The following is a 60,948-nucleotide window of genomic DNA, read 5'->3' on the forward strand; positions in this document are numbered from 1 at the left end:
TGCTTGATAGACACTGAGTTTGAGTTTATCAATATGAACTCATAGAAATTTCTTGTTTTGTTGATAGCAATAGGCTTGAAATGGAAACCTGAAGAGAATGCCTTGGCTGTAGCCTTGAAGGGATTTTTATCCCAATATTCTAGCTCCATATGCAAAACAGTTGAAAATTTATTTTTATAAACATAACTTTTAGTCTGTTTTGGTGGTGGTGTTTTTGGTTGAGACAGGGTTTGTTTCCCTTTTGGATTAACAATTGTTTTGAATTCTTTGGTCTTTTGGATCATGGTTTGCAAATCAATCTCAGAGTCATCATCAGATTCTGAGGCAACATCTGTCCAAGTTTTCCTTGGAAGTTTGGTAAGACCTATTTCTAGTAAGGCCTGGAGTGTTTCTATGGGAAAGGCATAATCAACCTTTGTTTGTTTGGAAGTTGAGGGTTTTGGGGATTCCTGAGTTGATGACTCAGGTTTAATTGAGATTATTTGGGTCAATGACCCCTCTGTTTTAGGTTTCTAGGTGGATGACCCAGCCTGGGTTGGTGACCCAGATAAAGAAGAACTCTTTTTGATGGTTGGCTCTAGTAGAGTCAACTTAAATCCTTTTCATATGCTCCATCCTCCCCTTAAGGAGGTGTTTGATGCCTTAGGTGGCATGAGAACTTGTCTATAAGAATTCACGAGTAAGATAGTCAGGTAGAGAGTTTGATGTGCCCTTGATATATTCTATATCAAAATAAAAAACACTTAAAATTGTTTGCCATCTTGCAAAAATTTTTTTAGAGGCAAAATTTTTTACATTCTTTTGTAAAATGTCTTTGGCTAATTTACAATCAACCCTTATTAAAAAAAATTAATTTAGTAAATCAGATTGAAATTTGGATATGCACAAAATAATTGCTCAAACTTCTTTTTTAACAGTTGAATATTTTAATTGTGCAGAATTACAATGCTTTGATGTATATGCAATGACATGTTCTTGGGTATGGACTCTTTGTTTGAGAATACCACCGTAACCAATGTCGGATTCATCTGTTTCAATGATTTTGAATGCCTGTGGAATCGGGAGATACAAACATTTTATGGATTGGACTTTGAGTTTGATATCTTTGACAACTTGGGTATGAATGTCAGACCAAGAAGGTGGATTTTTCTTTAACCTAGCATGTAATGGTTTGACAATATTGTTTAAGTATGATACAAACTCTCCTACATAATTTAGACAACCAAGGAATCTTTGTAACTGGGTTTTGTCTAAAATTTGGTTAGGAAATTTGTTGGCAAATTTTATTGATCTGTCTATTGGAATGATAGTACCCTGATGTATATTACGACCAAGGAATCTAATTTGTGTTTGGAAAAGATTGATTTTTATTTGGAGACTGCCAGACCATTTTGTTTGATGACATGGATGAAGGTCTGCAGATGCTTAAAATGTTGGTCAATGTTTTGGGAAAAAATTAAAATATCATTTATGTAGACAATGACAAATTTTGAATAAGGATTATGTTGTAAGTTGGTTCATTAACAACAATTAGTTAATTCTCTTGCTCTTTACCAACTTGTATTTTTCTATTTTCTATTATTCTGTTATAACATGTAACAGTTAATTAGTTTTAAGTTGATTGGGTTAGTTAGGCTTGAAATAGTGCTTCTAGTTCTTCTTCCTGTATAGCCTAATTTTGTAGAGAGTTTTGTACTTAGAAAAATTTTGCAGAGATTGAATAAAGTGGCTGTTGTGAGCACAGTGCAATGTTGGTTCATTTGTTTTTCTTTTCTGCATTTTGCTTGTTCTTGTTCATACAATAAACTCATTCTTTTGTGAAGTAAAATCTGATCTTGGCACAACAAATTGGTGCGGTGAGCATGGAGTGATTTTGAGTTCGATTCAAGAAATGGGCTCAGCCAAGTATGAGGTTGAAAAATTCACAAGGCAAAATGATTTTGGGTTATGGCGATTGAAGATGAGAGCTCTTCTTGTTCAGCAGGGCCTAGTGGAAGCACTTGATGGAGAAGCCAATCTTGAAAAGATGATGGCTGATGGGGATAAGAAAGCACTACTGCAGAAGGCACACAGTTCAATTATCCTCAGTCTCGGAGACAAGGTGCTGAGGCAAGTCTCTAAGGAAACAACTGCTGCTGGGGTTTGATCAAAGCTTGAAGGTTTGTCCATGACCAAATCTTTAGTTAATCATCTTTACCTAAAGCAGTCTTTGTATTCGTTTAAAATGCATGATGATAGATCAGTAGGAGAACAGTAGGATTTGTTTAATAAACTGATTCTAGATCTTGAAAATATCGATGTCACTATTGATTATGAGGATCAAGCTTTGTTATTGTTGTGCTCTTTGCCTAAGAGTTACTCTCATTTCAAAGAGACTTTATTGTTTGGAAGAGATTCTGTTTCTCTTGATGAAGTGCAGGCTGCTCTGAATTCAAAGGAATTGAACGAAAGAAAGGAAAAGAAGTCCTCTACAAGTGGTGAAGGGCTAACAGCAAGAGGCAAGACCTTCAAGAAAGATAGTAAATTTGATAAGAAGAAGCAAAAGCCAGAAAATCAAAAGAATGGTGAAGGAAACATCTTCAAAATCAGATGTTATCACTGTAAAAAGGAGGGTCATACAAGGAAAGTTTGTCCTGAAAGACAGAAAAATGGTGGCAGTAACAATAGGAAGAAGGACTCATGAAATGCTGCGATTATTCAAGATGATGGCTATGAATCTGCAGAGGCACTGATGGTGTCTGAAAAGAATCCAGAAACTAAATGGATAATGGATTCAGGGTGTTCATGGCATATGACACCAAAACAGATCATGGTTTGAACAATTTTCTAATCAAGCAGATGGGTTAGTACTCCTTGGAGATAACAAGCCTTGCAAAATTGAAGGAATTGGGTCTATAAGGTTCAAGTTTCATGATAGGGCTTAAAGAATTCTCACAAAGGTCAGAGGGGAATTATGTGGAATGGCCTCTATTTGATAAAAAAGGATATGTGTTCAAGGGTGAAAAAGGAATATTGAACGTAGTTAAAGACTCCATGGTTGTCATGAGGGGAATTATGGAGAATGGCCTCTATTTTGTAGATGGTGAAGTTCTAATTGGCTCTGCAGCCACTACAACCGAAAGAGTTTTATCAAAAACTGAGTTATGGCACATGAGGTTGGGCCATGTAAGTGAGAAGGGGTTGATTGAATTGGCAAAACAGGAGATGCTATGTGGGGACAGAATGGAAAGATTAAAGTTATGTGAACATTGTGTCTATGGCAAAGCCTGCAGAGCCAAATTCAATGCTGGACAGCAGAGAACAAAAGGTACCCTTGATTATGTTCATGCTGATCTTTGGGGTCCAACCAAGACTCCCTCTCATTCTGGAGCAAGGTATTTCTTGAGCATTGTGGATGACTACTCAAGGAAGTTGTGGATCTACATTCAGAAAACAAAAGATGAGGCTTTTGATAACTTCAAAAGCTGGAAAACACTTGTGGAAAACCAAACAGGCAGAAAGATCAAGAGGCTCCGTACTGATAATGGTCTTGAGTTCTGTTCTGAACCTTTCGATGATTTCTGTAAAGAGAATGGCATTGCAAGGAACAGGACAGTTGCGGGCACCCCTCAACAAAATGGCTTAGCTGAAAGATTCAACAGGACCATTTTGGAGAGAGTGAGATGTATGTTGCTGAGTGCAAGGCTGAAGCAACAATGATTGTTGTATATCTCATCAACAAGTGTCCTTCAACAGCTCTAAATTTCAAAACCCCTGAGGAGATTTGGTCTAGCCATCCACTGAGTCTAAAACAGCTAAAGGTATTTGGTTGTGTTGTCTATGCTCACATCAAGCAAGATAAATTGGAACCTAGAGTTGTCAAGTGTATTTTTCTAGGATATCCTAAAGGAGTGAAAGGGTATAAGCTGTGGTGTTTGGAGGCTGGTTTTAAGAGGTGTTTAGTGAGTCGTGATGTTGTCTTCAATGAAGCTGAGATAGCCTACAAGACCAAGCCCAGCATGGTTCAGTCCAGCACTGATCATAGTAACGAAACTGATTCTAAAAAATTAAATTTTGAGGTGGAGACTGAAGATAAACATGCTGAAACACAAGCTTTTAATTGGCCTCTTGATGAAGAAAAATCCGAAGAAGAGGAACAAGAAGAAGTTGACTATGTGCTGGCTCGAGATAGAATCAGAAGGGAAATCAAACAACCTAAGAGGTATGCATATGCTGATCTAATAGCATTTGCTCTGGTAGCTGCTAGTGAAGTTTTGGAGGAAGATCCAAAAACTGTTAAAGTTATCTTAGCTAGTAAGGAGAAAGAAAAATGGCTAAGTGCCATGAATGAAGAGATTAAGTCTCTCCATGACAACCATACATGGGAGTTGATTAAAAAACCACCTGGTTCTAGAGTGGTCAGCTGCAAATGGATCTTCAAGAAGTAAGAAGGCATCCAAGGAGTTGAACCAGACAGATTTAAAGCTAGACTTGTTGCTCGAGGATTCACTCAAAACGAGGGAATTGACTTCAATGAAGTTTTCTCTCCTGTAGTGAAACACAGGTCAATCAAAATTCTTATGGCTATGGTGGCATAATTTGATCTTGTGTTAGAACAAATGGATGTGAAGACATCATTTTTGTATGGGAAGCTTGATGAGGTGATATTGATGAAATAACCCGAGGGGTTTGAAGTCAAAGGTAAAGAGGATTATGTTTGCAAATTAAACAAATCCTTGTATGGTCTAAAGCAGTTCCCTAGGCAATGGAATAGGAGATTTGATGAATTTATGGCTCACATACAGTTTCATAGAAGTCACTATGATAACTGTGTTTACTTCAAATTTCCTTCTAAAGCTGAGTTTGTGATATTGCTATTATATGTTGATGATATTTTGATAGCAAGTAACAGCAAGAGTGAGGTTGAAAAATTGAAATCTGAGTTTAGCAGGGAATTTGAAATGAAGGATTTGGGAGCAGGCAAGAGAATATTGGGAATAGAAATCAAACGGGACAGAAAAAGGAAATTGTTGTATCTGTCCCAGGAATTATATCTCAGAAAAGTTCTTGAAAGGTTTGGAATGTCAAATTCTAAACCTGTAACTACTCCTATGTCACAGCAGTTTAAGCTCAGTACAAGTCAAGCACCTAAGACGCATGATGATATAATTTACATGGAAGGTATTCCATATGCTAATGTTGTAGGGTCACTAATGTATGTTATGGTATGTACTCGCCCTGACATAGCTTATGCAGTGAGCTTAGTAAGTAGGTTCATGGCAAATCCAGGTAAAGCACATTGGCAAGCCCTAAAATGGATACTCAGATATATCAGAGGATCACTTGGAAGAGTTCTGGTTTATGGTGGAGCTAGGAATAGCAGAAGAACAGCTACTATTGAAGGTTTTGTAGATTCTGATTATGCTGGCCTGTTTAGATTCAAGGAAATCCCTCACAGGATTTGTGTTCACTGCTTTTGGCACTACAATTAGTTGGAAAGCTAGCCTTCAAAAGGTAGTGGCTTTATCAACCACTAAAGCTGAGTATATTGCTCTTACAGAAGCTATGAAAGAATCTCTGTGACTTGAAGGCATTGCAAAGGAGTTGAAGATACAAAATGAAGTGATCACAGTACACTGTGACAGCCAAAGTGCCATTGATTTATCCAGAAATTTTGTGCATCATGAGAGGACAAAGCACATTGATATTAAGTTGCATTTTGTCAGAGAAGTTATTGGTCAAGGATCATTTATAGTTAAGAAGATTTCAACTGATCACAATCCTTCTGATATGATCACAAAGGCTCTTCCAAGTAGCAAGTTTTTTCATTGTTTGGACTTAATTCAGCTGAAGGGTGATTAAATCCTATTTCTGCAGCAGCCACTGGTTTTTTGTTAATGTTTTGTTATTGAACCAAGGTGGAGAATTGTTGTAAGTTGGTTCATTAACAACCATTAGTTAGTTCTCTTGCTCTTTACCAACTTGTATTTTTTTGTTTTCTGTTATTCTATTATAACATGTAACAGTTAATTAGTTTTAAGTTGGTTGGGTTAGTTAGGCTTGAAATAGTGCTTCTATTTCTTCTTCCTGTATAGCCTAATTTTGTAGAGAGTTCTGTACTTAGAAAAATTCTGCAGAGATTGAATAAAGTGGCTGTTGTGAGCACAGTGCAGTGTTGGTTCATTTGTTTTTCTTTTCTGCATTTTGCTTGTTCTTGTTCATACAAGAAACTCATTCTTTTGTGAAGTAAAATTTGATCTTGGCACAACAGATTAAAAATATCATTCATGATTTTTTGAAATTTTGATAGGGCGTTCTTTAGACCGAATGGCATCACATTCCATTCATATTGCCCGAAAGGTACTGTGAAAGCGGTTTTGTACCTATCATATTCTTGTATCTAGATATGCCAAAATCCAGATTTCTTGTCAAACTTGGAAAATATTTTTGCAAAATTTAATCTATTGAGTAAATCCTTTTTGTTTGGAATAGGGTACCTAATCCATTGTAAGGCTTGATTTAGCAGTTTATAATTTATCACTAAACGAGGTGTACCTCGTTCAAGTTCCGCTTGTTTATTGACATAGAAAGCAATGCAAGACCATGGGCTTTTGCTCTTTCTAATTAAACCTTTATCAAGTAAATCCTTGATTTCCTTTTGACAATATTGAAGAAGTTCTTCATTCATCTGAATTGGTCTAGCTTTTGTGGGAATTTGTTTTTCCCTAAAGTCTTTCTCATAAGGGAGGTCGATAATATGTTTTTTCCTGTTCCAAAATGCATGTGGCAAGTCGGAACAAATGGTTGATTGAATATGTTGTAACAGAGATTGAATTTTTTCTTTTAATTGAGGTTTTTCCAATTGTATCTGAATATTATTAAAAGAGACTTCTTCTTTTAAGAAATTGATTTGGCTAATTTTCTTTTCTATGAAATTTATATTTCTTGAAATGGGTTTAGTAGAAAAATTAAATGTAATTTTTATTCCTAAATGAATGGTAGCTATTCCTTCCTTAGATATCTGAAGGGGGAATAGCGCTCTAATGAAGGGTGTGCCTTGGATAACTTCATTCTTTAGGTTTTTTACCAAAAGAAAGTTTGTATTAATCCTAAGGCCTTGATTTTCTATAATTGCACTTGATAAATTGTAGTTAATTTTTAATTTTGTGTCATTTGCTGTACTCAGCTTTTCTGAGGTTTTCTAAAAAAAGTTTGTAGGAATTAATCCTTCCAAAATACAATTTGAATCATCCCCGGTATCCAATAGGGTCATGGTTTCTAAGACAAAATCATTAATAATGATTCTAATGTTTATATAAAATTTTTGGATCTTAATCTTATTGATTAATCTCATAAACATTTCATCTTCTTGGTCTTCATTTTCTACATCCTTTTCTATGCTCTCCGAATCACTGTTTTCTTCGAGATGAGACAAAATGATTTGATGAATTTCTTGTTGTTGTCGAAGTTCTTTAACTTCTTGTTTTAGATTATTAATCTCTATTTGAAGATCTTGGATGGTAGTTGGTTTTGCTAAAGTATTTTCTAATCTTTTGAGTATATTGCTAACATCAAATTTATTATTTGTAATAAAATCTTTTGGCCTAGGTTTAGTTTCTAGATATTTTCTCAGTTTATCCAGGAAAACCTTCTTTTCCTAAGGATCTGGTATGAAATTAATTGCCTCAAACAAAAGATCCTGTTCTCTTGATAGAGTATTGATTTCTTGTGTATCTTCATCATCTGTAGATGATGGCTGGTCATCATGTTGAATTAGATTGAGGTTTTCTTCAGAGGATGCATTTTCCGTATCTTCCTCTGAGGTTTCAATGAGTAGATTATTAATTTATTCTTCAATGGTTGGGTCTAGGTTATGGTTTCTCAATTTTTTTCTTAGCCTACAGTATTTGCTAATGTGGCCTTGCTTTCCACAGTTGTAACATGTTATTTTGGGTTTTATCCTTGGTTTTGGAGTATCAGCGTCTTTGCTGGTGGAAGGTTTGTGCAAGTATTTCCTTCTTGGAAATATCTTTTTGTTGACAGTTTTGTTTCCATGAAGTTCTTTGTTAGGATTTTGTTTTTTCTTTTGCTTTGGGCAAGCGGGTAATCCAAATTGTTCACAGAAAGATCATAAATCTCTCTTAGTTTAAGCCTTTTTCTTTGGCTAATTGTCTTTGGATTTTGTCGTCTTGACATATTTTTAAGACTAATTTCTAAACATAAGAAATTAATTGGACGTAACTTAGACTTTCATATGGAATGTCTCCATTAACAAATTTGCTACGGATTTTATCTCTAACCTTATCTCCTAATGATCTTGGAAGGCCTTTTTCATATGGATTGTTTCCTCTGAACACTCATGGGATCTCTGGTATGTTGTGGCTACCATGGTCATGTGTTGAAGTGTATTCATAATATTGTATTATGTTTGGGCATCTATATTCCATTCATAAATGTTATTTGCATTAAAACTTTTAAAACTACTTTTGCCTCTTTCTTCTAATAGGAGATCAGGGGTTGTTAGTCGTTGGTAATAAAGTTTGGAGGGTGTTTTCCAATGTTTGGAATTTATCGAATTAATATCTTTTTCAAATACTGAACCTATTTCAGTTGTGTGTTCTGAATTTTGGTCACTATCTTCATTAATAACATTAATTATTCTGGAGGTACTTCTTGTTTTCATTTTGGATGATTCCTCTTAAGGTTGAGGTGTTTCAAGGATGACTTTAAGTAAACTATCAATCTTGTTTAATAATTCACTATTGTTGTCACCTACTCCTTCTATAAGGGATTTATTTTTCCTTAGTTTTCAGTTGCGTGTTCTAAATTTTGGTCACTATCTTCATTAATAACATTAATTATTCTGGAGGTACTTCTTGTTTTCATTTTGGATGATTCCTCTTAAGGTTGAGGTGTTTCAAGGATGACTCTAAGTAAACTATCAATCTTGTTTAATAATTCACTATTGTTGTCACCTACTCCTTCTATAAGGGATTTATTTTTCCTTAGTTTTCAGTTGCGTGTTCTAAATTTTGGTCACTATCTTCATTAATAACATTAATTATTCTAGAGGTACTTCTTGTTTTCATTTTGAATGATTCCTCCGAAGGTTGAGGTGTTTCGGGGATGACTCTAAGTAAACTATCAATCTTGTTTAATAATTCATTATTGTTGTCACCTAGTCCTTCCGTAAGGGATTTATTTTTCCTTATTTCCCTAATTTTTTATTTTTCCTTCTCACTAACCCTAAATGGTTTGAATAAGGGATTTTCTATCTAAACATTTGATGTGGACTCTTCATAGGTTCTTTGTTTGGGAGATACCTTTTCTTTAATGGATTCTCCTAATACCTGAAGATATTTGTTGGTGTAATTAGCCTGTTCCATTAGGCTTTTGATGTCTTTTGAGGAGATTTCCTCACTGACATCTTTTGTTTTAAATGGTGTGGCCATGACAGGTTTATCATTACTGTCTTTGACTTTCGATAGTTGGTATTATGTTGTTGAAGGTAATTTTGATTGAATTAACTCACCATCTCTGATTTGCCAATTGGTAATGACATTGGTTGTTGGATCACCTATGATATCTTGTTTCCACGGGTAATCTAAGTTCTCTCTGATGGTGTATGCATGAAACCAATCAAAGAAAAGTATGTTTACTTTGACTCTTTCGACAAATTCATAAAATTTGTCTTGAATTAGTTTTCTTTTTGAACCCTTAAAAAGTTGAAAAAACCATCTCCTCTGAGGTTCATTCTCTGGAGAATAAAAGTCTTTCCTAAGGGTATCCTTATCAATGTTAAATTTGTTAGATAACATCATAAGGTTCATGCATAGAGGAATATGTTGGAGATTGGATCGACTTTTGGTCGTCCTCTTGTTCTTGGTTATATGTAGTTCTAGGTATGCTAGATGTTGCATCCAATCCTTGGAGATTTATACTAGTAAATTGGTTTTGTGACGCAAATCTAGTTAACCCTACTGGGATTGATCGGGTTCTTATCGAAAAAGGCCTTCTCGCCGATTCGTATTCGGATCTTGAGACTTATATTCTAAATGAAAAAGAATTTCTCCTATTGAAGGTTATTTCTACCTTACCGGAGTTATCCTGCTTAATTTTTTCTATGGTTAGAGTGGATCTAGGGACTGACGGTGTGGCCTTGTCCATGACTCATTTCTCAGGAAGAGTTACCTCATCCCATTTTATGATTCTTGGGAGAGAAACATTGGCCTTTGTCATATCAGTGATAAACAAAGTTGTCTCTTCTCTTTGTGGTTTTAGAAGGACTCTTGACGCAAAACTATTCATGACCTTGTACTGGATTGATCCTTCTTTCATGTCAAGTCCATGAAAGTGGATGTTTAAGAACAGAGAGTCTAGAATGTTTCTATCCATGAGACTAACCGTTTTGTTTAGGTAACAGTTGAAATAGACTGGTCCTTGTCCTAGATTTGTTTCTACTGTCCCTATTAAGGAATCTTCAAATTTGTTGTGCCTAATATCTCTAAGACACATTAATACTGCGGCATCTATGCCCATGTCTATTAAAGGCTTGATGGCTACCTGGACACATCCTATGTGTAGGTATTTGTATTTTCGGCTATGTTTATAAATTGAGTTTTTTGAAAGTAAATTAAATTCTTCCCCTATGTCTTACCCTAGAGGAATATTATTTTCTATAGTTTTAATTATATAATCAAAATTGTGTTTGTCTTTGATTGTCTTAGGAACATACAGTGTGTCTTGAGGGATTTCGGAATATTCTAGTCATCCATATTTTGATTTATTTCTTCGAATCGGACCTCTTCATCGAAGAGATTATGTTTTGGGGCGACCTCATGTGCCTGGTTTTCTTGCTCATTGAGCAAATTTAAGTTTCTTGAAGAACTGTTTGAGGATGATGAAGATGAGTTGGAACAAAAGGAAATGTGGGAAAAAGAATGTAGTAGACGCGACATAATAAATTCATCATGTAGTATCTTTGCCTTCACTTGGTTCATAGAAATAATTTCATAAGGTTATATGTTACTAAGTTTCTTGGATCTGAAAAATCAAACTTTTAACTTCTTTTTTTAATGTCAATACGGTTTGAACATTACTCTTATATCCACTAGTATATTATGTCTTAATATTTTATTTGAACAGTACACCTTAATCTTAGTGTCATTCCTCATTCTTTGGTCTTACTGTTACAGTATCATTCAACTAAAATATTATATTATTGTACTTTCCGAAGTATTATTCAAACACATACTATATAAATTAAACATATTGTACACAAACATTTATTGTACAAAATTTTAGATCTATCAAATCAATTAACATGTATCCTTATAGACAATATTCTTAGTTCACCATCAACAAAAAAAAATATATAATAGAGACTAACATAAGTTTTATAGTTTGTGAAGTTTTTGGAGCTTACTCTTGAACGACTTTGAAGTGTGATTTTCTAGTCGATCAACAACAAATAACAAAATGTTCAAACTACCTAAAATTTTTATTGCGAATGAAGAGAGCAAACGATCATCTGGGAGTGAGTCACACCATCTCCAATGGCCTCAAGGAAGATTTTATCCTAAACTTGAACCCATGATGACCAATTATCGTTGCCAATAAGTGGTATAGCAGCTATCAATCCAAATTGTAAACCTCGAGAAAGATTTGTACTATCATGTAAACATTAATCAAGATGATGTAGTATCAGTTTTGTATAATAAATTAATTATATAAAGTCAAATCAAACTTTATTTCCTTTCTAATCAAATTTCAAATAAATTAATTTTTTTTTCTTAAGATAAATCAGACGATTAAAAAAAAAGTTAAGATATACCAGTATAAAATAGTCAAGCGTGAATCCATCATATAGTAAAGATAAGAAAGTTGAAAAAAGGTGCGACTGCGGCGGGACTTTCCTTTATGAATCGAAACCGGTTACCACTTGCCAGAGCAGTATATATCTTTTGAAATTGGGTGTTCACATAACCTGCTTCTGAGAAAGAAGGATAAAATCGATAATTTTTTAATTAAATAAAAATGGAAAAAAATAAAGTTAATTTTTTAAAATAATTAACTTTTTATAATCCATTTTTCTCTTTTTTTTTTTTATTTTCTTGCAATTCAAACAATCAGTGAGCAATGCAATCGTATCAATTGAAGGTTACCGATGGTGGCGAAAATCATATATATGTTTGACTTTTTCCCCTGTCCCTCGAGTTGTGATCATCAGTCACTTCTTAGAAGACCCAAATCTTATTTGGGATCCAAGAATCCACCTTGAAACGATTCTCCCATGTGTGAAGTTAGATTCTGATCACTTAAATCTGTGAGCTTAATTTAGTGGGTTTGCTTCAATGAGTTGCGTCATGATCTAATTAACGTACTAAGCATATCCAAATCTTTTTATGCATACCGATATTTAGAAAAAGAAGATCCTTTAGCATTAGTCAAAGATCGCAGCAATATTTGTATATATGTTTAGATAGAGAAAAAGTTGTATTTGGGCAGGTGAACATTTGACCATTCAATAGTACCTAATGAAAAAGAAACACCTGAAAGCATGGCCATGGGTGCTAACCACATGCACTTTAATTTTTTTTTTTACTTTTATTAATCACACGCACTTAATTTTATTCATTATTAACATAGCAGAAAATTAAATTATTACTATATATAAGATACTTTCTAAGATTGAATTCACATCTATGAAGTATGTGTGTAACAACAAAAGTCAGCAAAATAAAAATGCGTGTAACAACAACTCAATGAATGCATAGGATTTTCGGTTTTAAGCTATAACACATCCTATATGAAAAAATATATATATATAAGGCACAAGGTATCTAGGAGTGAGTATAGTATTAAGATAAGTAGTACTAGAAAATGATGGAGGGAATGATAAATAGTAGTGTGCTTGGAATTATCCCTCTTGAAGTTCTCTTTTCTTTCTTTCTATTAATTTTCTCTCTTAATCGTTGAGTTTTGGCTATAAATAATGGTATTTGTAGAGTGCTATGTCATTTAGCCGTTGGAGCACATTCTTTTCAATTCTGAAATTGTTCAAATATTTTTTGTTGGTGAAAATAAATTGTTCAAATGTGATATAGCAACTATAAAGCTCAAGGTGTATCAGCAATATGTATCGCTCATTGCAAAAGCTTTTGAGTAAGCAGCTGAAGATCTTTTTGGTCAACCTTCCTATGCCAATCCATGAGTTTTCTAGAGCTTCTACTTCAAGAATATTAGCTTGGGTAGATTTAGAACACTATTGTGGATTTCAAGTGATAAAAACTTGATGTTTTTAAAATATTCAAAAGATCATGTTTGGTAATTAAGTCAACCTTTTGAGCAGTATATAGGGAATAGTTTTGTTATCATTGTACATACTCCTTAACATTTTCCGGAATCTTGTTCTATTAATCACACTCGGAAAGAATCCTTAGTAGGATCTACTCAAAATGTTTATAAATTGGTTCAAAAGGCCTCACATTGCTTGTATGGGGAGGGATATCAACTTATTCAAAGAGTTTTGTTTTTATATTTACTCTCTTTAATAACTTTTAATTTGAAATTTGCAAACTCCAACAATTGAATCATGTGATAATAATCCTTTTGGTGATCATGCATATACAATTGTAGATAAATTAAATATTCATGGGTATGTAATTCTTATAGTCAACATTTATCTACATTTTAAAAAGTATATTGCACGTTAAAATAAAGTTTTTTTTATAAGATAACAAATAATTTTAAATTATATGAATATTTGTATACTTAATCTACTTAATGTGAACTATGAAATCAACTGTTCGATTAACCAAATTCAACGCCAATAAATAAATTATTACGTGAAGTAAGTTAAGCATGACTTATTAATTCCTAGTGGACAATGATCTACCCCGTCCCCCCACCCTGTCTTTATGTATTTATGGATACGTATATGTAGAGGGATTAAATTATTTAAGAGTAATTTTTTGTAAAGTTATTCTCTTCAATCCCTTTTACATATTAAATTCTATTAATCTAACAGTTAAATTAAAATATCTTACTAACTAAATAAAGTCTACAAATCTTTATAAAATTTTAAATTATTTAATAATTTATTAAATAAGTTCGATTGATATAAGTGAAACATTATAACACTAAATAAAATCACAGGCACGCACACAAAGCTGGGGGAGAGTAAGAGAGCTTCAAAATCAATAATATTAAGACAAGGAGAGTTGTAATATGTTATGACTTATATATGTGGGGAAATATTTAACAGTAAAATATATATTAACAACTTAATTAATTAATGACTAAGAATTTAAATAGACAATAAATTGAATACTTCAATAATATTTTACAAATTACTATAATGTTTCACTTAGAAGACCCAAATTTTATTTATTTCTTACATGCTTGCTTCCTTTGTTTTTTCTTTTATAAAATATTATACAAATTAAAATAAATTATGAATCAAATCAAATCTTGTTCATTGATTAAGTACAAATATAAACTAATGTAAATTAACTACGAAGCAAGGAACATGAAAGAGTAAGAAAACAAACGCTCGGAGTTGTGAGATGGTGTTGGTGATGAGTTATGGAAAGTATTGAGGGCTCCGCTTACCAGAACTACTCTTGATGCAATTATAATTGATTTTTCTCTCTTTTTAACATGAATATGACTACTACTCGCATCTTCTAACATGTCCTAACCATGATCCCTCAAGTGAGAGAGCCTAAATTACCTAATATCGCTCCTAATCCCTTAAGAGTTATATTAAATAATTTGCATTACAAATAGAGATGCATAAACATGCTAGACATTACCACTCTATCCCTAGACATAGATCACCTAGATTTTCTTCCCAAGTTCTTAACATATAAACATTTTTCAACGTATAAATCTTAAAGCAATACATGAAAATGGATGATCAAACCACAAACATGTGAATGAGCATAGGAAAGAACAATAATATCAACATCATATTAATAAATAGTTTAGAATTATTACATTAAAGAGAGTTTCGTTTACAGAACTTCTAACAACGAGTGATTTTAGCTTCTCATTGTCACAAGAAACTTACAAGTATAAATGGTGGAATAAAATAGGAAAAAATGGAAGAGAAATGAAGTGAAACGAATCGGCTAGAGCTCCAAAAATTGAATTTCCTTCAACAATGGCTTTTTTGCTTTCCTCTACTTCTTCTTTGCTTTTTTACGGTGTGAAAGAATGAATGAATGTTTCATTCTTTTTAAATATCTACACCACTTGATTGGCCAATCAGAACCTCTTTGTGCGCTTAGTGCGATGCTCGCTCTGAGCGCACATGTCCAGTTGGATTAAGTGGTCACGCTTTAAGCGGCATGATGCACGCTTAGCGCGCTTGCACTTGACAACTGCCTTTCAATGTGGCTTCTTGCACTAAGCGGACTTTCTTAGGTTGAACGGTTCTCACTCGCTAAGTGATGATGTCGTGCTGAGTGTGATACTTCAGTTCTTCAATCCTCTTCCATACCTCTGCTACATCTCTACAAAAATACAACCAAAATTACTATAAAATCATTAACTTTAGCATCTTCTGATAAAAACTCAGAAGAAGCTAAGTTCTTATTTTTTTAACACAAAAGTAGTAATAAAAGAGAAGAAAATGAGATAATTGTTATATGATTTCAATATACAAATAACATATGCATAACACTTATTATAAATTAGTTCTTGAAAGATGAAAAATTCAAATTTAGTCAATGAATGTGAAAAAGTGTATGACAAATTACAGACAATTTAATGATGAATTAGTCAATAAACTTTACAACTTAATGTCAATTTGGCTTTCAAAAAATACAACTTATTGTCAAAATTGGTTCTTCAACATTACAACTTAATGACAAAATCATCTCACAAATTTAATTGCAAGGCTAATTTGTTGTACTTTTTGGACATTTAAGGACTCAATTTATATTTTTATATTTCAGAGACCAATTTGTCACTGCATTACTCTTTCAGAGACAAATTGACTATTTATCTTTTAAATTGTTATTAATTGTAGTTGCACACGGAGACTCCAAAAATAATCTTAAAATTAATTGTGGAAATTGAAAGTAAATATGGCTAATGTAATTAATTAGGCTTAATTATATAATTGGTCCCTTAATTATATTTTAAGGTTCAATTTGATCTCTCAATTATTAAAAGGTTCAATTTGATCCCTCAATTGTTTAAAACAAAACAAACATGTCCTTTCCATCATATTTGTTAGTTTAATTAACAGAAATCAGTATTTTACATCCGTTGTAGACAACTAATGTAATAGTTTCATTTTTTTAAAATTGGTTGCTATGTAAAAATCTTTGTTGATGAAAACGTTGCATTCAATCCCACCAACCATGCCCCAAGATCAATTTGTTTTTGCAAATACCTTCAATTTTCTAAACGCAAATCATTGTTCTTTGATTGGTTTTGTTCGAAATTAAATAATCTACAAAAGCCCTTAATCAATTTTGCATAATGCAATTCTCAGATTCCAATACAATTTTGCGAAAACCCTCAACATGGTCTTGTTTGAATTTCAAACAAAGCTCAAATTCAATTCCCAAATCCCAAATTGCTTAAGTGTTCAGCGGAGAAATCTTAGTGGTGAAAACCGTCATCGACAGCAACGACATCATTGTCTTCCCGATTATCTCAGTGGTGGTAACCATTGACAACATTGTCATCATTTTGTGTTGGCGTGCTTCTTGGAGTCCTTGACCTTCCAACTCTCAATTACCACGTCGTGTTTCATGAAGTCTAGATTACCATCGTTGTGCCACCTCTCCTCACTCACAACCTCGTTCTTCTCATACCTCAAAAATGGTGACCTCCTTGTTCCTCCAGAGAACAATCAGGTGCCAAAAGATGAGAAATGATTTTTTAATTTTTATTATAATTTTTAATTTCAAATAATAGTCAATGTTATATTGGACAAAAAGAACATGATTATTGTGTTTTAAACAATTGAGTGATCAAATTGAATATTTTAATAATTGAGGGATCAAATTAAATCTTAAAATATAATTAAGGGATCAAATATATAATTAAGCCAACTAATTATGATCAAAACACAATAAAAAATATTCAAAACCTTAATTTAAGATTTTATAAAATTTCTTTTACAGGCATTAAAATCTTAGCCACCATATTAAAATGATCCAACTCCAACTAAACAATACTCTTCTTTATTCTTTTCCTTATCCTTAATAATTATAATCAAATTCTCAATATGCTTTATTTTTTTAATCCATAGGAATAAAAACTAGTGTTAAGATGTTTATAACATTTTACACATTTTTCTCGATCAACTAATTAAGTTAGACTCCCTTAAATCAATTTGTTTGTGTGTGAGTATATATATAATTTGAGAAGAAAAAAAATATTTGAAAATTGAAAAATGGGAAAAATTATACAAATGATAATGGTAATATTGAATAAAGGTAGTTATAATAGAAGTGAAGCGTAACTAATCTTAATTATAAGAAGGACAGCAAAAAGAAGTCAACTCTAACTCGAATAAATTCTGTGTTGTTAGGATGAGTTAAAAAGTTATATACTTTTTAGAGAGGCATTCACATGGATGCAACTTTCACTTAACTTATTATACAACTAAATTATGGCCCAAAGCTACCTGAAAATTCGTTGCTCAACGTTGAACATCTAAATTATATGACGATTTCGATTCTATGTTGTACTTGAAGTACATAGAATTTATCCATTGCTTTAGTTGCATGACAGCGTAAATTTGAATTATATGATTAATACATCTATACAACGAAAAGTAATGTAACAAATCGGACTATCTTTCGCATAAGTCGAAATAGTTGAGAAATATAGGTATAAAGGTGTACAATTTGTTAAATAAAATGAAACTTTACAGGTTAAAGACTGACACTTCAATTAGTTTTCAGATGAATCAGTATAAATATTAGAGAAAAATGATTGTGTACTAATAATATAAAAATATTTTTATATTGTTATCTAATTAGAAATTATTATTTATGATGAATTCATTATCTCTTATAAAATTATCTTAAAATCATATTAACAATAATTTATGATTAGATGAAAGTATAAAATTATTATCTTGTTAGGAATTAATTAGTGACAAATTTGTTAGAAGTTAATTCCTCACTAAACCAAAATTCCATTTTTTTTTTATTTTGTGAGGTATTAGCCACGGAGTATTCTCTCGCTAAATTGTGATGGAATAGCTAAGGAACAATCCTTGCTATAGTGAAATTTGATTTTCAATTTTTTTTATGAAGCGTCTTTGTGAGGAATTTGCTAGGGCATTCCCTCGCTAAACCAAAATTCTTTTTGTTTTTTAGATTTATCAAAAGATTGAGACAAATATATTCCCTTGCTAAATTGCGATGGAATAATGAAGGAATAACCCTTGCTAAATTGAAATTTGATTTTCAATTTTTTTTTATAAAGTCCCTTTTCAAGCAATTTATAAGGGAAAAATTCTCATACAATTTAGCAAGCAAATTGTGACGGAATAAGTTCTTCACTAAATTGAAATTATGAGTTTATAATTACCATGGGGACTGTTGCGAGGGATTCGTGAGGAAAATATTCCCTCGCTAAATAATTTAACCATTTTGAGGGGGAATGGCAACAAAATTTTGATACTTAATTACGAACCCTTTGCTAATTAGCGAGGATTTGTGACTGAGCTGTATGGTTTTGGATATAGACAAATTTGAAGTTATTGCTCAATCACTTTCGTTGAATCGTTATGGCTAGGTTGGTCCAGAAGATATATATAAAAATCATTATATATGATTTTGATACTAAAGTAACTGAACCCACATGAGCAATGAGTAGGATTACTTACAAAAATATTTTCACACTCAAGTCAATTAAAAACTCACAAAATGATTAGATGTAATAAATGCATGTCTTCTATAATGACATTGACAGTATTATAAGAGTAGTTGTGGGATGAACATTTATGCTCAAGACCCATGATCCTTGAAGAGTAATTCTTTATCATTTTGGTATAGTGTAACATGACGTTACTAGTTTGACCGAAGTCGACTCTTAAAAGAAATGTGTTTTCATTTCAAATTGAACCTTTAGCAGAATTCCTAAAAAATATAGATGTATTTTATTAATTTTTGAATTGAATTAAACTTTTTTTTAGAAGGGATTGAATTAAACTTTAGAATTTGATGAAATTTCTTTAAATTTTTATTTTCAAGAAATCTTTAAATTTAGTCTAAATTCTTTTTAGAAGACACCTGAAAATTCAAATTAAATATAAAATAAGTACGAAAGGTTAATTTGTTTAGTAATTAAATAGAATTAATTAATATGTAATTTACGAAGCATCACATGCACTTGAATAATCCTTAACTAATTAAATAAAAATAATAATAAAAGCAAAGCATAGTCTTTCCACCTCATCACCGTGGGTCTTTATGAAATGGGGGAACATTCTAGGGTGGGCAAATTCGTTAGCCATTGATTTTGCAATGAACAGTAACTCAAAGTTCAAATATTTTTTCAGGTCAATGCATAAAATGTCTATTATACCCCGAAATAATATTTTAAAAAAACAATTATCCTATCATCTTTCTTCTATGCACTCAGTCAAGCTGCCTCTGCATTCTCTTCCTCCGGCTGCAACTGTTTTCTCATCATCCACCCAAACATATACAAAAGAAAAATGCATTACTAACACTACCCTCAATGAATGAATGTTTCTCAATTTTATTCTGGTTAAAGAACTTCATCGAAGACAACGCAAACATGATCATCATGTTAGATCAAATTCTGCATATTCATGTTCATCATGTTCATCCTTGTTCATGTAAAAATCTGGAAAATTCCCAATTTGATTCATTAGATTTTGAGTAAGTTGTTGTTTAGGTGTTAAATATGTAATTGATTTAAGTTGTTTAAAATCTAGATCTCTGATTTAAAGTGGAAACAACTTTCTTTAAGAGCAAAATGATAATTTATTGCTATAAAAAAATATAATCAGACAAAAAAAAAACACCAAGTTGTGGTCGAATCTGAACATACCGCATAAAGATTTAAGGATTATAAACTTCCCACCAACCATCCTAACAATGGTCAAATTTTTTGTTGAATGAAATTGTTGGAACAATAGTTTATGACAAACCGAAAAAAATTCCTGGCTGAGTCACGGACAATGTCGCTTTCTTTAAGACATTTCGTGGCTCTGCCAAAAATTGTGCAAGCAGACTATCAACCACGACGTTTCTAGGATAAAACAGTCCAGATCACTGTATAAGATTCTCACTGCACTGAGGGAACCTTTTCTAGAATTACACCCTTTTGTATGACTTGAAAAGTCACTCTAAAGCTACCCGAAAATATGACTTGAAAAGTCACTCTAACAGTCAACCGAAAATATGACTTGAAAAGTCACTCTAATAGCCAACCGAAAAATATGACTTGAAAAATCATTATTATAGCCAACCGAAAATATGACTAGAAAAGTCACTCTAATAACCAACCAAAAAATATGACTTGAAAAGTCACTTTATAGTCAACCGTAATTTTAGAGCGACAGAAAGAAAGAGGGAAAAGTTTGCCGGAAATGCATCGGCTGAAATATGGGAGGGAAAAAGAAAAGTTGAGGAAAATGCTTCTCAACTGGGGCAAAGAAAAATGAAGAAATGAACTCTCTATATATAGGGAGTGAAACACTATTCAAGTGTTTATCCTGAGCGATGTGAGACTTGAAGCCTTTTTTTCTTCTTTTTTTTTTCAAACTTTCATCCACATTCTCCTTTGTTATAACAATCCCCCACTTGAAATTTGAAAAGAAGATTTTCGAGGATTTCATAAAATTGTGCATAAACAAAGGTGTCATACAACTTGAACCTTTGCATAGTGAGTAAGATTCAAATTTTACTAGAGTGACTCGAAGTCTTGAACTCTATCTCCGACATCAAACCACACACAACCTTTTCATAGGTGTATTCTATAAAGCTCGTGCATTAAAGGTCATGCACGTCTATCCCGGTATAGTGAATGCTCTAGAAATTTTTGCCCAAAATTTCATATGAAGCGGCCCCCACTTCAACATTCACATAGGTGAGTCTATCAAGAGTACTCCTGTAGCCTAGGTACTCCACTCAACATAAAGTATAGATCTCATTAAGAATTACGAATTTTTTTTTTCATAACTCATCCTCTTGTTACTTCAGGAATCATGCTGCTTTCACTTATAACAGCATGTTCATCTCATATCACTTCATAACTTGTTATTACCCATTGAACCTAGTTCTTGGGATCTCCAGTCATTTAGGTCGGGTTACCATCATGAATGATCATCGCAGTAAGGGCAATAGTCCCATTCTTTTAGAAGTGTTATGGACTTTCTCTCTAGCTAATCCTTTTGTCAAAGGATCTGCTAAATTATCATCAATGCGTACGTGATCCACTCTAACAGCTCCTGTTGAGAGTAATTCACTAACAGTGTTGTGCTTACGACGTATCTGTCATTTCTTACCATTGTAATAACGGTTCTCAATTTTTTTTCAATAGCCGCGGTACTATCGCAATGGATCAACACAGCTGATATGGGTCTTTCCCATAACAGAATCTCTGCAAGTAAGCTTCTCAGCCAACTTGTTTCCTCACTAGCAGTTGCTAGTGCTATCATCTCAAATTCCATAGTGGACTGAGCTAAGATAGTCTGTTTCTTTGACTTCCAAGAAACAGCCCCACCAGTTATGCTAAATATATAGTTGCTGGTTGCTTTGGAATCATCTGAAAGAGTGTTCCAATCTGCATTGTTGTATTCTTCAAGTACAGCGGGAAACCTTTTATAATGTAATCCAAGGTTTATGGTTCTTTTAAGGTACCTCATTACCCTTTTAATAGTGTGCCAGTGCTTCATACTAGGTCTACTGGTAAACCTGCATAATAATCCCATAACATAGGCTATGTCGGGTCTAGTACAATCAGTGGCATACCTAAGGTTGTCAATGATACTTGCGTACTCAGTTTGTCGTATACCTTCCCCAGTGTTCTTAAATAGTTTTACACTTGGATCATATGGTGTACTAGCAGGTTTACAGTTAAAGTAGTCATCTTTCTTTAAAAGCTTCTCAATGTAGTGAGATTGATCTAGAGAAATTCCCTCTTTTGACCTAGTAATCTTAATACCAAGGATTACACTTGCTTCTCCGAGGTCTTTCATATCAAAGTTGTTACACAATAATGATTTCACATCTAATTGGTTTACAACCAGGAGGCAAGTCTACTAAATGCCATGTCTTGTTAGATTCTAAAGAATCCATCTCATCATTAATGGCTTATTGCCACAAGTCAGCATCCAAAGAAGACAAAGCTTCTTGGAGGTTTGATGGATCCTCCTCTAATGTATAAGCCATATAATCGGGCCCATAATCTTTAGCAATTCTTGCTCTCTTACCTCTTCAAGGCTCTATATTTGATTCTAGTTATGCAAGATTTTCACTACTAATAGCAGGAAGATGACTAGATGAAGTACCCCCACTATTCCTTAATTTAAAAGAAAATCAGAAACCAGATTCCTTCTCATCTCTGGAGTATGCATCACATCTTTGAGAATCAAAGTCTTTCCAGAGGTAAACTTCAGTTCAACATCTCCAGTTCCAACAACAGTAGTGGTGTGGGAATCTCCCAGCAACACTTTCTTATTTTCAACATTCATGTATGTTTTAATCATAACACGATCATAGTAGACATGGCGAGAGGCGCCAGTGTCTACCCACCATCCATCTGATCCTCCAATCATATTAATCTTAGTTATCACAGCTATGTATGACTCTTCAGCAATTTTTTGTATCTCATGGGATTGAGACTCTACTGATTTATCATTAGTCATTTGATACTTGAGGTAGCGGCTAACAACATGCTTTTTAGTCCCAACTTCCTTAGTATCATACTTCTCTTCCAAAGCCAGCCAAACTAATTTGGCAGACTTATATAGGCTATAATAATCATAGAGATCATCAGCTAACCCATTCAAAATGAAATTATTGCATAGGTAATCATTTTCATTCCAAAGAGCTAATTCCATAGTCATTTTATCCTTCACTTCCTTCTCAGCATCTTTAGGCATCACTGGAATATCAATGTTAAAAACATAGGCAACTTTTTTCATAGAAAACATCATCTTTTGTTTCCAACATTTGAAATGATACCCTTCAAACCTAAAAGGTTTGTTGAGGTCATTGTTGTTCGAGCCAGTAATATCTACGGTAGCCATAGCAGAACCGAATCGTCTTAAAATTTTTGGAACAATAGTTTATGGTAAACCGAAAAAATTACTGGCTGAGTCACGGACAATGTCGCTTTCTTTAAGACGTTTCGTGGCACTGTCAAAAATTGTGCAAGCAGACTATCAACCACGACGTCCCTAAGATAAAACAGCCCAGATCATTGTATAAGATTCCCACTGCACTGAGGAAACCTTTTCTAGAATTACACCCTCTTGTATGACTTGAAAAGTCACTCTAAAGCCACCCGAAAATATGACTTAAAAAGTCACTCTAACAGCCAACCGAAAATATGACTTGAAAAGTCACTCTAATAGCCAACCAAAAAATATGACTTGAAAAGTCACTCTAATAGCCAACCGAAAATATGACTTGAAAAGTCACTCTAATAGCCAACCGAAAAATATGACTTGAAAAGTCACTATTATAGTCAACCGAAAATATGACTAGAAAAGTCACTCTAATAACCAACCAAAAAAATATGACTTGAAAAGTCACTTTATAGCCAACCGTAATTTTAGAGCGACAGAAAAAAAAGAGGGAGAAATTTGCCGGAAATGTATCGGCTGAAATATGGGAGGGAGAAAGAAAAGTTGAGGAAATGTTTCTCAACTGAGGCAAAGAAAAATGAAGAAATGAGCTCTCTATACATAGGGAGTGAAACACTATTCAAGTGTTTATCCTGAGCGATGTGGAACTTGAAGTCTTTTTTTCTTCTTTTTTTTCCTTTCTTTTTTTTTTTCAAACTTTCATCCACATTCTCTTTTGTTCTAACAGAAATTAAACAACTATAACAAGATACTGCAAAAGGCTGAGAAGATCCACAATTTTTGCTTTGTTTGTCTGTTTAATAATGTCTCCCAACTACATCAAACTATTAATTCAGTTATTTAAATCATAATAATCAAGCTCATAGAATAGAAACCTTCATGTAACAAAACAACCAATAGATCCGTCATCAACCTCCAAGCTTTTCTTGCATGCACCATTACTATCACCAACCACAAGCCTTTGCCAAACCAGAAGAAATAGAGAGAGCATCGTGGACTTGGTTAATGTGATCTAGAATGCCTTAGCCATGACAGCATGTATTTTGCCATCCTCCTCCCCTTTCTATCTCCATATGACATCCAAGAGTCTCTTTTTTAAAAAAATATTTAAGGTAGGATTAAAATAGTCTATTTACATATAATTTTATTTTGATGTATTTTTTAACTCAACTACTTCAATTTAATATTTTTTAACTCAATTACTATTTTATAATCTGAACCATCCAATTATTTAATTATATATATCTAACAGTGATGAATGAGGGTAAGATTGGTATATAACTATTTAAAAATACTATTTGGCTATTGAAAACCCTAGTTCGTGAACCACCTATTCTAATGGTCCATCGTGGAATTTACCATGAAATGGGTTTAAAACTTAAATAAAAGGAGTAGTGAAACTGGAGAAGAACGAGGACCCAGCTGAAGGTCACCAGTGGAACATACTCCAAGTTTTGATCCTCATGGTCATGGAAAAGGACTTTAGTCGCGTCAAATCCATTATCTAATCATTGCTTCCCCCACTATGAACCGAAGCTTAAAACGTGGATTAGTGAAAAACAGGTATTTTAATATATTTTAGGTTTGCTCTTCTAAAAAAATGTATATGCTGGGTTTCACCAAATATAGGGGCAAATTGTCATTAGCCAAAACCACCAAATCTCTTTTATTAAGTACAAAAATGAACGGATGTAATTTTTTCGTCCTTCATTATAAGATATATAATAATTAATTAATTTATATTTATTAAATTTTTTAATTAATTCATTTATTAGTATTAAATTTATTTATAATTATAATATTTTTTAAAAATATTTTTAATTTAATTGATAATTTATTCGTCTTCTTCAATTTCCATAAAAAAGAAAAAAATATTTAAAATATTTTAATCAAAACTTAATTAATGTACAAAAGAAATGAAATAAAATCTTAAAATAACAAAAATTGTTAATTTTGTCTTATAAATAGAAATGAAGGAGATAATTTAGAGGAATCAATTCACATCACATGTGTTTTAAGAAAGGGAATGCTCACCTACATTGACATTGAGATAAAACAAAGTTTAATAAAATTTACACTCTATTAAGCGGGAATTTTAAAAAAAAATTAACTAATTGTTAATTAAAAAATGTTGTCATTGATTTAGTATCCTTTATAGTATTTTTTTTCCATAAAAGAAATCACGTTTCATTCATTTGTTTCATTTTTTTCAAAATAATAAAAAAATTATTTTAAATAATTTATCGTAAAATTAGTTTTTTTTTAAAAATATTTTATAATTGTAAATAAACATGAATCAACTTTTATCTTTTAATCTGAAAAATAATCATAAAACTAGTTTACATAAAAATCATTTTTTTAATCAATATATAACACAGTGAGGCTTAATCACAAATTTTTTTATGCATTAAAATTATTGACTTTTATATTAATTACTTTAAAAATATTATTTTAATTATTAATTCACAATTATATCAAAATTATGATCAAATTTAAACTTTAAATGAAAGGGAAGACATTTTCAAAGATGATTGATGTCACTAGCTTTCTATTGTCGATCTAAACAAGCTGCAAAACAGAGGAAGTGAGGGGAAAAAAAATTATATATATAGTCCCTTTTGGCTTAGACAATAGAAGATGGGGAATTTGAAGAGTGTGGCAGTGTTGACCCAATGGCAAACCATCACCCAACAGACAAATCCCCGTTTGAACGGGACAGCGTGAAGTTGATGTCTTGGTGTCGATCAATTTACGTGTAACACAGATTTCCGTTACATGGATATACATCTCAAATTGCAAATAACGAGATTCCATAGTTATATAATTTTATTAATTTACTTTTTATTTTCTTTAAATCTACGTGTTTTTTTTAATTAATCTGAAACTAAGTGCAAGGCGGAATAAAGGCTAGTTTGAAACTTTAGTACATAGAGCCCTTTCATCAATAAGCTCTCTTTTATGTATATTGAAAAAAAAAATTACAGCTATGTATAATGAAATATTTTAGAGCAGTGTTATATATATTTTCAAAATAAGTTCGTGTTACCTTGAGTGCATTGAACAATTAATACGAAGTTGTTCTAAAATAATAAGGGATCTTGAGTTTAAATTATAGATATGTTTTTTTTTATAAGCCAAAAGTAATACTATAGATAATAAGAGTAATGGAATACAAGAGTTACACCACAAATGGCCAAAAAATATATAAGGAATGCTCCCATCAGTGGACAACCCGGATAGCAAAACAATAGGAAAAACGAAAAACCACCTCCAAAGAGCAATAACATAATCCAGAGAGTTTCAAGCACGAGCCATTCCTCAGTGTACATCTATCATTAGCCTTCCAAATTTCTAAGGCACAACCTAGGACAATTAATATACCATTCCGCATAAGAATACGTGAATGGTTAATTTATTTTTAGCCTTCATCCATGATTTAAACATAACACAATCAAGTAATAAGTCAGCAAATGATAAAGCTCCAAACTGTCCATAAAATAGATACCCATATATACCATGCTCCAAGCCCGAGAGCTCCATTCAAGTCTTCCAAATACGATCCGTTACAAAATAAGTGACAAAGAGACTATCAACGGATTCCTCATACATCCCTTCATGTATTAGAATAAAAAACTTTATCACTTACAATAGTCCTATCTAATTCAATTAAGATTGTTTTTCATACATCCCTTCAAAAAACAATATACATGTGCTTTTATATAAAAAAAGAATTTGCTCGGACTTTTTTCCTAAAAAGAATCATTTAAAAGAAGCCGTCTAAGAAAAACTTTAGATATGAAAGGTTACAACAAAATCTTAACGTTTTCAAACCTTGAATGAATACCACTCTACGTACCAAGCAAGTTGATGAGTAGTCTTATGCTCTCATAAGGAGTAAAAGGTGTGATTTCAACAATATAAAGAGGACACATTGTATTGCTAGTGTGTAAAAGTCTTTTCCATATCAACCACGCACTCAACAATAATATTAATCTTTAGTATAATTAAGAGAAATAGTTATAATTTTCTGAATAAAAAATGGCAATATAATCAACACAAACCTTGTAGAATGTCGGTTTAATTGTCCCTGTGAAAATTTATAAAAGCAAAACACGAAATTACAGCAAATGTTAGTAGCTCTTAAAAGTATGTCATACCTTAATAATAATCATCACTGAAAACGGCTTTTCTAATAATCTCAACTCTATTGTCAAAATGCAAAGACTCCTTCCATTAATGCCCAAACTTCCATGATTGGGATTTGGGCATAATATTTATTTTGAAGATGCAACATAATATTTATAATCAATCATATACCTAAATATATAGTTAGGTTAACGTTAATTTTAGATGAGTTACGAGGTGGAGGCGCCCAGTTCTATTTTTCGGTGACTAATTTATCTTGGGATCTTGAAATGTTTCCTGTTGGCCCCCGGGTAGCAAACCTAAATTCTGGTGTTGATCGTCTTGAGATACAGCGAGGGTATTTCTATTAAAAATAAATAAATTAATTAAAATCTAATAACCTAACCACAATCACCAAATTTTACTAGTTCTGAAATAGTCCAATTTTGAGGTCTTCTATATCAATTACAAGTTTGATTTTATTTTTCAACAGTTATATATATATATATATATATATATATATATATATATATTAATTACTCATTTGAAAAACTCATGTACGGATTCTTAAAAAAGTTCATAAGTTTTTGCTATATTTTTGTTAAAAGTGATCATTATCTAATGTGTATATGGTTGATTGATATTTAATTTGGCCCCTAAATCTATAAATTGATAACAATTTAGCCTATAAAAACAATTTTTTTATTTTAGTCTTTAAATATGTAAAAAAATATAATAATTATATTTTTAATTAGTTTTGTGAGATTATTTTATTATTAATTATAATAATTATGAATCAATTTGGCATTAAATTATATTATTCGATAATTAATTTTCCATTATATTACAAAGTTTAAATACTAATTTATTATTAAATTATACACAGAATATAATTGACTAATTGTTCTATTTTTTACATGTTTACTTCTTAAATTAGAATTTTCATTTTTTTAGAAACTAAATTGTTACAAATTTATACAGAGAAACCAAAATGTTGGATCATTTGCCCTTATCTATATATAAATACACAGAGATAAAGTGTATAAACTACTGACTAGCATTATGGGATCTTAGGAATACCAAAGTGACGAATTGATATTTGAAACGTAGAAGGACATTGAATTCAAATATCCACTTACAAAACCTATGTTTTCCTTCTAAAATAGGAGGATATCAAAGTCATCCATGTGCTTTTGCTTTGAACTTTTCATTTTTAGCTTATATGAGTAGCACAACAGCAAAAGTTCTTTAGGCCACATCTCCTTTTAGATGTTAGACATAAAGATTGGGAATATGTCCTATAAATAAATTATCCCGAGCCTTGAAAAATAGAAGCATATGCTAGATGCCTTGAACATTAAGATTTAATACTTTCAAAGGATTCTCAAATGTGTAATCTTGGACCTTGCTTCTTCATACACTTGCTTGACAATATGATAGAAAGGAAAGTTCATGTTATTATTTTTTAGGAAAAAGTACTAATTTGGTCCTATAGTTGGACATACTTTTTCTTTTAATTTCTTTACTTTAAAATTATTTCTTTTAGTTCTTTTACCAACACCATTAGATTATTTTTAGCCCCTATCCTTATACATACTTTAATTTACGTACCTTTTAGTCTTTTGTGATTTTTAACCGCAGAAATTACAAGAATCGAAAAGTACTTGTACAGAATTAAAAAGAAATTTTTTTAAATGTGTGTAAGAACTAAAATGTAAAATTTGTATAATTACTTGAATAGGGTCCGAAGGTCTTTGTCCTAGACTCCCAACTAGCATGTTTAAGCACATTTTTTTTTATCTATAATTTTCTTTCATTTAGATTTAGTTCCTATATTTTAAAATCTCATTTTTTTTCCTATAATTTTAAATTTTCGTTTTGATCTTTACTACAAGTAACATGCCAAAACACGTGTCCTGCAAGTTAGACAGACCATCTGAACGAATATTTGCAATACTAAAGGGGTCGAAACCTAAATAGGATAAAACTATAGGGATGAAAACCAAATCGAAATAAAATGATAAGAACTAAAACTAAAATTATTTAAAATTCATAGTGTCATATTACAGAATAGCATGAGAAAATTCAAATTAAAAAATAGTCCTTCCATTTTACATAGTTGGGATATGTATACCAAATAATCTCAATCATTCAATTATTTTAAAAATGTGTTGTGTAATTTTCTTGAATTAGTTTAACTGGTTGATTAATTATAAGATATAAATTATGTGTGCATTAAAATTTTAACAATGCCTTATTTCCTTAGCCATTAATTTCCTTATCCCTTATCTCTTTTTCCATCTCTTTTTGTAACAGCTAGTATAAATCTCTCCCTTGAAAATAAAAATAAACAAGGGTGCTCTACTGAGACCAAGTTATAACAAACAGGTCAAAATCTAAACAACTATTGGGGCCAGATAATAAAGTCACGCCTCTTCCCAAAATATAAGTTTTGTATTTTATTATTTTTTCATCAAAAAAATTATTCAACCCGATGGATTGGTATATCATTAGGCACCCAGTGGTCACACGTTGTGGGGATGATCTATTTCAGTTGTGAATTTCGTGTTTAATTTTTATTGTATGTAAAAATCTTTCAAAGTCAATAATATTAATCAACTTATCAAGAATAAGATTAATTTATGTTCTGGGTGGCAAGGAAAAAAGAAACGTAAAATTATTTAATTTTTAAAATAACTGATCCGGTTGGTAACAAACTAACAAAATTGTGTGGAATGAAAATAACCCAAAGAATTACCATGTAAACACAGGGTATTTGGGAGTGTATATTTTTTATTGTCCCCAGCAAATAATGTACGGAGATGTGTGGAACTCCCTTTGGAAAATAAAGATGCCAAGTAATAAAGTAATTAAAGATTTTAATTTGGAGACTCATGCACAATGTTTTAATTGTGAGAAGCTATTATTGAAACGTGACATCTCTATCGGTGATGAGACAATTATGCATCTGAAGCTTTATGCCCATTCTCTATTAAGATCTTGGATCAGATCACAGCTCACGACTCATTAAAAGACTGGTAGGAAAGAAGTGCATTTGGAATATCTTCCTATGGTTCTTATGGATAAATTGGAAAAACTTGGGTTTATTTTGAATGAAAGTTGGCAACGTATTTTTGGAAATTTAATTATAAATTTTTTAATTTTCAAATATAAAATAAAGAAGGAATTTTTTTTATTATAGGAGTATAATATTTTTTAATTAACCATCCAAGTTTTTTAACAAGAAGGACTGGGTTTTAGAGGAGGAAATTAGAAAAGTAGAAGGGTTGAATCTATACATGATTTCCTCATAAAGTGTTTAAGTCCCTGATTTTTAGTTTTTTTTTTTTGGCCCTTTGTACAATTAAAGTGGCCATGGGCAGAGGAAGCCTTTTCTTGTCCGTACACGTTGTGGTAGCCTAGTTTGATTCATTCATTGTGTGAGGCTATCTCCTTTTTTAAGAATCAAATTATTTTAACTATATAATTTTTAGTAAAAGTTATCAAATATTAATGTTTGGTTATTGTGTTTATCTATGATGTTACAAACTTTATTTAAATTTAATATATCATATTAAAGCATAATTTTATTAATAAAAAATAATTCATTCTCAACATATCATAATCTTGATATAATGCAACATGTTATTAATGCAAGAAAGGTATTAAATTGTAATCGCAGTTGCATTTGCAATTTTGTTGTGTTTTTTATATTGTAAGAGACTGATACAATATAATTTTAATTGTGTTGTAATCATGGACTATTTTAATAGTTTTTAAAAGATTTATATTTAATTTTGATCCTATAATTTTATAATTGAACAATTTTGATCTCAAAAAATTTATTACACATTTAATCCTTCATGTTTTTAACATTTAACAATTTTAAATCGTCATTAATTATTCTTTTTTAATAATTTTTTTTACATGACATTTAAATGAAAATGAGATAACATGAATGTGAATATGATAAGATAAATCAATCACATATACCAATGTAGTGACGTAATAATTGAAACCAAATTTTCAACCATTAATATTACTAAGATATGTAATAGATGGTCATGTTATTTATTATTATGTTAACATGTTAATATTGTATCATCACTTAGATTTAAAATTATTAATTTGTGTTAAAAAATTGACAACAAATTAATTATGAACCAAAATTATTAAATCCTAAAAACATGGACATCAAGTGTGCCACGATTTTTTTAGAAACTAAAATTATACCATATATATGAAAAGTATATGGATGAAAAGTAAATTTAAGCTAATTGAAATAATTTAAACTTTTAAATTTGTTGTCAGCATATAACTTTTTTAGTATTTTACAGAAACGAAAATCCATTCAAACAAAAATCTAACAACTCTTATCTATAGAAAAACATAACTTTTTTTTTTTACTTCAATGACATTCTTTTTAAAATAGTTAGAGAGAAGGTTAAATAATAATAAAAACACTTAAATTTTAAATTTGTTTAAGTGACAAAAATGAAGTAAAAAACAAACGAAGTTAACCCGAACACGATGTTCAATGTGAATTTGGACAAGGTTCACTATTTATATAATAATCTGAAGCCGTTAAGGTTGAAAGTACCTTTTCGGCCTATAAAATCAGAGCACCTTTCATTCACTTCACTCCTTACAGATCACAAACACGAAGTCTCATTCACTTTGATCTCCAAAAATTGTTCAGAAACCCAAGAATCAAATCAAAATTGGGTTTCATTTCTCTCTTTCTCTCCCACTGTAGAGCTGCTAGCTAGGCTTGGTTACTTCAAACCCTCTCTGCTTTTCTTCACTTTTCTGTTTTGTGACTTTTGTCCACTGATTCCAACATTAAACAAAAATTGGTCCAAGTTCATTTGTATATGCAATATCTGGTTCAACAGTGAAAAGGTCTTTAAATTTTATTTATACTATAGTATCAGAGTAGCCTCTGAAGAACTCTGAACCAAGAGAAAGAAAAACAAAGGACAACTTGGAATACCAAAACCTCAATTTTGAGTGAGTGAGTTCATTCTTTCTTCTTTTTTCTTTCTCTCTGTTCTTTCCCTGCTTTTGCGGCTTCTCGCCGCCTTTGCCGTTCGGTTCTGCCTTTTTCTGCGCCAATTGGTGGCGCGCATTAAAGTGGTGCTCCTTTTATTTTATATAATAAATATATATTTTGCACAGTTTTCAAGCTCCATTCATCAACAACAACAACAAAAACAAGTGTGTAACTTAACTTCATTCATTATCTCATTGCATTTATAGCTTCCTTTGCCATTTCCATGGATAGAGAATTCTTGGGCATATTAACATTTAAGTGATTTAACACATCTCTGCCACTGACTCTGCTGAATAGCATTGAATAACAAAGGCCATTTCTTTAGTTTTTGAAGATAGATAGAGTCAAAGAGAGATAAAGGGGTAGCTTAAATTTTTCAGCTTTTGGAGAAAGAGACATCACTCACGCACCACCGAGGTTAGTGGAAAGTGTGATAGATATCTGCATTACTGTTTCTTTTGGGCGTGTGAAACATGGAATTGTAAACACAAAATGACCACTTTTTTTCTTTGTAGTTTTCCTATTCTATCTTTTTGTGTGGTGGGATTTGTTGTTTTTTTGTGAAAAGGCTGCAAAGGAATTTTCAGTTATCTGGATCTGGGGTGGTGTGGTGTGTGTTTTTTCTTCTTGGCTTTCGTTTTCTGGGGTAGTGTTTGATCTCTTTTTTTTTTTTTTTGTCTCATTAAGTGTACTTTTTTCATGTGTTTCAGATCCATTTTTTCAAGACAGTTGAAGAAAAAAAATGGAAACAATGTTGCCTCAGAACCAAGCAGAGGAAGCAATAGTCACAACAAGCCTTAACGAGACAGAGAGTGAAGTTGGTATGAGGGAAGAAGAGAAGGAGTTGCAACAACAAGACCACTCCATGTTCAACATCAAGAGCTTCCTCTGGCATGGGGGCTCTGTTTGGGACGCATGGTTCAGCTGTGCTTCAAATCAAGTAAAATCAAAGTCAACTAAAAAAAATAGAAATCACTTTTTTTTTTTTAACTTCTATTATGTCTAATGAATCGGTGTTTTAGGTGGCTCAAGTGCTTTTGACACTGCCCTATTCTTTCTCTCAACTGGGCATGCTATCAGGAATCTTGCTTCAGATTTTCTATGGAATCTTGGGAAGTTGGACAGCGTATCTAATCAGTGTCCTCTACATGGAGTACCGTACCAGAAAGGAAAAAGAAAATGTCAGTTTCAAGAACCATGTCATTCAGGTATTCTCATTCTGCCAAATCTATTTCTCACAATGTCTAAGGTTCTAAATTGTCTAAATAGTTTCATCGCAATCTTCGATGTTGCGAGTAATTACAGATACATGCAGTCGATATGGCTGCAATTGTGATCATGATACGGTTGACGAGGGTCCAAATATCTACATTCACAGCCAAAATTACAGTTGCAGACCGATTTTTAAAACTTAGGATAAGACCTTAGTAGAAGTATATAGGACTATTTCACAATGATCAACGGTGTGTTTGAATTAGCGTTGAAATCACGTTGAACAGAAAAATTGCGTGTTTCAATGCAAAAATTTCAAAGCAACTATGGTATAGTTTTATGGTTAGCGTTGGATTCAAGTATTGATTTCTAAACACACACTAAATAGTCTAAGTTGAAACTCACTGCACTGGATTTCATTTATTTCAGTGGTTTGAAGTGCTTGATGGGTTGCTGGGTCCGTATTGGAAAGCAGTGGGCTTAGCCTTCAACTGTACTTTCCTCCTCTTTGGATCTGTGATTCAGCTTATAGCATGTGCAAGGTAAAGACCCTTTCTTAATTTCTGCAAAAAATATCGAGGCAATCTTGTATAGGTTTGTTCTGATTACACAACATCATTTACACTTTTTTTGGTTCCTGTTGCAAAAACAGTAACATCTACTACATAAATGACCACTTGGATAAACGAACTTGGACTTATATCTTTGGAGCTTGCTGTGCCACCTCTGTGTTCATACCCTCCTTTCACAATTACCGTATTTGGTCTTTTCTGGGACTTGGAATGACCACTTACACTGCTTGGTACTTGGCTATTGCAGCTCTTATTCATGGCCAGGTAAATCGGTAATTTTGAAGCATAAATTTATAAGTCTATCTAAAATCTAAAATATTATTAGAGTTTATGGATAATATACTTAGGGTCATCCAATCACATGTTATCCTTGATTTTTGAATAAATTATCATAAAAATCAATAAATTTATCATATTTTATAGATTGTAATTATAGATTGTAATTGATTGACGTGTAAAATTATTTTACACTAATTTATTTTCTCATATTATTATATAGTTTTGTATTAAAAGTTTATATTAGTGTCACATCACATCAATGAATAAGATAATTTAGGCTTTTTAAACATACTTGACATCATGTGTATAAATTAGATTCTAATTTTATTAGTGTTTGAAAACATCATCGTATGCTAAGATAAGACTTTTTGTGTATGTGGGAATATTATGGCAGGCAGAAAATGTGACACACACGGGTCCAACGAAGCTAGTGCTGTACTTCACAGGAGCCACCAACATACTGTACACGTTTGGTGGACATGCAGTTACTGTGTAAGTTACCCCTTTGGAATAAATGGTCTAATTATTAACACCTAACCTAGAGACAGAAGTATAAGTATAATTATGATAAATGGTGATATAATACTTAAAAATATAATAAATATTGATAAATTATATGATATGTGGAAGTTTCTAAATATTGTCACTTTCACTTTTACCCTTTTCTTCATCCATGCTTCGTTATTCTCTTTCACTCGTTTCTTCACAGCTTCTCTTAGCGACTTTTTGCTGGTCATTTTGGTTTTCGAGAGCTTGGGATTAAATCATGCAAAATCACCTTTCGGGAAAGCTTTGTTCATTCCTCACTCTATATCTTGGAAGAAATATTATTTGAAAGGAAGAGATACTACTATTAATACTAGATTATAAAATTCATTTTAAAAATGTGTATCATGAGCTACATGTGTCATTAGGCTCCAAGAATTACTATAGGTTCCAAGTTACACACTTACATGTCATCATTGTCTTCCAATCATAACATTTGTTTATTTATTCTTCTTTTATGGTTAATCACAGGGTTTATAAAAGACAATGATGTCCTACTTAACTAATGAGACAGAGTGTAAGAACATTATCATACTAAGATGTAATTTAAATAATGTCTCCACTAAGAAAATCGCACAGTTGAATGGTCTTTGCTTTGCTGCTTTTGTCCTTTATTAAATCCAATCATCTAAAGCCTTTAAACTTTGTAGAAGTAAAAATTTACAGCCACGGAAAAAAACCGAAGTTAAGAAAAACAAGATATATTAATTATTCACTCAATAAATTTATAGTTATCTTATTTTATATTATATTATTTTCTGTATAAAATTTGTGCAAAAATATACTTTCTAAACAAAATTAATTTGATGGGGTGGCTCACATTGTCCTTTTGTCTGCACACCCAGCGGTCTAGTGAAACAAAGTGGCAATGGAGCCAAGAGTCACAACCTACTTTTATTTATATACCCGATTTTAGAAATTCCAATGTCCCTATTATTATTATTATTATTATGATTATTCCTTGATCCTTGAGTTGAGTGTAAAGTATTGAAGAAAGGGTGACAAATGTTGCAGAGAGATTATGCACGCCATGTGGAAGCCACAGAAGTTCAAGTACATATACTTGCTGGCCACTTTGTATGTTTTCACTCTAACGATTCCTTCTGCTGCTGCCGTTTACTGGGCTTTTGGTGATGAACTTCTCAATCATTCCAATGCATTCTCTCTCCTCCCCAAAAATCGATTTCGTGATGCTGCTGTAATCCTCATGCTCATTCACCAGGTAAATTTTTCTATTGTTCATGCAATTTTTTGTATTTTGGTACATAATGTAACCATTTCAATTCAAGAGTCCTAAAAGTCTCTCCAATGGTAGATGTTTAGTGGATTTCTTAAAGAGAAGAAACTATTTCTTCAAGGAATCCCATCATTGGAGAAAGTGTGCGTGGCATAGTGGGTTTCTTCAGTAAGAAGAGTTTCTTATATAAGAAATCATTTCTTAATATTTAAAAACTATTTTCTTTCCATCAACTAGCATCAACTCAGCATAAAAAAGAGGAAAAGAATATATAAAAGTTTAAGTTTTTTTTGAAGTTTCTTACCATTGAAACAAAATTATGTAGGAGTATTTTAGAAATGACATAACACCATGGGAACCATGAAAAACTTTACATGTGCTAAGAAACCCACTTGCATTGGAGATGCCCTAAGTCATAAATGCTACTATATTTGTTGTTTTAATTAAAAGGGTACATTGATGCACAAGTAAATGAAGCTATAAATAAATCCTTTGATACCATTTTACTTTATCAGCTGTTACTTATTAGAATTTGATATTAAATGCTTATTTGGATTGTATTAATTAATAGATTCTTATATAACTTGTCATATAGTAAATAGAAAACAAAAAGCTAGTCACATTTCAATTCAGGAGTCTAAGTCATAACAACTGGTATTTTTGTTGTTTTTATTTAAATGGGTAAAATAATGCACGATTAAAGTAACGCTATAAATAAATCCTCTGATACTATTTCACTTTTTTATTAGTTGTTACGTACTAGAAAATAATATTAAATAGGTACTTTGTATAACTTCTCATGAGGATAAAAAAGATGTACTACCAAATAAAATAGAAAATAAAAAACTAGTCATGTAATCCCTATGCTCATTCATCCAGGTAGTATTGCTGTTTTCTTTTTTTATCCATATGAATGAAAGTCTGTGATAGGTGGTTTATCATATAACTCATACCTAAATTAATTGAATTAGATTCCCGTGACTTATTGTTGTTTTTATTTAAACGGGTAAAATAATGCACGCAAGTTTTATTTTTATTTCTTTAGACAAATCGAATTGGTATTTATATAAATAAATGAAATGTAGCCACTAACAGAGTATAAGGAATACCCCTGTAGTGTTCAGAACAAAAAACAAGTAACATTACAATCCCAACCACTGGTTATACTGTATTTAACATGAGGATATGTAAATATTAAATAATGCACAAGTAAATGACGCTATAGATAAGTAAATTTAACTAATTTTACTCTATTTATTATTATCATTTTTAAAACATTTTTTTTATTTAATTTTAATTTTATTTTTAATAACTCTTTTATTCATGATAGATATGATAACAAATTCTAATGAAGGATATTTTATAAATAATCTTATTTTTTTAATTGAAATTAAGAAAAATTAAATGATATTAACTAATTTTTTTAATTAGTATAGAATTGGTTATTTAGTTATTTTTGTTTGAGTCCAGAGGAAATCGGAGTACCAATATTTTTTTTCCGTAGTTACTACTACCTAGAAAACTAGTATTACACGCTTATTTATAATCTGTCTTGTATAGGAGTAAATATAAAACAAAAATCTTGTCACGTGAAGCCTTGTTGCAATAAATGTTCATTTAAACGGTGATAAAAGTTTCATTAATTTTGGTAAGAATGTCAGAGCATAAAATTGGATCATAGACTTTTGGGTGTAATTAAACAACTCCATAACCCCCAAAGCAAAGAAAAATACTGACAACTGTTCTTTTTACCCGTCAAATATAATTAATAATGTACGTGTTTTAATCTACTATAAACTACTACTACGTAGCTTGATCACAAAAATATGGTTTTGAAATCCCAATTACAGTTTCGTGTATAGACTTAATTTGTGCACCAATGTCAAATATTTCAATTTTGCAGTGTTTCTAGTGCCAGAAAAAAGCAAGTTTGATTTTTTGGGTAATGTTAAATTCATACAGTACGTTCCAAATCAATTTTGTGTCGGGTTTTTTCAATGTATGTGAAATTACATTAATCTCTGTATATATTCACATGCATAAAATATCAAAATCACTTTGCATTAACTATGTTGTCCAAAACCACTAATCAAAAGTGGCAAAACACAGCAAATAATAAATGCCTTGGTTCCCCCCTTATGATGACTTTGTTAAATAATTGAAGAAAAAGAAAGGAAACATTTGAGTATGGATGAAAACAGAGAAATTCTAACTAACTACAAATATTGAATTGGGTGTGCATGCAGTTCATCACATTCGGTTTTGCTAGTACTCCACTGTACTTTGTCTGGGAGAAGGTAATTGGGATGCATGACACAAAAAGCATTTGCATAAGGGCACTAGCAAGGTTGCCAGTGGTGATACCCATATGGTTCTTGGCCATAATCTTCCCTTTCTTTGGGCCCATAAACTCTGCAGTTGGAGCTCTTCTGGTTAGTTTCACAGTCTACATCATTCCCGCCACAGCTCATATGCTTACTTACAGAAAAGCCTCAGCCAGACAGGTATAAATCATTCAATATTTTTTGTACACTTCTATGGCTTCTAAGTTCTAACTCACCTTAATTACATCATAGGGTATGTTAGAGTATAGTGACACTTGCATAGGCTGTTTCTTCATGAAGTTTATGCTAACTCTACATAAAGGTGAACTTAGAGATTAATTTGTAAAGCATAAACACTTTTGTTTTACACTAGGTAATCACTGTCTCAAGGGTATTGGTTAAAAAAATAATTAAAAGAGAAGATTTTATTGAAAATCATATGAAAATACATTTAAAAAATTATAGAACACATTTTTATGCCTACCAATAAAATTCTTTCCTCTTTTAGCAATTGTCATTACACAAACATCTAAGACAGATTTGATCTTGTTATCTTATTCATTAATACGATGTGACAATATGATAAATCTAATTGAATATATGTGTAAGGTTTGGACACTAGTGAAGAAAAAGAGTTTAACATATATATGTGAAAAACAATATTTAAGACTGTAAGATATATTGAATACTCTTTAACTAGTATTAAATTATTCAACTCTTTTGAATGTTGTTCGTGGCATTATTGTAAATATCTGAATCTAATAAAGGGTATGAGTGTCATAGTGCATGAGAGAGAGAGAGAGAGAGAGAGAGAGAGAGAGAGAGAGAGAGAGCAGAAAATGTACAAAAGCATTTAAGGCTTGAATTTGGAAACATTAGGAGAAGAATTGAGGACTGGTGGGAGGTCATTTTCGTTCAGTTATTTGCAACAGTCAAGAATATCGTACTATGCCTCTCTTGAGCTGACGAAGTTGATTGATATCTTGATTTCTCCCAATAATTCAAATTAGGCCAACATTAGTGGAAAAGTTTAGAAGATAAACTCATACATACATAAACCTGCTTATGTTAGTCATGGTCATTTACTATATTGTCTAATTCTTATTATACTATATTATACATTCTATATGAAAATGAGTTATGTACTAAAAGTATAAAATAGTTTTTATACTGTCAATTATAAATTGTCATATAAAAATTGTACCAACAATAATTTTTTATTGATTGATAGTGTAAAAGTATAAGCTGACCTACATAACCATTAGACTATGTTTATTTTGACATCATTATTGTTCCTATTCTGGGAATTTTGGAAATAATGCAATGGAAGTATAAGTAGGGGCATCCATAGTACTCCTCAGTAATGTGACTTAGTTTACTTTGTTTTGTAGAATGCTGCTGAGAAGCCTCCTTTCTTTATGCCAAGCTGGACTGCAATGTATGTCTTCAATGCATTCATTGTGGTGTGGGTTTTGGTGGTTGGGTTTGGATTTGGAGGATGGGCCAGCATGACCAACTTCGTTAAGCAAATTGACACATTTGGGCTCTTTGCCAAGTGCTACCAATGCAAACCCCCAACTCCACCACCCATGGCAGCAGCACCACCTCCTCATGCCCATCATCATCACTGAGTAGCAACTCATCCATGACTCACCACTTCAACATCATAATAGAGTTCAGCTGAAATCATAGTTTCATTATATTTTGTATCATACATGGGGAATCTTAGTAACACTCCCCCTTAATTTGATGTGTGCTGGTTGTGTTTTGTTGTAATTTTCTTTTTCTTTTTTCTTTTCTTTCTCGTTACACTATATAGGTTTTCTTTTTCTTTTTTCCATTAAGATTAGTTGATTAAAATTTTAAAAATAGTGTGGTCAATGGGTATGATTCCTTTGCTATAAATGCATCGGCTAATTAAATTACGTTTGTTTTGGTAACTTACCCCATTTTTTTTGTTTTGGTTTGGAATTCGATAGAATGAGACCTTGTTTCAAATTTCTGTGTGTTCATAGATTCTATCTCATTATTACTTTGCATTTTTCCAAAATATGCCACTTTAAGCTCACTTCAATTCAATCATTTAAACAGAACGTGGACCCGTTGCATATTCACATGGGATGCATGTGCTTTCTTATGCTTCTTTGCCTCTCATGTACGAACGATATCGTGTGTTTAATATTATTTATTTATATTATGAGAGCTGTGTTCATGATTTAATATGCATGAACCTCTGCCCTAGCAGCCGAACACCCATATTTTCATGTCATTTGATTTGTCTATTTTTTGTCTCCTTTTATATTGTAATTTTTGAAGGAATGTGTGAGTGAGCGCATTAGAAACTTGGGTTGGAAAAATACTTGACTAGATTCCCAATGAAAGGGGGGGTTTTGTGGATCTTGCTTTACTTGCGGATGGAGCTACTTGACTGTCCAAGTCCTACCACACACTTGATCCCTAATTTGATAATGGATTGTGAGAAACTAACTTCAGATTATAAAGTAGAATACTTTCAATTGATAATCAGAAAGTCAATATTCAAGATTATATGCACATTCATAATAATTTATGTTATTCACGAATTAATATATCAACTATTAATTTTTTATTAATGACTAAAATAAAGAGGCCAAAATGGCATTCACAAGAAGTATAACATGGAGGGTAATATGCATCTCTTTAGTTAATGAAAAAACCTACAACTAATTTGTTGATCTTTTAATTCTTTTTTCTAATAGAGTTTTAGTAGTGTTTACTTGGGTACGAGATTATAAAGTATAATAGTAGTTGTAATTTCAATTGTATTATTATTAAAGAGGATTTGACTCTTAAAGTAAAGGTCAAGATAACTATTCTCAAGTCTCTTCCGCAATTGCAATGGTAGTTTTCTTGGTGGTTTCTCCATGGCCTTAGGGGTCTCTTCTTCCTTCAATGCTGAACTTGTTGCTGCTATGAAGATTATTGACATTGCATGGGATAGGCAATGGCATTCGTTATGGTTGGAAACTGACTCTTCTTTGGTAGTTCATGCTTTCCAACATTCTAATTTGGTTCTTGGCATTTGCGTAACCAATGGGAAAACTGTTTAGCTAGGATTCGTGGCATGCAATTCATGGTGATTCACATTTATAGAGAAGGTAACAACTGTATAGATCGTTTGGCCGATTTTTGATTCAATGTGGCTGATTTCAAATGGTGGAATGTGCTCCTAGATTTTATCCGACATGATTTCAATAAATATCGTATAGGATTTGCCTTTATAAATATTTTTGACATAGCCCTCTTGTGGGGGTTTTTTTTTCCCTTGTACGGATATTGTTTGTTTGTTTTTTTATCTACTTTAATAATATTTGGTTTTGCTTAGCAGATGATTAGTAGTCCTCTAGATGCCAACCTAGTTAGGATGTTTGGGGCTGCTTTTTTGTTCTTGCTCACCTAGCTTCACAAACAATAAAAGTATCCTAGCATAGGTTACTATGTAACTACAATTAGTTTAGTTGGTTAATCTCTATGTAACCAAAGTTAATGAATTAGTTAGTGTAACTAACTATATAGCCAACTGATATCACTAACTTTGTAAGCAGATCCATTCTACGCAATTCATTGCTTCCTTCATCTCTTTTTCTCTCTAACTTCCTCTGCAAGCTTTGCATTCATTCATGGCAGAGATGATATCTATTAAAGTACATTTAAGCAAGTAAATTATAATATATTTGTGCAAGATTGTAGCTCATCATGAAACTAACTATATTTTTAAAATTATAATATATATTCATTTTAAGAAGAGAATCAAGCTCGAGTATCAAAAGGTACAAGACTTGGTTTTTGTGAAGTACAACCAAACTCTTAAAGATTGTTATGACAACAAGGATTTAATTGATCTCATTCTCCTTAATAATATTAATGATTATAATGAGTGATTGGTAGAAGAAATATAGGTGAAGATGGAGAAGCAAATGAAGATGAAGCAATATTTGGCACTGAAAATTTGATTTGGGCTAGTGGGCCAGCTAGACTCACTAGACAACATACTAACTCACTGTAGCTATGGTTATTAAAGACGAGGAAGAGGAAGAACATTTATTTGTTGATTAGGGAGAACTTAAAAGTAGAGATAATGATTCTGTTTTAAAAAAATGGTAATAGGCACTAGATAGCATAATTACTTTAATTATTAGTGTTGGATTTGAATGTTAGTGATAATGAATTTTGATTATTAATTACACTATTTTTAAATGTGAATTTATCTATATTTTAGTATTTGTGCATGATATCAATTATGTATATTGTTTTTCTAGACTTCACGATAGTAGCCATACCGCTTTAGAAGTTTTGGGATTAGCCACTAATCAAGATTGACTACTTTGAAAATTGATCCGATTTCACTCAATGACATTGATGAATGTAGCAAGTGATTTAAAAAAACAACTAGCATACCTTAATATCTGAAGGATCCTTGCTATGCGATAGCAAGTGAACGAAGTGATTAATGAAAAAAAAAAAAAAAAAGATGACAATGATATTGGGAAGAAGAGGGTCTTTCAAGATGCAAATGATGATGAGCTTGTGAAACAGCTTTTAAAGCTTCAGGAGTTGGACAACCAAGAACATATACTAGGAAAAGGATTAAAGAAAGAAACAAAACCCACTAATATTGTAGATGTTGTGGCTAAGAAAAAAAACAAAAGGATGGGAGTATCTCCGGTCGTCACCCCTTAGAGAAAAAGAGCTAATGGTTGAAGTTGAAGATGATCTTGGGAAGAATTGGTTAAAGAGTTGGATTTTTTGTTTTTACAATACAAGAGAAGATGAAGGATATCAGACAATGAAAAAAATGATTGTATTCGGGAAATAACAATGAAAAATGAATAGATACTTTTATGTTTAACTTCAAATTTAGGAACTAAAAAAAATAAATTTGGAAAATTAAAAAAAACCCCTGAGGAAGTGAAACAATAATTAAAACAATATAATGTGCCAATTTTTATGCAACTTATTTTTCCTTTCACATACACCTAAATTTTTAAAGTTTAAGATTTACTTAATGGTTGAATGGAGAAAGAAAGAAACAAGGACGTGAATTTGAATTTTTCCACTAATAAAAACTAACAATAATTAACATTTGCTAATAAAAAAAAAACATACACCTTAACTTTGTATACATATATAATTTGATGTATATTATATATTTCATTCATTATATGACTTCCGCTTTCCGCAATTTTCCACAAACCGCTATAGACACATTAGTTGTGACTATTTGTGTTTTTACAGTTGGTCATTTCTACTTTACATTATGTCTTTACTCTGTCTCTAAATAGGTAAAGATGCTTAAAGTTAATCATATATAACAAATAATTAATCTAGTACGACAACACTCAGCTCCGGGATGTCTCAGCTACAATGTTACCGCCGTGACATCTTCAACTCTGAAACAATCATAATAATAAAATAGTTAGTTGCATCACTTAAACTTTAAAATTAGGCCAACAATATCATAGACCACACATACAAACAATAACATTGAATAGAATCCAGAATGAAAATTTTATTTCCTAATTATCAAAATGCAAATTTTATGAATATGAACTAATTTCTAATTAGTTTAAACAAAAGAGGTGTGCTTCAGCATCACAATAGGATGCCAAGATCCCCACTACGTTGGCACCACAACCTTTATTGATCCTCCTCTGCCCCACACACGGAAGAATTTATTAACAATTAAGGATGAACAAAACACTTGGGGGACCAGACCAAACACAAGGCAAACTAAACTATTTGAATCTGTATGTAGGTAATCACTGTCTATACCTAAGAAGATCCTGTGATATGAACGACGGTGGTAATTCCCACAAAAAAATATAACAATTTCTATTATGATATAATTATAATTGATATTATAACCCCAAAATCTCAATCCAATAAAATTTTGAATGGATCCTTTGGCATAAACTAAAAATGCCATTAATTTTTCTCATATTCATTCTCATTTTAACTGCTAGAAATATTAAAAAAAAAAAGTACAGTCCTAAGCCTCTTAAGTAACAACTTAAGCTTTTAGAAGAGTTGTTCTTTAACATGGGAGATAGGAGTATAGCTAGTGATTGATTTTAGTGTTGGTTTAAAATGGGTTTAGCTAATTAGTTTTATTCCCCTTCAGTTTTCTGTTTTGGAATGGAAATCACCATTTTTGTTTAGTGCTGTCTTAGGCTGGCAGGCTGACCTATTTTGTTTTTGGGTGGGCACTAAATTTTTAAACAATTAACACAATCCAGGATCTATCCTTGTCTAAATATGAGAGAAAGAGAGCCTTAAGGTTAGCCAATCTGATACAATTCTTACTACTTCAAAAGCATACATTTTAAAAGTACAATAAAAATAATTACAAAGTGATGATATTGAGAGTTTGAAATTAAGTACAACAGTTGTGCTAGAAGCAAACCTGCAAGACATTTTGCCAATCTTATTCATGGACTAGTTATAGTATCAAATGGGGCATTGATACGATGAAGCTGAATTTTACACTTGCATCTCTTTACCATAAAATGGCAACTGGTTGAAATGTCAATGACCTCAAAACTCCATGGTTGTCAGGTTGCCAATCCCTCTGTCCAAGCAAAACATTTAATTGATTTATTTAAGTCATTGTTTGGTAAATACAATGAATTTTACACACACACACAAAAAAAATACATCATTCACATGTGCATCCCATTAAGACAAAAATTTCTCCAAATCACACCTTTGAATAATACTTGTAGCTGTATTGTATATAGATAAAGACATGAGGTAGCATCCCCAGGTTAACAGAAATACAAACCATTCATATATCAATGTAGCCAATGGCAAAGAATCCGAGATCTAAGCAGGAACAGAACAGATACCTGATCAAAATCCAAGACTGCATAAGTGTCTCCTAGCATAAGCACACAGCACTCTGAAATGAAACCAAATGATGTTGATAAAATTTGCAATATAACCCGAGATATAAAAAAGCATGGAACATAACTAATTTAATGATAGACAACAAAGAACTTACTTAGTGTACCATGACATCATGCTCTTGAAAACAACGACTATTGTGCAACATATAATTTTAGTTCTGGATGAACATTATTCGGCTTCATCAAGAGCTCATGACATTTAATGGTTGCTCCTTTTGATGTATGTTCACTTTGTTGTGACAATTTTGGAAGAATTGTCTCTACATCAAGATCTCTTGACATGTGGCAAAGGCAAGCTAAGATGGTAGAAGTTAATTTTGAGTCCGGGACAACATCCTTATCAGCCATTTGATGAAGCAAGGAAATGATTTTTTCTGTCTCTCCTTTTAAACCATAGCCCTTTAGCAAAGAGTCAAATACAACAACATCCGGAACATGACCACACGAGACCATTTTCTCATAGAGCGCCATGGCCTCATACAGCATTCCAAGTTTGGAAAACCTGTTTATTAATATAGAAAAGGTTACAGCATCAGGGACCAAATCCATCTTAAGCATCTCGGATAGCAAAACCTTGGCAGATTTAACATCCCTGCTTTGAGGGTTCCATCAATTATTATATTAAAGAAGACAACATCAACATCTGCATTTTACACAGACCATTAATCATAACACTATAAGTCATTGAATTGGGAGAAAATCCAGACTCCACTGCATATTTCCAGAGTTGCAACCCCTCAATAAGTTTCCTAGCATCTAGATAGCCCTCAATCAAAATATTGTAAGTTACTATGTTACCTTGGAGCCACATTTCAACCATCGAATAATGGATCATTGCAGCATCATGAACACGACCTTCCTTGCAAAGTCCCTGAATTAAATTATTAAACGTGAAGACATCCAGCTTCACATGGAACTTCTCACTCAACAACAGCTTCCAAAGTTCCATCGCCTCATCAATTTTAGCAGCTCCACACAGCCCTTTCAATAACGTATTATACGTAACCACATCGGGTTTCTTCCCCTTCTTCGCCATCATTTCCACAACCCTAAGTGCATCATCCACCCGATCCTCCTTACAAAGCCCATTCACAACAACATTGTATGTCAAAGTACCCGGCTCCTCCCCCTCCTGCACCATCAAATCCAACACCTTAGCCTCGTCCTCTGTTCTCATCCATCGTGTCCTTCAACATCTCAGAAGCCTTGAGTCACTGCCCGGTCTTGCCAAGACCCTGCATCAAACAGCTGTATGTAACCACATTGGGACTAACCTTCCTCATCAACATCTCATCAAAAAGCTCCCTTCCCTTCTCGACATCACCCTCCCCACAAAACGCGCTAATGAGAGAACTATGGACAAATACATCAGCTTTCAAACCCTCCCTCTCCATCTCCTCCAACAAACTGAACCCCTCACCCACTTCACCACTCTTGCAATAACAATCAATCAAAACACTATAAGTCACCAAGTTAGGTCTGAAATCCCCACCCTTCATTACCTCAAACAAAACCCTAGCTTCCACCAATCTCTTAGCTTTACAAAACCCAACCCATTTATTAGGGTATTGTAAGTAACACTATCAGGAACCACACAGTCACAATTCCTCTTCATTTGAGAAAACACAGACATTGCCTTATCGCAATGACCACTTTTACAAAAACCCCTTGAGCACGAGGTTCAGTTTATAGACGTTGACCCCGAAACCGCGCTTTGTCATGAGGCTCAGGACCGAAAGAGCGAAACTTGGGTGGTGGGTGATGACGAAGCTTTCGGTTAAGGCGCTGAGATAGGAGAACCTGGGCGAGACGCACGCGGCGACCATCTTGCGGTAAACCGACACGACGACGTCGTATTTTCGCAGGTTGTCGATGAGGGTGCTGCAAGCTGGTTCGGAGGGCGGTGAATTGGGGTCGTGAAAGAGGGAAACAGCGTCGCATAGTGATGAAGCGGAAACGCGGAAGGGGTTAACGGTGGTGGTGGGAGATGGTGGCGGGTCAAGGAAGCGTTTGAGGATCATAGCGACTTGTACTTGGTTGTTCTGTGTAAGTAAATAGGATTTGCACTTTTGCAAGTTTGAGAGTTGAACTGCAAGGGAAATGACTTTTATGTATAGAATGCCACATTTTTTCTTTGTAACGTACGATTTTGGTCCTTAGTAATTTTTAATCTGTTATTTTAGTTTTTTATTTTTCACTATTTCAGTCCTTAACTTTTTTAAAAGAAATCTTAAATTTTGACTCATTTTTTAATTTTGAATATATTTTATTTCTGCTACTTTTAGTCTTAAATATTTATCTAAGGTACTGTCATAAAATAATTTAATTAATTAAAATAAAAAATATATGCAAAATTATGAAATTTCTATAATATAGTGACTAAAATAATGAAAAAAATAAAGGAACAAAACTCATGAATCCATAATTAAAAAAGACCTAAATTACATTTCAACTTATAATCAACGGATGATTATCCCGCAAGCAACTAACATATACATTTTAATTTCCCTTAAAAAACATATTACATTTTAATTAGAAAAGGAGTAATCAATAGTGAGGATCAACACAAATTATCAAATGTTTTACTCATAAGATATGCAAAATAAGAAAATACTATAAGTATATTTTATATTTATTTTTAACATATTTTATATAAAAAAAATTATGCACTAAATTTTATATTATCATTTAATCATAATTTATCATTGACAAATTTGTTGACTTATATAAAATTATCTTAGTCATGCAAATGATGATGCTTCCTCAAAACTAAGGTTGGACACAAATGGACGATGTTATCCACAATCCAAACACGGATTCTTACATCACCATTAAACTTATTTTGTATTTATATTATTAATTAGGTTTTTGGGAGATTGTGTAGCCTGCATTTGTTTGGCATATAAGTAGCAACTAACAACTTTATTATGTCATTTGTCTTCGTGAAATAAACTATTTATGAATACTATGTGGATGGATTTGGATCAGTTGTTTAGCTAGCCTAAATTATCTACAGAATGTTTGTTAGCATTTGGGAGGATTTGTTCTCCCTCCCTTCAAACATACCTCATCCCTTCTAGTAACTCCTAAGTGTCCAATACAAGTTTTTGTTCAATTTTGTCTTGTCCTATGTCCATTCGTGCACCAAATGTCAAGTTCTGCCGGCTTCATAATTCATATCTAATAATTTTGTCCATTGTGTTACTGTTATCCCTTCTGTATAAAATCAAAAGAATCTTTGAAATTTATTTACATCACACATATTATTGGAATCCTTATACACAAAATGCCATCTGAAATTACTGAGGAAATATATGAAGATACCCACTGGTTTATCAACACAGAAGAACAGAAGGAAAAGATCAGAAAGATTATTCAGTACCAAAAATCTCTATATAGGCCATCATCTTCTTTGTCATCTTCAGCTGCATCCTCATCATCCTTCTCCTCATCCCACAAATCAAGCACTTTGTTGGAGTTGATGAAAGGAGGAAGCACATCCATGAGGAGATTATTTGACATGGAGCACACAAGTTTGGCAACCCATTTTGACTCTTACAGTGGCTCACCTATAATCAAGCCAATATCTTTGTGGGAAAGTGATTCTGAGCGTGAATTTCAGGATCCTTGGGCCATGATCAAGCAAATTGGATCCACCCCTTTTGTTGGAACTGAGAGAGAAAGTGAGTTAGCCTCAAAGGGTAGTTACGTGGATGGAGATTTTGGCTCTCATAATAGAAATGATAAAAGTAAGCGCAAATTTACTAGGAAAAAGTCCTTTAGGAGATTGCCAGGATTTGGTTTGTGGAGATGCGGAAGATTTAGATTCCCTTTGAGATTTAGACGGCTTAAAGTTAGAATTTGGGGTAGAATATTCAGATAGAGCAATCCAATTGGCATTGAATTTTGAACATCTTTGAAAATTTGGAATGATCAAGTAGATAAACTATTACTGTATTGAAAGAGTATTCCTTTACAACTTGCCGAGCTATGTGATTTACATCAAGTGTTCCTAATACAATGAGAAGAAGAATGAAAAAAAAAAAACATTGTTTGTGGAGAGAAACTCAAAGCTTGGTCGGAGAAGTGAAGCCAACATCAAGTTTTTGCAAGTGACACGATGATCAGATATAATTCTTACCATGACACTTCCTTCTTCAATCTTCAATCTCTTACTACTTTCTTTGTTCCATAGATGCACCCCATAAGCCTCACCATTAATCTAAAGCAGTTTGGCTTCAACCCATTTTGATTCACCTCTAGTTTTGGGCTTCATAAAGAGACCGCCAATCTTTTTCCAATCTGCTGGATAAATGGCCATAGGAGGCAAGATTGTGAAGTTGAAGCCAGGCCTTTCCCCTAGTCTCTCAACCACTCTGGAAACAAGGTAGGGACCATTATGCCATCAAAAGTCAACACAAATTCATCAATGAATCTGGAAGAAGTGGATGATTCATGTCAAATATCAGAACTGCATTGTTTAGTCTAGTCCAGTGCTTATTCCCAGCATCCATGCATTGTGCTCCAATAAAATTCCTCAACAAAGATAAAGGTTTCAAGACTACAACATCGATGTCTAGGTAGACACCACCATATTTGTACAAAGCTGCAAGTCTCATCAAGTTTGATAGATTTTGAAAGAGAGAAATCTCACCAGGGTCCTTCTTCCCTTTCTTCAACTCATTCAACCATGCTTCAGCTGGAGTCCCCTTGAAGAGAAATTGCAAGTCTGGGGTCACTGCCTGAACTCTAACACCCCCCCCCCCCATCAAGAATTGGCTTCAGGATCCTATAGCCATGGATTGAGTCCAAAGTCCTTGATAGAATCACCAAGCATGCCTCGGGATGCACCTTGAAAAGACTCTCTATGGACAACAATTCTCTTGCTCCAAATGAGCCTACAGAGGACTCCCAAGCCATGAAAATTTGAGACTCGCACCTGGGAACGAAAAATCCTAGAACTCGAGCATGGAATTGCCTTCTCAATTCATCTGAATTGAGAATCTTGAACTCTCGAAGCTTCCCTCTAAACCAACCAATTCTCTCTTCTTCAGTGGCATTAAGTGGAGCAACTAGTACCACATGATTTATGTTACCAACTCCTACATTCTCTTCTTGCATGGAATGTAAAGGGTGTGTGAAAGAATCAAAGTTAACCTAATCCTTTCTCCCTTTCTGTGTTGCAACACTTCTACTAGTGCTCCTTTATTTGCAGCAGGGTACAGGGAATTGTGGTAGATAAGAACATCACAAAGGTTGAGAAAAATTATGGCTAAGAATGTGATAAGAGAGAATATAGATATCTTGGCACGTGATACAAGCTTAGGAAGGTAGTTAGTTAGTTAGACTCAATTCTGTTAACTTCTGTTAGTTGAAAAAGCAGTTAGGCAGTTAGTGGTAGTTAGGTAGTTAGTGGTTGAGGACTATAAGTAGTAATTGGCAGGTAAGGAAACATTTTGAATAGAATCTGTAATCAACCTCCTCCTTGTAATTTCTTCTTCTAATAATGAAAAGCATGACCACCATGCTCATCGGAATTCATTTGTTTCATTGAGTTCCCTTGTCTGTCTAAGAACTTCGAATCCCTTAGTTGAGTTCCTAGTTCTGCTACATCAATTGGTATCATCGAGCCTGTTCCTTCCTTGGTGATCAAGCAATGGCAAAGAACACGCGCAGTCAAGCTTCCCTTTGTGAAATGGAAGAATGTCTCAGTAGTAGAATGGAATCAAGATTTGTCGAGCTCGTTGCTTCCATGCAACAAACAATACACGAAATGTTTCAGCAGAGGCAACAAGATTCTCCAGCAGCAAGCAATCCACCTAGAGGTGAAAGATCCAACCCTTATTCTTGTGGCACTCGATTGGCTAGGTTGGAATTTCCAAGATTCAATGGTGAAGGAATAAAACAATGGCTGATCTAGTGTGAAACTTTTTTTTTGGTCGATAATACACCTGATGAATTCAAGGTACGTTTAGCAATAGTTCATTTCGAAGGAAAAGCATTGTAGTGGCATAGTGCTTACATAAAATCTGTAGGATTATAGAATTTGGCTTCTTGGAATGAATATCAGATCTTGTTACTTGATCGTTTTGGAGATGTTTATGAAGATCCCATGGCGGATTTAATGAAGCTCAGGCAGACAGGATCCATCATAGAGTATCATGAGGAGTTTGGCTCAATTGTGTCAAGAGTGGATCTTTCTGATGAGCATCAACTTAGCTGCTTTTTAGGAGGATTAAAATAAGAGGTTCAGATGATTGTTCGAATGTTTCAGCCAAATTCTATTCGAAAGGCTTATTCCTTTGCAAAGATGTATAAATCTTCCTTCTCCAATACACAAGCCAAACCATTTGTCAAGAACCAGAAATCTTCCTTTGTTCCTAAACCACCCCTACTTCCAAACCCTCCTAGATCAACCAATCATTTAACCATCAATCCCTCCACCAAACCATAAACACCTAAGCACCTAACTCCCGCATACATGGCTGAAAGAAGATCGAAGGGCCTATGCTACTTTTCTGATGAACCATTTACACCTGAACATGGCCTTACACATATGAGATTGCAGATCCATGTGTTGGAAATTGAAGATGAAGAGGAGGGCCCTGGACCTCAACAACCTGATGCTAATGTGGTTACTGAACCTGATTCAAAACCTTTAATTTCTGTGAATGCATTAAATGGAGTAGCTAATTTTTGAACCATGAGAGTCACTGGTTATTGTGGAAAGAAACCTCTCCATATTTTAATTGATAGTGGAAGCACTCATAACTTTTTGGACTTACACATAGCTCAGAAGATGGGTTGTCAAACAGAAGCTATGGACATTGTTTCTGTCACCGTAGCAGATGGAAATAAAGTCCAAATTTCTTCAAAGGTTCCAAAATTTTCTTGGTCAATTCAAAATACCAACTTTACTTCTGATATGGTGTTGTTACCTCTTGGTTGCTATGATTTAGTATTGGGAATTGAATGTCTAGTAACACTAGGGGACATCACATGGAATTTCAACAAATTGACCATGGAATTTTTTGTCCATGGAAAAAGACATGTCCTGAGAGGAGCTACTCCTACCAATCTGGCCACTGCTCGAAAACAACATCTTTATAAAACTATCTCTTATGGTGTTCACCTCTCTCTGATTAGTTTGCAATCTGAAATTGAAGGCTCCTTGCTCTACTATTTGACTACTCATGCTAGTCAACAGGTACTGCCACCTGATATTAATAGTTTGTTACTCAAATTCACATATGTTTTTTAGGAACCATCTGGTCTTCCCCCTTGTCGAGTTGGCCATGATCACAAGATTCCTTTAATGCAAGGAGCTAACCCTGTCAACAAGAAGCCCTATAGGTATGCTAAACAACAAAAAGATATTATTGATGGATTTATTCAGGACTATTTAAAGTAAGGAATTATAGAGAAGAGTAACAGTCTTTATGCAAGTTCAGTGGTGTTGGTGGGAAAGAAAGATGGGGCCAGTAGGCTTTGTGTGGATTATAGGGATCTCAATAAGGCAACTGTCAAGAACAAATTCCCTATACCATTAGTAGAAGACCTTCTGGATGAGTTGTATGGGTCAACCATTTTTTTTTTTCCAAAATTGACTTAAGAGCTGATTACAATCAAGTTTGAATGGATGCAGCTGATATTCACAAAACTGCTTTCAGAACTCAGGCGGGCCACTTTGAATACTTAGTGATGCCCTTTGGGCTTACCAATGCTCCTACCACATTTCAAGGGCTAATGAATTCAGTTTTTTAGAATTACTTGAGAAGGTTCTTACTTGTTTTCTTTGATGATATACTCATCTACATATGAAGTATGGAGGACCACCTTTCTCATTTATATCAGGTTCTTCTTACTATGAGAACTCACTGCTTGTATGCTAAGAAATCCAAATGCTACTTTGCTATTGACAAGGTAGAATATTTGGGCCATTTTATTACTAAAGAAGGAGTTTCCACGGATCGTTCAAAAATTACAACAGTACAAGATTGGGCTCTACCACAAAACTTGAAGCAATTAAGGAGCTTCTTGGGTCTTGCAAGTTATTACAGAAGATTTGTAAGTCAATATAGTGCTATTGCAAAACCCTTGACTGATATGTTGAAAAAGGATAATTTTAGTTGGTCTTCTACAGCAAAAGAAGCATTTCAGGAATTGAAGCAAAGGCTAGTAGCATCACCAGTTTTGGCCTTACCAGATTTTTCTAAGGAATTTGTGGTGGAGGTGGATGCTTCTGGCCTAGGCTTAGGTGCTGTGTTAATGCAGAATCACCACCCAATTGCCTTCATCAATAGAAGTTTGAAAACACAACAAAAATCCTTGTCAACATGTGAGAAAGAACTATTGGCAGTTATGTTTGTAGTCCAAAAATGGAGGCACTACTTACTCCCCAAGAAGTTCATCATTAGAACTGGTCATAGAAGTTTGAAGTACATCCTAGAGCAGAGATTGTCCATAGCATTCCAGCAAAAGTGGTTGGTAAAGTTGATGGCATTTGATTTCAACATAGAGTATAGAGAGGGTCGAGAAAATGTGGCGGCAGATGCTTTATCTAGACTTGATTCCCTTAAGATCATGGCCTTACAGGTTCATCAGCCTGATTCTAGCATGCTCTCTAGGATCCAACAGTCCTGGCAGAAAGATCCTATCTTACAACAACTTGTTAGTGACTTAAAAAACAATTCCTCTTCTCACAAACATTATACTTGGATCCGGAATGAGCTAAGGAGGAAAGGCATATTAGTCATTGGCTCACACCCCCAACTAAGACAAGGCATTCTCTCTTGGTTTTATGCTTCGACTTGTGGTGGCCATTCAGGTAGAGATGCTACCTTGCAAAAGATGAAAAATGTGATTTATTGGAGAGGCATGTCCAAGGCTGTAAAGGTTTTTGTGTTTCAATGTGCCATTTGCCAAAGGAGTAAATATGACACAGCTGCATCTCCAGGCCTGCTTCAGCCCTTACCTATTCCTGAGCATGTATGGCAGCACATCACCATGGACTTCATTGAAGGTATTTCTTTTTCTTTTGGTAAACAAGTCATTTTTATAGTAGTAGATAGGCTTAGTAAGGAAGCTCATTTCATGGCCTTATCACATCCTTATACTATTGCAAATGTGGCCCAATGCTTCCTTGATAATGTCTTTAAATTGCATGGGTTTCCTGACACCATTACCAGTGATAGGGATCTTGTTTTTGTTAGCCACTTTTGGAAGTAATTTATGTCCTTGCAAGGGATTCAGGTACAACTTTCTACAGCTTATCACCCACAAACTGATGGTCAATCAGAAATGGTGAATAGATGCCTTGAAACATATCTCAGGTGCATGTGTAGTGACTCTCCAGCATAGTGGTCCAAGTGGTTGCCTCTTGCTGAATGGTGGTACAATTCCACTTACCACAACACTATTAAAGCAAGCCTTTATGAGATTGTGTATGGCCAAGCTCCTCCTGTTCATTTAACTTATCTTCCGAGGGAATCTAAGATTACTTTGGTTGATAGAAGTTTGCAGAAACGCGAGGAAATGTTAAAGTTACTCAAATTCCACATGAAGAGAGCCCATGAAAGAATAAAGCAACTTGCAGATAGAGGCAGATCTGATAAGAGTTTCCAGATTGGTGACTTGGTTTATGTAAAATTACATGCTTATTGTCAAGTTTCAGTGTAGGCCAGAACCAATGCAAAGTTGGCCCCTAAGTACTATGGCCCATTTCCAGTAGAAGACAAGATTGGTGATGTTGAATACAAGCTTAAATTGCCTCTTGGATCAATGGTTCATAATGTCTTCCATGTTTCTCAGTTAAAGAAGTTTAATGGTACTACTATTGCTGGGAACTTTAGTCCTTCACCTTTATTGGATACTTCTCAGAAGGAACCTGCAGCTATCATTGACAGAATGACAGTCAAGAGAAGTAATCGTGCTACAACCAAAGTTTTGGTTCAATGGAAGCATCAGCTATCTGAAGATGCAACTTGAGAATTCTTTTATGACTTGAAGCAGAAGTTTCCTCACTTTAATCCTTGAGGACAAGGATTTTTTTGGGTGGGAAGAATTGATACATGCTTAGGAAAAGTAGTTAGGCAATTAGTGGTAGTTAGATAATTAGTGGTTGAGAACTATAAGTAGTAATTGACAGGTAAGGAAAGATTTTGAATAGAATCTGTAATCAACCTCCTCCTTGTAATTTCTTCTTCTAATAATGAAAAGCATGACCACCATGCTCATCGGAATTCATTCGTTTCATTGAGTTCCCTTGTCTGTCCAAGAACTTCGAATCCCTTAGCTGTGTTCCTAGTTCTACTACATCAACATATTTGTGATCAAACATTTTGTTACAGGATCAAGTTCTTCTTCTCTTTGTGGTGAGAGTTCAAATTTGAAAGAACTTATGCAGAAGCAAAGTAATACCCTTTCCGCGTTTGGTAGAATGGAAGTTTTTACGTTCTCATGCATCTTAAATTGGAAAGCTAAGTTTTCCATGTTTGATATGTATTTATTAAAAAAGATTTTCAAGAAACCATAATTTTCGAGAATCAATTTCAATTCTTCAAAAAATTTCTCATAAAGAAGGTCAAAATCAAACTTTTCTGAATTGAAGGAAAGTTTTAACTATCTAAAAATAACTATATAAATGATTATTGGAAAACATACTAATACTAACCAAATTTATTTTAATGATTTCCATAAATCACCATTTTCAGGATAATTATTTTTCGAGAGAAATCATAATTTTCAAAAATGAAAAAACTTTCCCCTACTGAACACCCTCTATTAGTAGACAGTGACTGGGGTGCGTAAGGGAAACTCCTTACGCACCATGGGAAAGTTTTGATAAAAAAATTGCATCACGTCCGTCCAATTTTAAAATAAAAAAATTAAACGGTTAAGATAGATTAAGATACGATGGAATTGTTTACACCAAATCTTTTTTCTCTCTTCTCCGAGCTTCTCCCTCCTTTGGTCTCCGACCACCCCTCTTTCTCCTCCGAGCTTCTTCCTTCTTTGGTCATCGGCGATGAGGGCCACCGCAACGTCTCTGGTGGTGAACACCACCGCATCTCCATCGGCACCGACATCATCCATGACCCCATCGTGCTCTTTCTCGATGAACCAACCTCCGGCCTCGACTCCACCATGGTTGTCAAAGTCACCGGCGTCGTCATTGCCAGTGGGGTAACATGCTCGAAGGAGAGACATCGTCCATGTGGCAAACATTGATGAGGTCTTGGATGGCGACGCGTAAGGCGAGGATACCGGGGCAGAGCGTGTTGAAGTAGAAGTCGTCGAGCTGCTGGAGGAAGTGGAGCTGCCAGGTGGACTGCGCGGCGAGGACAGAGCGCTGGCAGCTGCCGAAGCTGCCGTTGTTGATTCTGGCGACGCCGTGGTGTTGGTGGGAGAATTCCTCACAGATCTTGGCCTCGGAAATGGTGTGCATGTCGTGCAGGAGCTTGGGTTTCTTGGCGTGCCGTTTCGGTGGGTGGTGTTGTCATTTTCCGTCGGTGGTGACCTTCCAGATAAAGTTTCTGCTAGAGTTTATGACGAAGGTGTTTCCGCGGTGGTCGACAGCGACGTCATTGGCGGCATCGATCTCTTCGAAGGGGAGGGAGGAGAGGAAGAGGTGGTGGCGAGAGCGGAGGTCGTAGGCGGCGAGGGCGTTGAACGGAGGGATCCAAGGAGGAAGTGTTGCGGTGGTGATGGTGTGGGTGGTGTTCTAGTGTAAACAATTCTATCATAACTTAACCGATCTCCACCGTTTGATTTTCTTATTTTAAACATGGACGACAGCGATTGCTTCTTTTTTTTCAGCAACTTTTGTTGGGTGCAAAAGTAGTTTCACTTTCACACCCTAGAATTCGCCCTATTAGTATTATTTGGTTAAGTTTTGTGGAAGATGTCTTGTGTGGGTCGTTGTTTCAAGCATTCAAAGTGTTAAGGTGAATGTCAAATTTCGGCAACTCGAAAGCCGCCGAAGATATACATTGTGGTATATATAAAACTATAAAGTTTACCAAATATTATTGAGTAAAGTACCAAATTAGTCCCTCACTTTTGGAGGCGTTGTCAATTTGGTCCCTGAGATTTAAAAAATATCAAAATAATCCTTGACTTTACATTCTGTTTTCCACGTTAGTCCTTGCCGTTAGTAAATGTGTGATGTGGCACGTTAAGTGCCACCTAGACGCACACGTGGCAAACGTAATTGGGAAATAAGCAATGCCACATCATAGGGACTAATATGACATAATTTTAAATGTTATATTGGAAAATGAAGAGTCAATTTTTGTATATAGTGTCAAATTGATCCCTAATAGTTTTTAGTCTAATTGAAAACGTGATGAATTCCCTCTCACCATGTTCTCCCTCCTATGGTTGAAGGATAGTATTCTTGTGCTAGGTCCACATAGATCATCCCTCTCCCAGTGGTGGTGGTTGCCGTTCTTCGTCACCCTTCACTGTTCATGGATGCAATCAATGCTTTTGTGTGTTCCACGTCGATCATCGTCACCCTCCAGTGTTGATTGACGCAATCAGTGCTTTCCAGTAGAGGAAAGGGTTTTGTTTTTCACTGCATTTGGTCTTCTCGTGTTGAACCAACGTAGGTGAACCGACACTATATCATTCAAACGCATTGTTGTTTGCATTTAAACCGTTGGAGTAGTTTTTGAGAGTGAAGGATTTGGGATTTTGGTTTAAGAGGTTATTGAGAATAGCATAGATGTGTAGTGTGAGATGTGATGCTTTTGAGAGAAGGAAGTGTTCTCTATTTGAGATGCGTGTGTTCCAATAATGAATAAGAGGGGATTTAGGAGTGAATGGGTTGATTTGTTGAGGCGTTATTCTTACTTGACAAGCTTGCATTCATGATTTGTAACTTTATTTTTCCTATGTTTGTTTTAGTTTACAATTTGTTTTGTTCTTGCTCTCTATTAGTGTTTGCATTCTGTTTAGCTAATTTTTGGTTTATTTGTGTGTTGCGTTGTGTCCTCTGTTTGTTGTGCCTTGGTTATACAGGATGTGAGAAACCTTAGTACTACACCATGGAGGCACCTTTACCAGGAATGAAGCTGATGGAAAATTGGAGTATGTTGGTGGGGAGTTAGATGTGTGGGATAAGATAGAAACTAATTATTTAAATTTCTTTCTTCTAACCAATCTGGTGAAGCATTGTAGAAAATATAACAATGTGGGTGACATTCACTGGGTTGTGGATAAGGAAGTGGATTTGAAAGAGGGTTTGCGTGTATGTGAAACAGATTTTGATATTCGGGATATGGTTATCACTGCAAGGCACAATGGAGATGAGGTAGAGTTGTACTATGACCACAAGGTTGATGAACAACCTATCCTATTTGAAGCCGATGTACCTGAAGATGGTTTAGGTAATCTGAATCCAATTCCAGAAGTTGAGGAAGAAGGAGATAAAGATGATGGTGATGGTAATGTGGGTAATGATGACAGTAATGGAGTGGATGTAAATGGTGAATCCATTTCCAGAAGTTTAGGGCTTTAACATTTTGGGGGAAAAAATGATTACCTAAATTATGTCATTTTAGTTCCTTTAATGTCAATTTAGTCTCTCTTTACGTGGCAAGTAGAAGAAATTGATTTGGAAGTTTCACATGTGTGTCCAGGTGGCACTTAACGTGTTACGTTACACATTTACTAACAATGTTAAGAGACTACTAACGACTCCACAAGTGAGGACTCAAATATTATTATGTGGCAGAGGATTATTGCGATTGTATCTAGTATGTAACTGTGGTAACAAGTATACAGAAGAATTATATTAAATAGTGCATAAATTTTTTATCTTATCCTATGATTTCTTCTTGTTGATTGGGAGATAATTTGGAAATAACCGTGCGAAATATCCTATTTATTGATTTTTATTTGGGGTCGATTATTTTTTAGGATGTAAGCGGTGATGATGATATCTTCAATTAAAAAGGAAAATAAAAATGTGTGTTTTGTTCGTTGGAGATTCCCCTATGAACAAGCTTCAATATCGATAGGAACATGTTTTGTTACTGTAATTACATGAAGATCCATTGCTGAATACTTTCTATTGATTTACTCTTTAGGCCTTATGCAATATGTAGAAGCAATCTTGTGGATTGTTTTACTGAAGCAATCACTGGCTACAATTAGAGAAGTATAGACTTTATATATAATAGTGTACCTTTTATTAACATGTTAGCTAGCTACTCATAAATCAATTCAATCTAATCAAAACTAAAAAATTTGATCCAAAAATTAAAAACAAAAAGAATCCAACTAATTTTATTTTAGATTGAATCGGATTTAGAATTTAATATTAAAATCCATCTAATCCAATCCAAACAACACTTTTATATAAGAACTTAGTTTTATTCATAAATTTACAATATTATTTATCTTTATATTTTTATTTCTTTTATATCTACAAAATTATCACATAGTAACTTATATCTATAAAATTAACACATAATTTAATTAAAGATGATTTTTATTATCTATTTGAGTTAAGATGTATAAATATAATCATGAAGATACATATATATTCGATACTATCCGTAGGTTTACTATCATAAAATCAAAGTTAGAATTGAAGGAATATACGAGATTAAGGGATAAGGGTCACCATTTGGAACAAATGTGCTTATTCAAGCTCACCACCTATCTTTCCATCTACATTCATCGACAACAATGTTAGGTCCACACCAAGGGCCCTATTCTAGCGAAAGGCAAGGTGCCATTATCCTTGGTACTTAGGACAGTGAATAGGAATGCTAAACCGATACACACTCAAGAAAGAAGGATAAACCGGTTTTATTAGGATAACTAATAAGATATCTTTGGTCATTTTTATTTTCACGCATGTTCAAAATATACTTTATTATAAAATTAATTTTTTTTATTAAAATAAACATAATTAATTATTTATATTTTCCAAAAATGCAAAAAGAATGAGTGTTCAAGTAGAGAAAATAATTAAACTAAATCGTTAGTTTTAAGCTAGTTAAATAATTGACAGCTATAAGATATTTTAATATTAAGACCGCTGGCCATGTTCTTACATGTTGTTTCCATCTTAATATTTTTTCCAATATATTTATTCACTATTACATAAATACTAACCAATAGAATTATTTTATATTAAATTATTAAAGATGGAGTCAACATATTATTTTCTAATAAATATATTTAGCTAACAAATACATGCATTCAAAAATAATATTATATAATATATAGGGGTGGGTAGTTAGATATTTATTTGTGTTCCTGTTTAAAGAATTGAGTAATATCCTTATTTTTCATACTTGTACCCCAGACAAAGCATATATTTCTCATCAAATTAAGTCAAGA

At 33.3% G+C, this 60,948-nt stretch overlaps 1 protein-coding gene, 1 long non-coding RNA gene and 1 pseudogene across 7 annotated transcripts; 1 reads left to right on the forward strand and 2 right to left on the reverse strand.

The window, feature by feature from the left end:
- Positions 1 to 32,050: 32,050 nt before the first annotated feature.
- On the forward strand, positions 32,051 to 40,587 carry LOC114397673 (auxin transporter-like protein 2). 4 transcript variants are annotated; one of them, XM_028359842.1, is made up of 10 exons: positions 32,051 to 32,438; positions 32,803 to 32,894; positions 33,188 to 33,417; positions 33,500 to 33,685; positions 34,119 to 34,231; positions 34,342 to 34,525; positions 34,935 to 35,032; positions 36,101 to 36,308; positions 38,570 to 38,827; positions 40,039 to 40,587. In XM_028359842.1, exons 3-10 carry the CDS (start codon positions 33,220 to 33,222, stop codon positions 40,276 to 40,278), a joined length of 1,485 nt encoding a protein of 494 aa, XP_028215643.1. In that variant the 5' UTR covers positions 32,051 to 32,438; positions 32,803 to 32,894; positions 33,188 to 33,219; the 3' UTR covers positions 40,279 to 40,587. The 4 variants fall into 4 exon arrangements, with proteins under 4 accessions (XP_028215643.1, XP_028215645.1, XP_028215642.1 ...); XM_028359844.1 differs by having other exon boundaries at positions 32,812 to 32,894; XM_028359841.1 differs by having other exon boundaries at positions 32,051 to 32,434.
- Positions 40,588 to 43,817: 3,230 nt separating this feature from the next.
- On the reverse strand, positions 43,818 to 47,697 carry LOC114394935. Of its 3 annotated transcripts, none has more exons than XR_003662884.1 (5): positions 46,390 to 47,697; positions 45,687 to 46,093; positions 45,532 to 45,584; positions 45,090 to 45,254; positions 43,818 to 44,076 (listed from the first exon to the last, which is right to left on the reverse strand). It is a non-coding gene; the product is annotated as an uncharacterized LOC114394935 (long non-coding RNA). The 3 variants fall into 3 exon arrangements; XR_003662885.1 differs by having other exon boundaries at positions 45,687 to 46,234; XR_003662883.1 differs by having other exon boundaries at positions 45,687 to 47,697.
- Positions 47,698 to 49,579: 1,882 nt separating this feature from the next.
- On the reverse strand, positions 49,580 to 51,117 carry LOC114397339 (annotated as a pseudogene).
- Positions 51,118 to 60,948: the final 9,831 nt, after the last annotated feature.

The sequence above is a fragment of the Glycine soja genome, chromosome 18 (assembly GCF_004193775.1).
Source record: "Glycine soja cultivar W05 chromosome 18, ASM419377v2, whole genome shotgun sequence".
Lineage (NCBI taxonomy): Eukaryota > Viridiplantae > Streptophyta > Magnoliopsida > Fabales > Fabaceae > Glycine > Glycine soja.

Excerpts from the sequence above, each read along its gene's own strand:
- LOC114397673 (XM_028359842.1), top strand. The coding sequence starts at position 33,220 with ATGGAAACAATGTTGCCTCAGAACCAAGCAGAGGAAGCAATAGTCACA. Across the intron at positions 34,232-34,341 it reads CAGCTTATAGCATGTGCAAG|TAACATCTACTACATAAATG; the intron begins GTAAAGACCCTT and ends TTGCAAAAACAG. Across the intron at positions 36,309-38,569 it reads TCCTCATGCTCATTCACCAG|TTCATCACATTCGGTTTTGC; the intron begins GTAAATTTTTCT and ends GTGTGCATGCAG.